We start from the raw sequence: 72,089 nt of genomic DNA, 5'->3' as shown, positions 1-72,089 counted from the left end.
ACTGAGACAATACTGGCTACCAGAATTATGTATTTCCTCAAGGCTTAACCTCCCCAAAGCCCACTAAGAATGCATCTAAGTGGCAAGAAAACCATGTGCAGCCTTTCTACCAACACAGTTTAAAAGTCATTAGGCTTTTAGCCCACCAAACAGAAAGACTTGGATGACAAATGGTGAAAAATGGGGAGTCCATTTTTTGTCTATGGGTAATTTGAAAAAGTGGAGTTGATGGCTATTTAAAAATTTTTTTTCATGTTTATTTATTTTTGAGAGAGAGAGAGAGAGAGAGAGAGTGCAAGCAGGGGAGGGGCAGAGAGGGAGACACAGAATCTGAAGGAGGCTCCAGTCTCCAGGCCAGCATAAAGCCTGACACAGGGCTCAAACTCACAAACTGTGAGATCATGACCTGAGCCAGAGTCGGACACTTAACCGACTGAGCCATCCAGGTGCCCATAATGGCTGTTTCATTCAGATTCTTCTTCTTTTTTTTAAATCCTCAGTTCTGACACAAATGGCTTTTGAAGATGCTCACTCTGAATAATGGGGCTGTCCCCTTAAATATTATGCTCTGCTGCATTGTCTGACCTTCATGCAGGTCATGTGGAAGACAGAAGTTCATTTTAACATGGATGTCTACACCGGCTCTCACTCCTTGTGGCCATTACCGATGGCCTCAAATTTCCACAATGTAGGGAGACCTTTGGTGTGGTCAACCTTTCTGTTCCTAATTTTAACATGCAGACCACTCAGTTAGAAAGGGTTTTTTTTGTTGTTTTTTTTGTTTTTGTTTTTTTTTTTAAAGGCCCAAGAAAAGCACATGGTTTCCATCTAGCTGCTACTGACTTCGGATCCATTTCAAAGAAATATTTCATATTACACACATCATACTGGGTAGAAGGGCAATTTTCTAATCAAGACATTTTGCCACTTCCTTTTAAGTTCACATGTTCACAAATAAGCTTGGTGGTTTGTATCATATATGCACTGACATGTACAACTAGTCCTCCTTCAGTAACTAAGACTTATGCATACTCTCAAGTATGCAAGCACACAGGCAGTCACACACAACACATACTCCAGCCTCCCAAGCATGCAAACAGTTTGAAAGTATTAAATAAGCTCAGGGCTTTTTAAATTAACATACAAAAAACTTTCCAATGCCAAAATCATCTATTAATAATGAAAGTCATCAGCAATGTACACATATTTGGAAAAGTTGGATATCCCACCATCCTTAACTCTGCAGTAAGCAAAGTAGCTCAGCAGTCTGCGTGGCATATCAGAGGCACATTAGGATTAGATTCTATGCCCTGAGGACTTCCAATGACATCTTTAGCAGATGCCTTCAGCCCACCTGGAAGGCACCTGAAGCTGCCACAGCTCTCCTACATGCGATAGCATAAGCACCTCTCTGCCTGATGGGGCAATAAGGAATAAGACTTGGAAGTTACAAATAACTCAACTTCTTTGCCCCTTGGTTGTGCAATTCAGAGGGTCCCCAGCAGGAGTGAACGCCATTGCCCAGTCGAATAATCCATTCATGAACACACCCTTTATTGGCTTTCCTGTCTTACTCCCCAACTCCCACACCATCCTTCCTGGCATTACCTCCTAAATAATCATTTGGACCCAAATTCTTGTCTCAGAATCTATTTTAGGGAAAGTCAAACTGAGACAGCCACTTAACCTCTGAACACAGTCCCTGGCCCACTCAGTGCAGCACCACACACTAAGTACTGGTTCTCCTCAGGGTAGGACCCAGCAAAATCTTGAAGGTGCCCTCCTCTTTCCTGAAAGGACAGCTTCTCAACTTCCCTACAATTGCTTCATCTTCTGTGTGAAGGAAATTAGGGCCCTCGTGTGTTCCTTGCCTATGAGTCCTGGATGTGTAATATACATTATGATGACTATAGTTAGCAATACTGTATTGTATATTTGAAAGTTGCTAGACCTTAAAAGTTCTCATCAAAAAAAATAAAAACTGTAACTGTGTGAAGTGATCACTGTCAACTAATCTTATTATGGCATTTCACAGTATCTAAAATCATTATGTTGTACACTTTAAACTTATACAATGTTATACACAAATCGTATCTCAATAAAACTGTGAAAAATTAAAAATTAAAAAATACATAGCCATAGCAAAAAATAAATAGGTAGTGATGGTCTGTGTAGGAACATTTGCTTCCCCACTGTACTGAGAATCAAATATAAGGACTGTAGCCCCAGCACAAGGAAAATGCCCATATGAAAGATGGCAACTGGATACCATCTTTCTCATGAAATGCACAGAATACCCACAAAAAATTATATGTGGTGTATATGCACCACTCAGACTTGCCCTACCTTCTTTATTTCAACTTGCATTCAGGTAGTATCAGTATGTTTATTTTGTAACAAGCTTCATAAAACTACTATACAAGGAGTGACAGTAGGTACTCATAATCTCAATCTGGAACAGGCTGAAGGTTTCTATCTCAAGCTGGTATTCAGATATTATTTCCTAGAAGAGCTACCGACTTGAAGTGTCATTTTTTTCATCACCTCCAAATATATCAAAGAGTGTCAGGGTTCTCCTGTTTCCTTGGCAGGTGACAGTTAACATCTGCTTCTCACACGACCAATTTTAAACTATATCTTCTGGGATCATTCTTATCTGTGTGGCCAAGCTGGTGCTGTGCTCTCAAGAAGGTGTATTTGACAATGTGCTACCCAGTTGTGATAATGAAGCCAAGTCAATGGCATATGCTTTGGGGAGGAGCTTTTCAACCCTGAGCACACAAAAGAAAATCAGTTGCCCAAATACCACTCACGGCTCAAACTGGAGAATCTCTAGGTGTGGGACTGACGCTGTGATTTTGAGATTTTGAAAACTCTCCATGGGAAATTCTCCATCCATCCCAACTTCTATGTACGGTAGAGAACTATGGGGGAAAAGACCCTTTAACTGCATGACAATCTTAACTCCCATAGAAACTACTCAAAGATAAATCTTTGCCTCTCTCCCTCATTCTTTATACCTAACATGGATATAACACCACCCACCCTACCTACCTCATAGGAAAGGAAGAAAAATCTTACCTAACTTTTTTGTCTAAAAAATAGAAAACAAATTATTATTTGGGTACAGAATCCTGTGGTGCATAAATGCCAAATAGCTTAAGTAAAACATTGTGTGGATGAGCACTGGGTGTTATATGTCAGAGATGAACCACTGGATCCTACTCCTGAAATCATTGTTGCACTATATGCTAACTAACTTGTATGTAAATTAAAAAAAATTAAAAACAAGGCTAAAGAAATAAACCAACCAAAAAACAACAACACTGTGAGAGGCCCTTTTCAGAAGAAAAAAACATTTAAGAAAAAAGAAAAAGATAAAGAAAGGAAGGGAGGGAGGGAGAAACACAAGATAGAATAAGAATGATATTGTGAGTGTTTTTTGTTTATAAGAGAGGAAAGATTGCACAGGAAGTTTTGAAAAAATTTAGAAACATTCAGAACTTTGAAAAACTCAATGAAATAAAAACAGAATGGATATAATGCTGTAGTGCCTGAAAAATACCACAAACAATATCACATCACACTATAAAACTGATACTGTTTGACATTTGTTGGTGCTTCTATTTAATTCATTCTTGGGAATACTGAAATATTTATGGGAGGATATCAGTGGAATCAGAAATATCATTTGAGCACACTTATTTCTAATCATGTCTTTATATTGATCTCTAACATTAATCTATTAAAGAGGTAACAACTGAGCACTTAATTTAGTGTGAACTGATGATTCTCTGCAAATTTCTCAGCTGTAGACATGGAACTAGTTTCAAAGTTTGAGCCCCTCCATTAGTGCCTGGGGCAAATACTGGTCTTTAGGGTTTTTGTTTTTGTTTTCAGTCCCAGTGGTTTAGTTCTGCAGTATCATTAGTTTGCTCCTTGGTTTTTACTTGTTCTGCAAGCACCTGCCACTGTTTGAATTCCAGTGGTGCTGGGGTCAGGATCCCAGCCTCAGCTCTCTGTCCAGTCCTCTCCCAGAACTGGAATTGCAAGCTGGAAAGGCATTCCTCACAGCTTGTTCCTCATCACCTAACACCAGGTCTTTCTCGTGAGGACAGGCTTTCTGGTAGCCCCTACTGCTGTCCATGAAATGAGCTTCAGTGGTCTGCTCTCATGCTCACCCCTGCCTCACCCTGCCACTGGATCTACCTGCTGCCCTCCTACCAAGCCACCTGCATGCCAACTGCTGAATTGCTCTGTCACCTTCCTCATCACTGCACATTTATCTGGAATATTTTGCCCAGTTAATTCAGAAGCAGCCTCTCAGTGCTAACTTTGACAACACACTGGGCATCAAAATAACCAGATTCCAACTAGGAATCTTGTTGGTGAACCCTTATGTCCTTGATCTAGACACAGCAACACTGAAGCCAAACTTGTGCTCTAGTGTCTTCTAACACTCAGTGACAGAGGATTTTGTCCAGAGCATAGGAGCCAGGTTCCTGGGTGGGATTCATGTGAACCTTTAAGTATAACCATGGGCATGAATCCTCGTATGAATGTCTTCTGATATATATTCAATTGAGAACCATTAAACTAGCCAATTGGTAATCCTTAAAATTCAAAGCTGAACAAGCACACACACACACACACATTTAAAGCTGAACAAGTCCTTAATGACAGACCTTAATGAACAAGAGCTTAATGACAGCTTGAGTAAGTCCTGAAGCCAAAGCCCTTACGTGATCAAGCCCCACCTCAGCATTTCAATATCCATAAACCTCCAGAAGCACCAGCTTGTACTCAAAGTGCTTGCCTTTTTGGGGCTACCTGGACACTTAAATTTTGAGGCCAGCCCTAGATCATCCAAGGAGCCACCATGTGTGATAATCCTATGGTTCCCTTAAAATAATTCAGTGGGCTATTAATAACTAGTTAAACACCAACAACAACTTTTCTGTGGCCAAAAATCTTTGGGAAACTCAGGTTAAACAAAATTAAACTTCTATTTATTGTAAACTCTCAACACATTTTCAGATGTTAATACGACTCTCCATGAGAGAATGCCAACAGAACTTTTTCTCAAGAGAAGTTCACAAGATTAGTCCCTCATAAAACATACTGTATGGAACTCCTTGTGAGTCAACAGTTTGTCTGTTCATCCTTGGACCACTCCACTAGCACAGCTGTAGCCCTGAATTGAAACGAAATAAATTGGAATGGAACGACACAGCACAGAGTGCAGTGGAATCAAATTAAATCAGGTGGAGTAGAATGCCTGAGAACACTGGTATCTTGCCATAAGAATACAACAGGGCCCTAGATGAAATCTAGTTTCAGCTTCTAGGACAAACTGTACATAAAATTGTATCTGTTCCCTGTCCTCACTATCAAAGAAGGCTATGTCCTCTGGCTGAACAGATAAATGTTAGGTAAACATATGCTCTCATGTAGCAAGATACTCAACAGATGCAAGAATGTGTCCTAGATACCCAGCAGGCGGATACTGCTAGAATCAAGGAAGCCTTCAGAGATCTGCTTCCACAGAAACATGGAGACTTAGCCTTGCTCTGTCCCCAGTTTCTCCAGGTTTTCCTCAACCTCCCAAGTGTTACAATCCTGTGCCAATCCCCATAATTCTGAAACTTCTTAGGACAACAGATAAGAGCCATTGTGTTCCACTGCCCTGAAAATAGACACACTTTCTAGAATCCAAGAATCAAGGCTGTTGTACAGGAATCCATGACTGGATCTAGCTGCATCCTCCAAGTTGAAGAAGTCTTTTTTAAGCAGTTCCTTCTTGTCTGTAAAAAAACAAAAACAAAAACAAAAACAAAAACAAACCCCTCCACACACATGCACACAAAACAGTACCTGCCATGTGTCTGGTTATTCAGAAGATAGCTGAAATGCCACTGCCCCAGGATCTAAAAGGTGGAATTATATTGAGATTCTGGGGTCCCTAATAGCAATCAGTTCTGGTCACGTGGCTTTATTCCTTTCTGATCAACCACTTCCCATTGTATTCCATAATTCTAGTAAACAGAGCTTTCTCTAGACCCCATATCTGAGTCTCAGAGTTGACTGGTTTCTCCTATCTTTTACCATCCTCCAATATTTCTAGGAACTATAGTTCTACCCACACACTCCATCCAGTCCCTGTGGAAAGCAGTGTAGTCCTACTACATTTCTTTATTTTTAACTCTAACTTCTGAGTCCCCAAACTTTTCCTCTTGCCAAATGTCCTGATCCTCACTGATAATCAATTTTCTTGGACCCACTAGTACTTTCAGGTGCTGGGAAAACCTCCCCCAGACAGTCTCCTGAGGCCTATACTTAAGCCTTGGCCTATTGCACTTCTGATTAAGCCTTGCTTTTAATACCTCTGGCTCCACTCTGGACATATGTGCAGCAAAACACATAGGCTTTGAAAAGGAAGACAATCTCAGATTCTAGAAAATCCAGCTTATATTCTATATGTGCACAATTTCTAAAGTGATCAATTCTTCAAAGTCAGAGACACACCCATCAACTAGTCAACAGGTTCCAGCTCCAGATTATTTGATTTCACAACAAGAAGGGCTGTTCAGAGGAATGATTCATATTCACATGGCCCAAGCACTCTCCGTTGAGATCTGAATTTCCAGGGTGAAATGTATCTCCTGGCTATTTAGAATTCTCCATGTCTCTAACTGTGCTCCTAGCTTGGAAACTGTTGGGTCCTTGGACCAGCAGAGAATTCTTGATGTGTGATGCTTCCATGGGAAGTACTATTTCAATAACAGAAGGCTAACACATCTGATGGGCAGACTGCCCACTGGGCCATCTTGTCTGCCAACACTCCTACATATATTAAGGTTCTTTTGTGAGATAAAGAGGTTGGACACCTGGATCCTTCCAAAAACAAAACAAAATTAAAGCTGTAATTACCTGTCTGCGCTGTTCAAGGCAATCTACCCCGCTGTCCTTTTGGTTTTACTGGTGACAAGCAGATGTCACCCAGAGCAATTTGGAAACCTGAGCAAAGAGAATTCAGATAAGATTCAAAAGTAGAACTTAATCCAAAATACAACCTATTTGCCAGACAGTGAATATAGGAGCTAAGAGAGAGGGAACTTGAAGTAAAGAGGCTCATAATGACCCTGCCAGGCCCCACCTTTCCAGCACTATCTCTCCTCTTACCTGAGACTGACAAGGCTGAGGCTAGTCCTGCCCCAGATTCTGAGGTCTTCATGGGAATTGAAGGTATTCTATAAACTCTTGGAATTAAATTTCAGATAAAATTTGCTGCATCAAATTTAACAGTCAGATCTCCTGTTTTGTTCCTACAATCAAGCCATCATTTTAGGCCCCTATCTTGAAGCCTATGCTGGATTTTCCTGTTTTGCTAATAACACAGAGACCTGAAGCCAAATTCATTTCTGAGAGTTGCTCTCAAATAAGTACTGCTACCTCTCCTTGATGTGAGCAGATATTTTGCCTGCTTGGAGCCCCATATAATGACCTCTTTGTCAATCCATCTCTTGATGAGATATACCCTGTATCTCTTGAGACCTCTCAAAGTTTAACCATAAAAAAATCAGTTATTGACCACTCTGTGGACATTCTGCTGGCCATGGCTAATGGCCCCATCACCTACATCTGAGTCTGTTCCCAAAGATCCCCCAATTTCTGGTTTCAATCCTCTCTCAGATTGCCCCTTCTACTTTCAGCAACACTAATAGTTTCCATCTTCCTGAGAGAGCTATAGTACTCCATTCTGCCTTGCATTCCAGTGAGTTGTTTACAAGCCTATCTTGTCTATTTTCTTTTAAGCTCCTTGAAGGAAGAGGCCAAATATTATTCCTCATTCAGTTCCACAGTGTTTTTAATGTTTGGGTTTTTCTCTTTTCTTTTTTCTTTTCTTTTTCTTTTTTTCTTTTTTTTTACATAGTAGATACTTAAAAAGTGTTTGTTGAGTGAATGAAAGAATGAAAAATGAAAGAAAGAAAAAAAAGAAAGAAAGAAATGAATCAGAACCTCTCCTATCAAAAAGAGGTGTCCAGTTGTGCCCTTTGGTATGACCCACAAAACTGTCAAGTATGGAATAGATGCAGAAATATAGATACACATACAACTAGGGGGTCATTAACATTAGCTCAAAAAAACCTTGGGATACAGATCATCCACAATGGACTAGAACCCAGGCCAATTTTCTAAAGGATCATAGTAATTTCAAAATTTTTCTGTAAAGAAAGAGAACAATGAATGTTAACTTGTTCAATGAAACCACCGAGCTACAATAGACATTCCTGAACTACTCTTAAAGTCCCTACAGAGGCTCATAGGAGGTCCATCAAGGCTGGACTGAAACAAGGAAGGGGAGATGGTGCATGGGAAATGAAGGTTAAGAGTAAAGGGAGGAGAACATGCCTGAAGGCTATGACTCCCCCCACCCCCACCTCAGCCAAAGCTGCTTTAATCGTCTCACTTTTAAAATATTAGCCTTTCTTATAAAATTTCTTTTGAGAACCATGTTCTGATTCTAAAAATGCATAAAACCCACGGAGATAAATGATCATTCAGGCCTCACAATTCAATTTTAACCACTTATAACATTTCACTTTGCTTTTATTTTTGGTCCTAAAAAAGTATTTCATATAATTTTTAAAAATTGAAGTTTCAATCTCCATATTCATAGCAATTTAAATGTGTCCAGAGAGTCAGTCTGACAGTATCACAGAGTATATATATTAGGTACATGGTTGATACTGACTGATTAAATAATCTGAAAGCTTTTGGTAGATGGATCCTGCACTGCAAAATGTCAAACATGGGGTTTCAGTTACCCTGACTCTGGGTAAATGGAGTAATGCTCCTTGTTAGACATCACAATTGTTTATGCATCTTAAGCCTTCAGTTTCCCCCTTTATCTGTATCTGAGCCTTTTCCTAGACCCTCCGGTCTTGAGCCATTGCTAAGAGACTGGGTTTAATCTTGACATTCTTTGGCAGAGTAGTTCATCCACTTAAATTACACTCCAGAAAATAGCATATCCCTAAAGATTAGTGATGTTGTGCATTTTTTCATATACATGTTAGACATGTGTATGTCTTCTTTTGAGAAATATCTATTCAGGTAATTGGCCAATTTTTTAATCAGGTTATTTGTTTCCTTGCTATAGAGTTAAGTTCCTTACATATTTTAGCTGTTATCAGATGTACTGTTTGTAAATATTTTCTCCCATTCTGTGGCTGTCTCTTCATTCTGTTGATTGTTTCTTTGCTATGCTGTAGCTTTTTAGTTTGATGCAATCCTGTTTGTATATTTTTGCTTCCGTTTCCTGTACTTTTTGGGGTCATATCCAAGAAATCATTGCACAGACCAATGCCAAGAAGCTTTTTCCTATGTTTTCTTCTAGTAGTTTTACAGTTTCTGGCTTTAATACATTTTGAGTTGATTTTGTATATAGTGTGAAGAATCCAATTTCATTCTTCTGCATGTGGATGTCCAGTTTTCCCAATACCACTTATTGAAGAGATTATCATTTCCTCATTGTGTGTTCTGACCACCTATGCAGAAGATAAACTGTAAACATGTGATTTTTGGATCCTCTATTCTGTTTTATTAGACTGATGTCTGTTTTTATGCCAGTACCATATTGTTTTAATTACTGTAACTTTGTAGTATATTTTGAAATCAGTTAGTGTTATGCCTTCAGCTTTCTTCTTGCTCAAGATTGTGTTGGATGAATGAATTTTAGGATTCTTTTACCTCATAAAAATGCAACAGACTCTGTATGTTGATTTGGTATCCTTCAACTTTACTGAATTTGTTTATTAGATGATTTCACTGGTGAATTCTACCAAAAATTTAAGAATTAACACCAGTTCTCAAACTCTTTCTAAAAAATAAAGAGGTAACCCTTCCAAACTCATTTTATGAGGCCAGCATTACCCTTATGCCAAAGTGACACAAAAACACAGTAAGAAAACTACAAGCCAATATCTTTGATGAACATAGGTGCAAAGATCCTCAATAGAATACTAGCAAAGTGAATTCAACAACACATTAAGAGGGTCATACAACACGATTAAGTGGGCTTTATTTCTGGGATGCAAGGATGGCTTAATATGCACAAAACAATAAATGTGATACACCACATTAACTGAATGAAGTATAAAAATCACATGATAATGTCAATAGATACAGGAAATGTAGCTGACAAAATCCAACATTCTTACATGGTAAACAAACAAACAAAAAAAAACCCAAAAACAAAACAAAACAAAAAACAAAAGAACCTCAACAAATTATAGAGGGAATGTTGCTCAACATAACAAAGGCTGTCTGTGACAAGCCCACAGCTAACATCATACTCAATGCTGAAAATCTGAAAGCTTTCCTCTAAGGTCAAAAACAAGACAAGTGTGTCCACTCTCACCACTTCTATTCAACATGACACTAGAAGTCTCCACAGAAACCAGGCAAGAAAAATAAAAGGTATCCAATCTGAAAGGAAGAAATTATGCTGTTTGCAGATGATTTGATCTAGTATACAGAAAAGCCTAACACCACCACTTAAAATCTGTTAGAATAATAAATTCAGTAAAGTTGTAGAACACAAAAATCAACTTTCATGTTTTTAAATAACCAGTAGGAACTACAACTAACAGAATTGATAACATTCTCGAGAGAGAGAGCCAAAAGACAAAATAACAAATGATATATCCTGTGCCTGTTTTAGGAGAGAAGAGATGGATTGTAGGCTGCAGACTCTAAGGTGACTAAGGAACATTGGGGAGTGCCAGTATACCACAAAAATTAAGCAGTGAGACTCTGCAATCATGGGAAAAAACTGCATTCAAATTCTGCTCTCACCACCTAATAGCTGTCTTTGGGCAAGTTACTTAAACTCTCTGATATACACTTACCCAACACCTAGCACATGGCAATCTCTCAACAAAGATCTATGAAATTGACCTTAACCAAAAATAGTTGCCCCTTTCCCCATCTTCCTAACATATATGCCATTAGGTTCTCCCTTAATTGGGAAAGTTGAAGGATTCTATGGAAGTGAAAATATTATTTGACAAGGGTAAACATTTTTTCCTTTCATTATTAAAATGTAATACTTTATGGTGAATAAAGATGTACCACAAGAATAACAGGCATTTAAGAGGAAGAGAAAGATATAAAAAGTAGAAAGAAGAGGCATAGAAAGTAAACTTCATTCATTTCACAATTTTTCCTAGAAACAGCCAGTTCTCACATAAGGCCCCATCAAACATCCAATAAAAACTGGGTTCAAGGGGCCCCTGAGTGGCTCAGTGGGTTAAGCATCAGACGTCAGATCAGGTCATGATCTCACAGTTTGTGAGTTCAAGCTCTGTGTCAGGCTCTGCACTGAGAGCTCCAAGCTTCAAGCCTGCTTCAGATTCTGTGTCTCCCAGCCCCTCCCCACTTGTACTCACAGTCAGTCTGTCTATCTGTCTCTCTCTCTGTCTCTCTCTCAAAAATAAACACTAAAAAAAAAAACTGGATTCAAGACAAAAGAGAAACAGAAGATATGTGTTTCTAAGGTTATAAACAAAAGCCTGATGTACCTCCAGCTTTGGGAGTCATTTATATTTCTAATAGTATTTTAACATTTTCCTTATTAGCCTAAGTTTCTTTTCTCTAGTTCAGGGAAATACAGAATGAAAATAAAATTTAGTGAAACACTGTGCTTAATGAAAAAAGCCAGTCACAAAGGACACATATTGATTGGCTGGGGTTAAGGGATAAGGAAAAGTTGTGGGGTAGGGCAGTATGTGAAAGCTAAGACAGACACAGTTCCTTTTTGGGGTGATGAAAAAAATTAAATTGATTGTAATAGATGCAGAATTCTAAATATGCTAAAAATCATTAAATGAGTAAATTGTATAGGTGTATTATATCTCAATAAAACAGTTTTAAAAATTCAGTTAGTTTTACTTCACGTACACTCCCTAAAAGTTACAGGAAATGACTCAAGCATATTGTCCTTCCTCGAGCAGAGAGCTTGGTTAAATGTGGAAGCAAAAGACATATCATTCAATAAATATTAGTCCCTGAGAGCAAGGCGCTTTCAATGCAGAAGTGTAGACAGATGTTAAGCAAATAAGCATTCAAAAATGTGAGTACAATATTGTGTTGAAGGATCATGACACAAATGAATTATTGGGCATCAGGCCAATGCTGCCTCTTCATTCTGAGTTTCCACTCTATGCCTCTGTGGCCACCTGTGCCATATTTTGGATTTGAGACTGTAAGTATTTTGAGGGTAGAAACTGCCTTATCCATTCCTGGATATAGTTCTCAGAACAGCGAAATGAACATAATAGATTTTTAATATACATTATTGACTAAATAACACAATTAAAGAATCTATCACTACTCAAAATACATAGACTTTGGCTCAAAATAGTGAAAAGGTCTGCCTTCAACAACTGCATTCTTCAGTTAAAACAGAGAATATGTTCTTCTTCTCCAATAGGCCACTTTTAAATATTTTTGTTAGCTGTAACTACTGCAGGTGTCTATCATTTCTGGAAAATTCTTTTTCCTCTCCATATAAGTACATTTAAATCACAGCTGCTGCTTTTTTTTTCCCCCTCAGGAGGCAAACTCAAGCAATGCTTCTCAAACTTTAATGTGCATATGAATCACGTGTGGATCTTTTTATAAAGCAAGTTCTGATTCAGTGGGTCTGGGTGGGGCCTGGGAATCTGTGTCTCTATGGAGCTCCAAGGCAATGCTGATACATACAGCTGGCCTGAGACCACCCTTTATATAGCAAGGCCATGGCACATGGAGTCAGCAGAGGATCTCTGATGCTACTTTCATTACAAAAGATTCCTTTCTTTTATTAGAATATCAAAGTAGCTTTGAGTCTCTAAAATAGAGGTTGGAAAATAGTGACCAAATGTGAAATCAAGCTCCAGGATGGAAATTTTTTTCTCCCCTCACAAAGCACTTTTAAAATACTGAGGGGTGCTTGGGTGGCTCAGTTAAGTGACTGACTTCGGCTCAGATCATGATCTCACGGTTCATGAGTTCGAGCCCTGCATCAGGCTCTGTACTGACAGCTCAGAGCCTGGAGCCTGCTTCAGATTCTGTGTCTCCCTCTCTCTCTCTGCCCTTCCCCCGCTTGTACTCTCTCTCTCAAAAATAAATAAATGTTAAAATTTTTTTAAAAATATTGCAACAAGTTAGCCACATTAAATATGGGAGAATTTCATGTGAAAACCCAGATTCTTGATTTCTCCTACAAAGTCAGAAACTTTATTTTCCTGCTCCCATACTCCCACAAGACACCAAAAACATACACTCTTGTTGTCCACTATCCCCCTTATGGGCCACTCGCCTCTGTGGATGTTGGGTTTTTAGCCCCATCTCTAAACATTAAGGACTAAAGAGCCTTACCGAAAAGCCCAGTGCCCTCTCTGTATAACAAGTTAACAAGAGGAGACAAAATGATGGGGATCATTTATATCCTAGGTGTTGATCATGCTAAAGATAAAACACTGGCTAACCTTCCAGAAATTTGGCTCTGCAGTTTAAATCATTGTTCTTAGAAACTCTTTTTGATACATGGCATTCCCTAAGAGAAAATATTTTGAATTTTAAAAAGCAGAGTAAAGGGAAACACAGTCTTCTGAGAAACATTAGCAACTTCTGAAAAGAGCAAAATGTATTCAAATTCCTCTGGTTCATACACTCCTGGTTGGTAATCTAATTCCTCACACTCTGAGGGCTTTGTCCAGCTTTGTTGACTTACCCATGGCTTCACTTTGATAAAAATAAATTCTAGTGCAGTTGGAATCATGGTAAACAAGTTCCTTCTCATATCACTTCCTGTTTTCCCTTTGCTTGAGACCTTGTTAATTGTTTACAGAAGGGTCTGAAATATTCTAATGATGCATTCTATTTCCCTTTCTTGGTGGAACTTCAACCAAAGACATTCTCCATAACTCCTCCTGGTCAGCAAGAGCTTAGGACTACATAAAAAATATCTTCTAAAAAAGAAAATAAAAAACCCTTCAATTTACTCAAATGCTCAAACTAACAAATATGTAATAAGCCCTTACTGTGATCATTATTTAAACACCATATACAACATATGTTACTGTATCTTTTCCCTGCAAAGGATATAATTAAATAAAAAGCATACTTATGGAATTTTTAATGTTAGGGAAAACACTATGACCCTTAAATCAAGATAGTAAACTCCCTGTGACCTCCATAAAGTACTATTTGAGTATAAATACTTGAGCATTTATTCATTCAGTCAGGACTGTATGAGATTGGATTTCCTAAAGCAAGGGGATCAAGTGCAAGTAAATTAGGTGGGAGGCAATCTCAGGAAATGCTGCTGGAGGTGGAAAGTAAGGTAGGAAAAGAAGGGAAGAAAATAAAGATGATGTGATACCTTATACCCCTAGTACCTCTGATAGTTAAAGGGGCAGCACACCTGCTCTGCAATCACCTGGGCACACAGAGTTCTAGGACCAACGGGTGGGCCTCCACCCTGACACCTGAATGGCACACTGGAATTCAGTATCCACAGTCTGCAGGGTGCCCACATTTCACAGGCACACAACAATGTCCCAAGACAAAGGCTTAAGGCTCCCTCTCCCTGGATCATGAAACTATATAAGCCAGGAGACATTTTCACAACTCGACCTGGGCACCTTACCTACACAAGGGTCCAAGAGAAAACCTGGCCATTACTCCCAGAACCCAAGCTATACTATCAAGTACACTGGCTACAGCTGGTCTTAAGGCACTTTGGCTACCCATCTGAACACTGTTATCCAGGAGGTAGGGCTTAGTCAATTTAGTGCACTTCCTGAAGCATGATTTACCAAAAAAACAAAAGAAAACAAAAAAAGATAAAGAAAAGAAAAGAAATAAGCACATGAACACATACACAGACACACTCACAAAAAGACCCAGGCACTCACCCACATCCTCTTGGCCAGGTATTCCTCCCAGCAGCAGAGAGGGGTCTTGAATTTGTCCCAGGAGACCATCACTGCCTGTTTCTCCAGCCTTCCCCTAAAGAACAGCCTCAGCCCGCTGCTCTCTCTTGCCAGCACAATGCCAGCACCCTGCGACAGGGAAGCTGGCCCCTTCGCCCAAGGCCCTTCGTTCAGGAAATGTTCTCCTCTTTGAACACCAAGAGGAACTGCCAGGCCAAAGCTAGAGCCTGGTGTCAGGGTGGGGGATATGGTGCATGTGGAGTGTAGGGCTTCCCAGGAAGGCAACCAGGAGCCTACAGGGTGTGGGTGGCTTCAGGTGGGCAGGGGTGTAAGTCGTGGGTCCTTAAGGAGGAGCAGGAAGAGCCTCAGCTGAGACGAGCAGAGTATCTGGGAGACTCAGATAATGGCGGACTAAAGCCCTAGGCACAGCCGTGAGGAAGCCTGATCTCAGGAGATGTATGGGGGCCGGCAGGGAGTCCTGGGATGAGAAACACCTGTGTGTCCAGGTGCTAGAACCTCTTTGCATTGCTGGACTCCTCCTTCTAGAGTCTGGCTCATACCTCTCATCAGCCAAACCTTGATTCTTTTGGATGCCTTGCCCCCGACTCAGAGTCACAGAGCACCAGCAGCTCACCAAGGGCCTAGCCAGATGTAAGCCAAAGGCTTGCGCCAAAAACTGCAGGGCCTAGACCGCTGAGGCCAGAATGGGAGAATGACCTGCGCATGTGTAGGCTGCAAATCTAGAGCCTCTCAGATGCTTAAGGCCCTGAGGAAGCAATGGGAATTGCTGGCCCAGAGTTCTGGGACCCCAGTCTGACATCTGCCAAAGTGCAAGGCTGCTACCACGCAAACACATCTTCTTGTTCTGAAATCAGAAAATAATGTGTCCGGCCAGCAGAGGACCTGAATGGGAGCCTGACTCATAATACCCAGTGCTGTCCATGCTTGTCCACAGCCTCCTCCTCTTCCTGCAGACCTGAGGAGGGGGCCCTGCAGACAACACTCTGCCCTGTGCTCACATTTCCAGGTGAAGTGGACATCCATTATGGCTTCAGTCGTTTATTCTAGTTCATCGTTGGCTATTGTGTGAAAATAGTCTATGTTCCTCCAAAACCAGAGCCTGAGATAAAGATCCCCTAAACAGAGGCACCTGGCTCAGTAGGAGAAGTGTCAGACTTCCGTTCAGGTCATGATCCCTGGTTTGGTTCCAGAGTTCGAGCCCCTCATCGGGCTCTACTGTCAGCAGGGTGCCCACTTCAGATTCAATGTCCCCCTCTGTCACTGTGCCTCCCTTGCTTGCACTCTCTCTCTCTCTCTCAAAACTAAATAAGCATTTTTTAAAATCCCGTAAACAGGAGTGAGGAAATCAGGAGAGTGAAACAGGAAAGAAGGACACATGGATGTAAGGGGCATCATTAAGGTCACCTCTATGGGCAATGGAGGCTTGATTTTGACACTCAGCGTAGATGCTTAGTAAACATATGTTTAGTGAATGAATGGGCCCACAGAATTGGCAATGGGGATAGAAGTTCTTTGAGCTTTCTAACCCAGCCCTTTGTTTAAGTTCAGATGTCACATGATGACAAGTAAAGCGAACAGAAGGGAATGAGAACCAAATAGAATGCATATTAGGGTGTTTTTATGGAACGGGAAATGCAAGTGTGAGTGGTTTTTGGTGAGCAAGGCTTCTGTCATCTGAGACACATGTTAGCAGGTTCCAGCTTACAGGGATTTATGTCAATGAATGTCAAGGTGATGAAAAGTAACAGCTACCACAGCTGTTGTTTGTTGAACCTCCTGCTTAAAAAAGCATCTCCCTTAGGATGTTTTTCAAACATTTTAAATTTATATCCAAAACCAAACCCCTAACTTCTACCCCACACTTCAAGTACTCTTCCCTCAGTCTTTCCCATCTTAGCTATAGAAGACTGGCTTGATTTCTCTCCCACACATCAGTAAATCCTACCTTCTCTTTCCTCAGACTATAGCTGAAGTAAAACCACTTCTCCCCCCCGAGACCCTCAGTTCTCCATTTCAAGACACCATCATCACTAGCCTAGATTTTTGCAATAGCTTTCTGCTATTCTCATCATAATAATTATATCCCACCAAGATCACTTTCCTGGAGATCTTCTCTGACATGTAGCTTTATGACAATATCAAAGGTCCTGATTCCACCCGGCTGCTCTCAAAAAGCACAAACTATTTATAGCATCACTTGGGCCCTCCCTCACTTTACTCTCAGCTCTGTTCCCGGATTTTTTGGCTTCCACTTTGCTCTGAGTTTCACCTACTAATTCTAGATTTGCACGTGCCTTTTGGATGTGTTGACAGAGGCTGGTTTGCCGGGGTGGAGTTCTGCCATTTTGGGCTATTAAATTTAGCTCACACTGATTTTCCTGGACCACCATTCCTTAAATCCCTGAGAGTAAACTAGTCCATCTTTACTTCTGTTCTCTGTATATGAACCAGATGCCATCCAGTATAATAAACATCCAGGCACATTCTGATTTTATAGGAAAAAAGCACATGAATAGGAATGAGTACCACAATAAAAGTTTTCTTAAGACACAGTGGATCAAAGGACTTGGTGATTATGCCATTTTCAACTTTAAATGGGAATTCTGGTATGTCAGGACCCAAGTGTTTAGACATTTAATGCCCCAGAAGACATCTCTGGCCACCAGAAATTACTAGAATTACCAATCGTTTTGAAGGAAGTCTGTAAAAAAAAGACAATCACTACCAAAATTAGGAAATTAAGTACCAACAATCAGAAAATCTTATACCTATTAAATATCGTTCATGTTCTGAGGGAACTACCATTACAATTTTACAACATCTCAGTTGGAAGCACCTAAATTTCCTGACATGAGATATTGGGTTCTAAAAGCTAGCAATAGGGCATAAACTTTTTTTTTTTAAATTTCTGCATACAGGTAACCCAAAGTTAAGCAAGGAAGAATTAGGTACTTGATGGTACCCCTAGTCCACTGTATCATGGAGAGCTATATTCCAAACTTTTCAATGACCAGGGTTCTTTGTAATAATAAATGACATCATAAGTCCTTGCATATTCAAAAACATTTCTCCATTTTTTTATACTCAAAATGAGTATATATGGGCATAAAATTCCTGAGTCAAACTTCTTTTCTTTGAAGGCTTTGTGGGATTTATTGTCCCGAATTATACTATATTTACTGTGACTTACTTCTTTACTCATTATTATGTTTGAGGGGCTTATCCATTCTGATGCAAATAACTATAATTCATTCATTTTCATGTTATATAGCATTCCAATGAATCACTAGTCAAAGTTGATTTATCCATTCTGCTATTAAGGGACATTTGGGATATTTTTCTTTGGTGGCCAATACAATATGAGAATGCTACTGTGAACATTCATATTGTCTTCTGGGGTAAATGTGCATGTTTCCCTAGCATCTATGTCTAGCAATAGAATGGCTAAGTTATAGGGTGTGCCCATTTTGGACTACATTAGATGATGCCAAATTGTTTTCCAAAGTGAGTTTACAAATTCCAACTACTACCAGCAGTGTAGAAAAGTTTCACTGCCCCACTTTTTTCTACCACACTTCATATTATCTGATATAAGTATGTTATATATAATCTAGTCACAACTCATGATTTTCATTAGTATTTCCCTGGTTAATTAAGAGGCTTTCTTTTGGATTACCTCTTTTGTGAAGTGTTTAATCAAGTCTTATGACCACTTTTCTAATAATTTATATTTTTTATTAATTTTTCAGTGTTCTTACTATATTCTGGGTATGTTATTTATATGGTACATAACTTCCCCCAATACTGGCTAGTCTTTTGTTCTCTTTATCATTTGGTCATTTTTATATAGGCATATAATATATTGTATGATAAATATGGACTGGCTGTCCATCTCTCTATCCTTCCTGGGAGCAGACCTGGACCACAATTTCCCAGAATCCCTTGCCATTAGGTGAGTCATGTGACTAAGTTCTCTTCTGCGTGATATAGATGGAAGTGATGTGTGCCTTTCTCAGGCCTGACCCATAGAAACCTGCTATATCGATCCACTGTGCTCTTTTTCTTTCTTTCTTGTGGCCACATCCAAAGTATCCTTAGAAAGCTACCTGTTGAAGATAGAAGTATGACTTCCAGTTTATTCCATAAATGAGTGTGTAATGGAAAGCTCTCTTGCTGAAAAGAAATAAATTCACTTATCTGTTAACAGATAAAATTTACATATTTGTTACCATAAAATCCCACTTAATTAATATAATTACTGTAATTTTTATCTCATTTTTTAAAACCCTTCCTTAACCAGTAGTAATGAAAATATTCTCCACTTATCAACTAAAAAACATAAGTGCCTAGCCTTTCATATTCAGATGTTTAATCCACCCAACTGGAATTTGTTTGTTTGTTTATGTTTTTAGAGAGAGAGAACCCAAGCATGGGAGAGGGGCAGAGGAAGAGGGAGAGAGAATCCCAAGCAGGCTCCATACTGAGAGTGATGTGGGGCTCAATCCCACGACCCTGGGCTCATAACCTGAGCCAAAATCAAAAGTCAGACACTCAACCGAGTCACCCAGGCACCCCAACTGGAATTTATTTTTGTGGATGGTACAAAGTTGGAATACTTTTGTTCTTTTTGCCAATATGGATATCTGGTTTTCCTATTACAATTTATTGAAAAACCTATCATTTCACCACTGACATGTGATACTGTCTCTGCCACATTTCAAATATCATATGAGTGTGCGTCTGTTAGAGGGCTCTCTGTCCTTGGTCTCTTTAGTATGCCAGGTATATTTGTCTATTGTTGCACCAAATCACACTTCCTTAATTTCCATTACTTTGAGTCTTGATGCCTTATTGTTTCCCTCAGGAGAATTTTATATATTCATGGATTTTTACCTTTTGAATAAATTTTATATATTTTTTAATGTTTATTTATTTTAGAGACCGAGAGAGCACAAGCAGGGTCAGGGCAGAGCGAGAGGGAGACAGAATCTGAAACAGGCTCCAAGCTCAGCTGTCAGCGCAGAGCCCAACGCGGGGCTTGAACTCACACACTGTGAGATCATGACCTGAGCCGAAGCCGGACGCTCAACCGACTGAGCCACCCAGGCGCCCCCAATAAATTTTAGAATCATCTTATAAAATTCCACAATTTTAAATGTGACTACAATGATTTTTAAGACTTTATTTTTTAGAGCAGTTTTAGGTTCACAGCAAAATTAAGAGGAAAGTACAGAGATTTCTCATATATCTCCCTGCCCCCCACCCCCATCCCACACACATACACAGGAGCTGCCTACTCTACTTAACGAAAACTTAATTAGAAATTAATGGAGGGGCACCTGGGTGGCTCAGTTGGTTAAGAGTCTGACTCTTGATCTCTGCTCAGGTCGTGATCTCGTGGTTCGTGAGATTGAGCCCTGCATCAGGCTTGCACTGACAGCACAGAGCCTGCTTGGGATTCTATCTCTTGAGAGGAAGAAAGAAGAAAGGGAGAAAGGGAGAAGAAAGGGAGAAAGACAGAAAGAGAAAGAAAGAAAGAAAGAAAGAAAGAAAGAAAGAAAGAAAGAAAGAAAGAGAGAGAGAGAGAGAGAGAGAGAGAGAGAGAGAGAGAGGGAGGGAGGGAGGGAGGGAGGGAGGGAGGGAGGGAGGGAGGGAGGGAGGAAGGAAGGAAGGAAGAAAGAAAGGAAGAAAGAAGGGAAGGGAGAAAAAAATTAATGGAGACTGCTAGCCTTCATGTAATTCACAATTCTCAAACTTTAGTAGGCATCAAAATCACTTAAAAGGCTTGTTAAAACATGATTGCTGCCCCCCCCCCCCCCGCATTTCTGATTCACTAGATCTGTGGTGGGAATTTGCATTCTAACAAGTCCCAGGTGAGACTGATGTTGTTGCTCTTCTGAAGACCACATTTTGAAAACCATTGGGGTCAACTATCAGCTGAATAGGGATCCCCATTAAACTGAATCAAAGGGAGCATTCACCACCAGGATAAACAAGAGTGGCATGTTTTGCTGCTGAGGGCTTGGTTTCATCCTCACCTGTTAGGACCAGTTCCTGCCACAGGGACAAGTGCTCAGTGAGCAGAAAAGAGATACACTTTACACTCTTCTGTTTCCTGGAAGTGGGCAAACTTTAGCAGAATAACGCCATGCTGGCTTGACCAAAGGATGTACAGACAGGAAAAAAATATCCAGGGTACACAAGTCAGCAAGAAACCAATCTCAGGACAGGTTCAGTTTCTAATCTGAAGGCAGTGGATCCAGAGAAATATCAGAGGTGACCTTCCAACCCCAAAATTTGAGCCCAACAAGGTCCTAAGAAATGAGAGAAAAAGTTTGGCATAACACAGGAATTTTCTTACCTGGGCTGCTTCCACAGGCTGTCCACACACCTGGCAAGAGAAGTTCCTTATCTGTTCTAATTGTGCATACCAGAGAAGACGTCATGGAGAATATTGGGCTCCAGACAGCACCTGAAGAATCAAGAGGATTTTCTTCATCAGAGCGCTCTGGGTGGCACAGAATAGGAATATATGGCTGCCAAACAATTCATGCTCAGAAAAACCAAGGGACATTTTGTCTGAGAAATAGTATTTGGGAACTTCATAGAAGATAAAGCAAGAAGATAGGTTGATGTGGTATTTTGGATAGACTTAAATGCTAAAGACCAAGGAGTTTTGAAATTATCCTACATTTTGTTGCTCACGTCGGCAGCACATGTACTGAAATTATCCCACATTTTGGCAGCACCAAAAGTTTTTGAATAATGAGTAAAACAACCAAAGGGTAAAATTTGAAGACCACTCTGGCAGAATTGTGTAGACCATTGAAAGGGAAAAGCCTGTTAGGAAGCTACTGAAATAGCCTAGGTATAATAGATAATAAGGACTTGAATTGAATTTCATTTATTTCATCAAGCATTTATCAATGGAATAAACATTGACAATGGACATGGGCATTTTCTGGATAGTGTCCCCAGTGGATAGAATCTCAGGAGGTGAAACAGGCAAGACACTATGTCCTAGACACTGAACTGAATACAAAAGAAACATTTAAGGAATAGCAGCTTTGTGGAATCTTTGTGTTTTTTTTTCCCCCGGCAAGATTAATATTAACGAAGGAGGTCTGATTTATTTCAGAAGGTGCTCTCTTTTAAGAACCCTTTAGATTTTTTGCTTCTTGATAGCAAAAACTATCTCCTCTGATAGTTCTCTGTAATCCCTGATGGTAGTTATGCAGAATACATTCTTTCTTATAAATACTCAAGTCCTCCTTCTCAGAAATATCCTGGTCAGAGTGGGGAATATATGAGTTGACTCACAAAGACCCATGAAGAGCAGAGAAAAGAAGACATAAGAGCTATAAGTCAATGTAAGGTCTCCTATTAAAATGACACATGGTATTTGTGCGTGGCATAGAGGCTCCTAGGTACATTAGGAGAATTAGAACCAGCAACTCTGTTTCAGTGATTAAGTTACAGTATCTTGGCAGAACAAATGCAAACTGAGGGGCTGCCAGATGGGAGCATTCTGAGCTTCAGCTAACAATCTGTAGGCCAATGAACTTATCCCCATGTCCTGGGTTCTTAACAAGGTCCCCCATTGTATACTGACTCTATTACTCCCAGGTTTGGGCCAATCAAATGTTAGACTGTAGCACAGGCCAAAAGGCAGGCATATGGATGGTTAGTCGACCTGAACTCCAGAATATTTTAATAAACTGTGTTACCCAAAGGCTTAGGCAGGGAATGAACCACTTAACAGGAGATTAAATGGGTTCTTCTTACCTCCTGGTTTCCTGAAAAAGCCAAACTAATCAAATTCCAGTGGCACAAACAGGGCCACATGGATAATTTGGGGGTAAAGAATGCTTTTATATTAAACACAGTGTTTGACTCTAGCATTCTATTACCTACAAACCAACATGGTTTCAATTTAAGCTTCTGTTAATCCTGACCACTTCTTTCAAGTGTTTCTTATTTAAAATAGAAATTCCACGTTGAACATTTTAATAACATTAACTGTCAAAGGCAGCTGTGATCGGTTTTCCTTTCAATCCTCTGCCAGATGTAAATATTTGTGATCATTGATGCCCTTGGTTTCCCTCCCTTTCCCTTATTAAATATATCATTAGTAAAATATAAGTCCAAGGGAAATCGCCTTTCACTGAGACTCTGCTAAGAAGGAGTGAGGAAACAATGCACAGAGAAGCTGAAGGATCACTGCCATCACCAACATCCATGGAGATGAATGCCAAGAGGATTACATTATTGCGCTAGTAACTTAACAAGGAGTTACCACTACTACTTTATGATTTTTTTTTTCATTGTCAGAGCAGAGGCCACAAAAGACAGTACAAGAAAACTGAATGTCAGCTTACTCCATAAAAATAAACCATATACTTAAATGGATGCTTAAAGGGTATTAAAATATGTGAACTTCAAAGTGTCCCCAAAGAAAAGCCAATAGCCAGGTGGGCCATGTTAGAAGCACACTGAAGAAACCATATTCAGCAAGAAATGAGCATGTCTCCCAAAAGAAATCTTAAGACCATCTTAATATAAAGAAAAAAACCAGATATTTTCCAAACAGTATGCTAGGAGGTACAACAGCTTGCAAAATTCATATTTGTGATGGATGCTTAATGCAAATGAAACTGATGAAGACAAGTCTGGAGGTAGCCAGTATGCAGGAGCCTTCAGCCTCTTCACTTATAAACATGGGAAGATTAATATGGAGAGCAATTACTCCAGTTAAGGACCCTGGCTCCAACATCAGCATCACACAAGGTGCACTGACCTACATTTCTGATCTCATCGTTGACACTATACACTTCCTGGAAGTTCATCTCTATACCATCACCCAATGTGACCCGGTCATTTCTGCCTCAGCAACCTGGACTTCATAACCCTCTCAAGTGTATGCTCCCCTTCCTGCCCTCACCCAACTCTAGGCAACCTTCCAGGCCTGCTGGCTCAAATTCCATCACTTCTTTTTTCTTTTAATTTTTTTTAATGTTTATTTTTGAGACAGAGAGACAGAGCATGAGTGGAGGAGGGGCAGAGAGAGAGGGAGACACAGAACCCGAAGCAGGCTCTAGGCTCTGAACTATCAGCACAGAGCCCAACACGGAGCTCAAACCCATGAACTGTGAGATTGTGACCTGAGCTGAAGTCAGATGCTTAACTGACTGAGCCACCCGGGCACCCCAAATCCCACCACTTCTGTGAAGATCTCAAAAATCACTGGGCTTGTAGATCACACTATTGACTGAACTTTTCACATGACATATAAAACAGGGTATTATCTATTTTTTCATATATGTATTTTGAAATATTGTTGTGACTTTCATATTGGTCTCAAGTATAGACATTGAAACCCAGTGTATCATGTGGACACAGCATGTATCTACATGGAGGCATGCTTTCCAAGCTAGTAAATGACTCACCAACTGATTGGCAATATAATGTTATTCTCTGATCTTCTGTAGCCAAGACTAGTTATCTATCGATCCATGATATAAATATCATTGTTCCAACTAATACTAGTAGTACAACAGATTGGTTACAAGAAAAAAACATGCCAACAAGCTAGAATGTTGGATCAAATTTAAGAAAATGAAATATAATCTCAACAACGTTTAGTTCTGCAACTAGTCCAAAAAAGCAAATGTAAATTACACGTGTTAATAGTAGCATGGTTGAAAAAGACTTAGAGATCATAGATTACTGTAAACTTATAAGTCAAGCAATGGTGTGACTGCCAAAGTCTTTTAATCATGGATTACATTAAAAGAGTGTGTCCAGAGGTGCCTGGGTAGCTCAGTCAGTTAAGTGACTCTTGATTTCAGCTCAGGTCATGATCTCATGGTTCTTGAGTTCAAGCTCCCCATTGGGTTCTGTGCTGATTCTCTCTCTATCCGTCCCTCTCTCTGTTCCTCCCCTGCTTGTGTTTTGTGTTCTCTCTCTCTCTCTCTCTCTCTCTCTCTCTCTCTCTCTCTCTCAAAATAAACAAACAAACAAACTTTAAAAAAATTTTTTTTTAAAAAGAGTGTGCCCAAAGCCAAAGAGATATCACATTCTCTTGGGCCCTATCCCATCCCATGCTGTTCATATGTTGAGTATGGAGTTTGGTTCTTTAAAAAGAAACAGAAGCCTGTCCATTGTCTGTCACCATATAAGTAATGAAGAACAGTGAGGGGAGCTTTGAGATTTTAGTCAAATGAAAAGAGACCATGGGACAAAACTATCTTCAAATACTTAGAGTATAGTCATGGGAATGAAAGATTAGACTTGTTTCAACTGGTTTCCTAGGAAAGAATCACAAATAATTGTAGGAGACATGATAAGACATACCTAGACTCAAAATAAAAATTTTTGTAACTATTAAACCATCCCCAAACTGCCTAAGTTATATGAAGCTCCTCATTGCATGCAGTTAAGACAAAGGCACCTAGACATAAGATGGGGATATCATAGAGACCACACAGATGGGAGAGCTCGTTCAACCTTGAAATTCTCCTTCGTGACTAATGATGGGAGAAAGCTGTATAAGAAATTGCTATGTTCTGAATGTGTCCCCTCCTCTCCAAAATTCATATGTTGAAATGCAAATCCCCAAAGATAATAGTATTAGGATGTGGGGCTTTTGGGAGGTACTTAAGCCAGGAGGGTAGAGCCTTCATGAATGGAATCAGTGCCTTATAAAAAAAAAGACTCCAAAGAAGAGTTCTCTAGTCCCTTCTGCGATGTTAGGACATAGTCAAAAGGCATCAGCTATGAACCAAGAAGAGAAACCTCACCAAACATGACCATGCTGGTGTCTTGCTCTTGGACATCCCAACCTCCAGAAGTGTGAGCAATAAATTTCTGTTGTTTATAAGGCACCTAGTCTGTGGTTATTTGTTTTAGCAGCCCAAATGAATGAAGACAAAAATGAAGTTCCTTTCTTCTGACCCAGTTTCTCACAGAAGCCAAGCTTCTGGGTTCCACATCCATCAAATCACACACTTCATACCTATAATGAGCCTCATCTCAGAACTGAATAGCTACTCAACAAAAATGATGTTTACCCTAAAAATGATGTTCATGGGAACACTGTCACCACAATTAAACAATTCTGTCCCCCAAATATTTGTTTTAACAAAATTAGCTTATGAATCTCAAAACTTTGTCCACAATTGCTAATAAGAAATTTACTCTCAGTGCCCTACCCAGGGGCTCTACCAGTGACCTAAACTATGAGTCGTAGTTGTAGTAAGGAAACATCATTACCAAATTTAATAATTGAGATAGTCCACATTGATTAAGGTCATACATGCCTACAAGCTATAAGCATTAAAGTTCACATCAACACTACGAGGGAGGTACTATTGTTACCATCTTGTGCAGGAGGGAAACTAAAACACAGAGATCATGCAATTAAAAATTGGGATCTGAATCCAGATTTTGCTGCAAGACTGGCACAGTTAACCACATTGTCAAATCCTCCCTGGGAGACACTTCCAGAGTAAGACACTAAAGATTAATGTAAAATATTCCTCATAATGGAGTATAATCTCAGCCCTTGTCGATATAACTGTTTATTATTTTTTCTAAATGGCAATTAAGTCCTTAGTCTATCATATACGTGTCATTCCCCACAAAGGTATACCTATCCAAATATCTGTAGTATGAGGAAATTTTATCCAGATGTGAGAGTTGGCAAATTAGTGATTGTTCTTAATTTAAAAAAAAATCCCTAGAGAGACTAAGGGCTTATAGGAATATAAGATAACTAACATAATGGACACACTGGAAAGGGAGAAAAGTAAAGACCATTGCACAGGTTACCAGTAACACTTATTGTTAAAAACTCTAAAAACTCTTATTCTTGAGACCACACAAATGGATTTTTATCTCTTACAGAGATAGGCCTAGTGTTGGGCACAAAAGAAAGCATCTCTGGACAGCAATAAAAGTAGAAAATCATCCTAGAAAAGAAGTTGAAGAAAGCATCTGTCCAATATACACTAAATGAACTAAAATACTTTGCCTTTTGATCATCCCTGTAACTTGTGGCCTCCTGCTTAACTTCCCTATTCCCTCATCCTTCATTCTTCATTAGCTGAGCTGATTTCTACACCACAAGCTTCAGTCCTCAGATGAACTCAAAGATGGGGGGTAGCAAGTAAATTCAATATCTTCTTCCAATGGAGTTCAGAATCAAGTTATCCACCATGCAGGATGACTTAGAACACATTATCCTAGTGATGTATCCCATTGATTGGCTCCCCTACCTGGACATTTCACAGCAATATTGTTCTGATGAGAAGTTATCATGTCCTGCTTTCCAGAGTTCATTGAAAAAGATTCATCCCCTATTTTGAGCTCATGTGCTAGCAACTCACACAGCCATTTTGTGTCTGACCACACTAGTTTCTCACCTAAGTACTGGAGCCCTGCATATTGCTCAAAATTGACCTTTTTATTTTTGTGATCCTGTCCTCCTCAGGGATATCCTCTATGCTATAGACCTGTTGGAATCCATTTGTCCATTGGAGGCCATTGATCTGTACCAGCATGAGACCCTAGACACAATGGGTAATAGATGCTATTAGTATTGCACCCAGAACTCTGTTAACCCATTACTGTGAGTACTGGGCTGCTAGTAATTCACAGATTGTCCCTTTTCCAGAACAGCCCTTAGCCAAGAAAGAAGTCTCTCTGGGAAGCCTGGGCAGTTATGACCTCCCATCCCCAGAGATGGCCTATAGCCAAGGACTAATGTAGGAATATGAGTGCCCAATCCCCTTGCTCCAAGGCAGGAAAACCATGAGGTGCCATTCATGTTCTAGAGCTCTCCGTAGGTTCAGGTTGACAGGAGGCTTTAGTTGAACTCATATTTTTCTTTGGCTCCTTCTCCTGCACTGACCTTTCATTACTTCTCTTCAGATTTCTCCTCTGAGCTTTCCCTCAATAAATCACTTATATAAGAATCCCCACCTGAAGAGGCATGTGGGTGGCTCAGTCAGTTAAGCATCTGACTACAGCACAGGTCACGATCTTGCGGTCTGTGAGTTCGAGCCCTGCATCGAGCTCTGTGCTGATAGCTTGGAGCCTGGAGCCTGCTTCTGATTCTGTGTCTCCCTCTCCCTCTCTCTCTGCCTCTCTCTCTCTCTCTCTCTCTCTCTCTCTCTCTCTCTCTCAAAAATAAATAAATATTAAAAAAAAAAAAAAGAATTCCCAACTCAAGCTCTAGAGAACCTGATCCAAAGTGCAATGTTTGGCTGTCTGGATGCCTTCCTTTCTGCCAGGCTCATTCTTTTGCATCTTTCCTGTCTCTACAGATCCCATTCCCAACCACTCTACCCAATGTAGCTACATCAACATTACAGCCCCATGCTTCTTGGAAAAATAATATTGGAGGACAACTACAAACACTCTCATTCTGCAGAATACTGTGTTATTAAAGATACTTAATTAAATTGTTTATCATAGATGTGAGCACCAACAATGAAAATTAATAATCTTACTTCACAGAGGGAGAAACTACGTATCATAAAGTGAGAAGAAACGTGTTATCAGAAGGTGACACAATATTTCAATAACCACTCAAAAGCTGGTTGGGTTTTCTTAGTCCACTTGCCTTTCCTCTTTAATCCCTGAGACTTCTAATAGCACTTTGAGAACAGTAGTCTGAACACACCTAGGACAAAATTTGTAATGAAATTTTTAAAGAACACAATCTATTAAGAAAATGAGAGCACAGAATGTAAGCCTATAGCGGTGGTTACTATCTTTGTGTAACTTCCTTTTTTATGATGAACAAAACCACACAAACACATGTTGGCTTGTTTTATTATAAAAGCTAAATAGGCCGAGTGCTTACCTCCAAAGGTTTTAACGGTTTCCACATAAAAGGTATTTCTTTCAGCACAAGGCTGAGAAAAATAATTGGGGTTACCTGACAGGGAGATGCCATTAGTGTATATCACCAATTATTAGAGCCACCTTGGCAATTTCAGGAGGAAGGATGACACAGACCTCTGCTCTACAGCTTAGAGAATCAAACAGAGAGGACTTGATTGCAGAGTGCTGGTCAAGGTTAAGTGAAGAATCCCAAATGCCCATCCACCCAAAGTGGCAGGTGATTTTGTGGGGAGGAGAAGGGAGACAGCAATACTGTAATCTGGCAGAAAGTATAATTATGGTTAATATATATACCAAACTGTCATCAAAACAGTGAAAAACACTGAAGTTCAAAGTTCTAATTCCAACATTGCAAATATAGCCAGGGAAGCAAGTGAATTATGCTTACAGTTTTAAAGAGAAAGATTATGAGTTAAGCCCCTGACAGTCATATGTTGTGGGTTTTTTTTTTGTTTTTTGTTGTTTTTTGTTTTGTTTTGTTTTGTTTTTGTCAAGATAAAGAAGAGATAGCTTTGTTACATCTTTGCAAAAGGAGATATGGTTATGAGGGATGTAACCTATAATGACAGAATAATAACTAATAGCTACTGATCACTTACGAGTTTGATGTAGCACTAAACTTTTCATGTGAGGTATTTTCTCAATCCTTCCAATGTCCCTAAAAGGTAGAAACGATCACATTATAGTGTAGCACAGGAGGTTTTTAAACTTGAGGATATAACAGAATCATCTATAGAACTTCAGGAAAACTGATTTTAGGGAGTTTCTAAACTCCCTGAGCATTTACTTCTCTAACTAGTTCCTAGGTGATACTGCTAAAATGTGTACAATAATAGGATCTACCTTGCAGAGGCTTAAGGAAACTCTTATAAGCTAGACCATGTAATTCATGGCATATAGTAGGTCCTAAGCAGTTTACCAAATTATTTTACAGATGAGAAAAACTGAAGAACCTAGAGATTAAGTTATTCATGTTTCACAACTAGTAACTGTAGGGTCTGTACTTGAACCTAAGTCTACCTTCAAGGTGGTTTTGGTGTTTTGTTTTGTTTTGTTTTGTTTTGTTTTCATAGTAAACTATCTCTCAAATAATATATTTAAAATATCTTTTCTGAATACCTTAAGAAAAATATCTGGTATGCTAGGGAGCATTTAAGAACTCCAATGCCCAAACACTCCAGATCAGTTACATCAGCATTTCCAGGAGTGAGATCCATGCATCACTAATTTAAACTTCCAGGCAATTCCTGGGGCACCTGGGTGGCTCAATCTATTAAGTATTCAACTCCTGGTTTTGGCTCAGGTCATGATCTCATGGTTCCCTGACTTCAAGCCCTGCATCAAGCTCTGTACTGTCAGTGCTTGGGATTCTCTCCCTTTCCCCCTCCCCTCCCCACGACCCCAGCTTGGGATTCTCTCCCTCTCCTGCCCCAGCACCTTCTCTCAAATAAATAAATAAACTTAAAAAAATCTCAGGCAATTCCATTATGAGCAGTGATTCTTTTTTTTTTCTTTCTTTTTTTTTTTTCCTTTTAGCACTGATTCTTTAGCTTTAGCTCACAACTAGGTTCTTTGATGCATCAGGCATGGCTGGGAGCAGGAGTGTAGGGCAATCTTAAAAACTCCCCAGGTGATTCTAATGTGCAATAAGAATTAATACTATTCTAGAGACATACACTTGCTTCTCGCTTCTTAAAAGGAGGTTTCAACATGGTGAAAATAGAAGTACCTAGTTTGAAGCTATTTCAGTCTGATATAAAAGCAACAATGAATTTCAATTCAATTTTGGATTGCTTTAATGAGAGAAATGCTCCCGTAAATATATATGTACATGAGTACAACAAAATGAAATTAGTACAAATCATCAAAGGCATCTTTACCTTTGCCTAATATATATATATATATATATATATATATATATATATATATATATATATATAATTTATTTTTGAGAGAGAGAGAGCATAAGTGGGGGAGGGGCAGAGAGACAGGGGGGACAGAGGGTTCAAAGTGGGGTTCCAGACTGACAGCAGCGAGCCCATTTTGGGGCCTGAATTCATGAATTGTGAGATCATAACTTGAGCCAAAATCGGATGCTCAGCCGACTGAGTCACTCAGGGACCCCCGTCCTGATATATATTTGTACCTATATTATTACTCCAAGCTTCTAGTTCAAGGACATCACTGCTTATAAACTTCTGTTACTGTTTATGTTATGCTTCTACCATAATTTATGTCATTCAACATTTGTAAATGTTTGGTATTCTTCACAGTATCTTCTAGTCCTGGACTTAGTTTGCTTTTGCCATTAATGTTTGCTTTTCTATTACTGAATTACCAGAAGCAAATTATGGCAATGAGATGCAGACTGACTTTTAGCCCAAGTCCAGTTATTAAAAATTCAGTTTCATTAAATTGAAAGAATAATTACCCTTTGAAATGACCTAAAACCAAAGCCCTTTGGTTTGGACAGTTGGAATTAAGAAGATGGACTAAAGATAAAGTTACCTTGTGGACATTTTCCTGTATAGTCCAGTCTTCCTAATGTCAAAGTATGTATGTTAGTTTAAAAGGTACTTATACAAAGCCAACGCAATCCATGTTACCATCCCTACAGGCTCCACATCTAAAATTTTCTCTTAAGAATAGATTTGATCTTTTGGCTTCAACAAAGAAGACCAAAACTACATTGCAATTTTCCTCACACCTCAAAAAGGAAGACAGGAAAAAGTACACATGCATGAACACATATACACACACACAACCATGTTCAAAACAAGAAGTGTATAAAATAAATAAAAGTAAAGTGTATATTTTTAAATGGGGGTGATTCAACTATTTGTTAATAGGAAAAAAAGTAGATCTGCATATGCTGATTTGAAATGAAGTCTGAAAGATAGAAAGTATAAATGTAAATTGATGGAAAAAGATAATATGAAAATATAATATGTGTTCAAAATAAACCCTTTGTGCCATATATTTGTAAAAACATAAAGGGACTTATAAACCACAAATATAAAAAGGGATATATACCAAACTATCAGTACTGGCTATCTGGGTTTGTGCAAAAATGGTGATGGGAGTGGTAGAATCCTTGGAGCGATGAGGTCTTTTTAATTTACATACTTCTGAGTCATTTGAATTTCCCAAACAGGCATATATTGCACAGTATTTAAAATAACATGAAGCACTATTTTTTTTAATTTGGGATAATAAAGAGCTATCCACATGAAAATTTGGGAAGTATGGTAGAAAGAAAGATCACTGAAACTGAAAGCAAAAGACTTAAAACTCCAGTCTATGACCACCCCTTTTTTAGTTAAGCAGCACTGGGTGGGTCCCTTACCTTCTTCAGGCCAGTCTACACATGTGTGACCATTTATATGATCCACACAGGATTGCTGTCAGAAAGAAAGGACAGCATGGTTTTACTATTTGAAAGCTGCAAAGTATACAGCAAATGTTAGACACTACCATCATTACTGAATTTGGGATATCTTTTTCCACTCCACAGAAACAAAGTATTTTTTTCTGTGCAGTAAGAGACACAGAAATCACAATTAATAACTAAGGCAAAACAGAGTTACAAGTTTCTACAAAAGATACAAAGAGGGGCACCTAGATGGCTTAGCTAGTAGAGCGTGTGACTCTTGATCTCAGGGTCATGAGTTCAAGCCCCAGATTGGGCAAGGAGTCTACTTAGAAAAAAAAAGAAAGAAAAGAAAGATGCAGATAAAGTGCCAAGGAAGCCCCTGTAGAAATTCTCAAATTGGTTCGTTAGCAGAAATTTTAGCTTTTCTGAGATGACATTATCTACATAATTTGCAGTGGACAGTGGGCATATGCTGGGCCTCCTCAAAGTGGGTTTAAGAGCTTTGAGCATAGGGTTCCCACAGAGCATTTACATGCATCAGCTGCACGCTAGCACATCTGAATGTGTTTTAAGCATTTTTGAATCCCTACCATACACCACCAAGCCTACCCATGATAGGTACTTAGTACATATTTGTTGAAAGGATGGAGACTAGAATCCAACAGAGAAGAGAGACTAGGAACCATTAGACGCAATATGACAAATGTCATAATAAGGGGCCTTGGAACATTTTTCAAGTGGATAAAATTGTCGGTGTTTAATAAAATATATTTGCTGAAAGTTCTAATTAACTTTGTTTCTAAATTATCATTTATTTCTTCTCCTGTCTCTCTTATTTTCAACCTATAGATTTTCTGTGCATTACAAAGTCATCCAAAAGAATGATAGAAAGCAAAACAGAACTAGTATTGATAACTATTTGCTGCATCTGTTTTATCACAGACTAGAAAATAGGAAAGATGTTTACTATAATCCCAATAGCCTTCATTACCAACCTTATTTACTAAATATTAACTTAATTTTTATTGATTTATCACAGGAAAAAAAGTTCAAGTTAATAATACTGCATAAACCTGCAAATGTAATTCAGGAATAAAGGATGAATAGTGGAATATTCTAAGGAGTATGAGTTAAGGAAGGAAATGGGGTGAATATTTACTTAGAGACATCACCAAACAACCACGCACCAAACCTTGGGTGGCTGCTGAACAGAACAATCATTTAAAATTCATAAGTGTTCTGTTAACCATTTTTAATCTTTATTTTACAGATGAGAAGACTGAGGCTTAAAGAAGTTCACTAACCTGCCCAAAGGAAAATATTCAGCCCCAAGTTATGTTAACTTCCAAGTCCATTCTTTTTTTAGGCTGGTTTTCATTTTCCAGTAGTCTATACAACATCACTGCATGTAATTCCTCTGGAGGTAGATTTACTTTATGCAGCGGTAGGGATACCCATGTCTCCAGGTCCTAAATTAACAGCTGAAATGCACATATACAAGGTTACAACATTCTCTATTCCTCTATAACTAAATTCTACTCACTCGTGAGCCCTCATTACCAGTTGTAAGCAGTCCAAAATTCATGTCTACATGGAACCTCCTAAACTGACCTTATTTGGAAATAGGATATTTGCAGATGTAGTCAAATTAATTTGAGTGCATACTGGATTAGAATGAAACCCATTCAATGGCTGGTGTGCTTTAAGAAGAGAAAACAAACAACACACAGGGAGAGCACCACATGACTATGGAGGCAGAGATTGGAGTGATGCATCTACCAGCTAAGGAATGCCAAAGATTGCTGGCAACCACCAGAAGCTTTGAAAATGCAAGGAATGATGTCGGCCTAGAGCCTTTGGAGAGAGAGCCTGGACCTACTGACACCTTGATTTCAGACTTCTATCCTCCAGGACTATGAGAGAATAAAATTCTGTTGTTTGAAGCCACCCAGTTTGTAGCAGTTTATTATAGCAGCCCTAGGAAACAGGTCAAGGTGGAAAATTTTTAATTGTGCAAAGGAAGGAAGCTTGGTAACTTCCAGTTTAATAATTGGTCCCTTTGGAAAAACTGAGAGCTTTCCCTCTAAGGTCAGGAACACAACAAGGATGTTCAGTCTCACCAATGTTATTCAACATAGTGTTGGAAGTCCCAGCCTCAGCAATCAGACAACACAAAGAAGTAAAAGGCATCCAGATCTGCAAGGAGGAAGTCAAACATTCACTCTTTGCAGATAACATGATACTCTATGTGGAAAACCCAAAGACTCCACCCAAAAGCTGCTAGAACTGATGCATGAATTCAGCAAAGTCACAGGATATAAAATCAATGTACAGAAATCAGTTGTATTTCCATACACCAATAATGAAACTGCAGAAAGAGAAATCAAGGAATCACTCCCATTTACAATTGCACCAAAAACCATAAAATACCTAGGAATAAATCTAACCAAAGAGGTGAAAAATCTATGCACTGAAAACTATAGAAAGCTTATGAAAGAAACTGAAGAAGACACACAAAAATGGAAAAACATTCCATGCTCATGGATTGGAAGAACAAATATTGTTAAAATGTCAATACTACCCAAAGCAATCTACATATTCAATGCAATCTCTATCAAAATAACACCAGCATTCTTCACAGAGCTAGAACAAACAATCCTAAAATTTGTATGGAACCAGAAAACACCCCTAATAGCCAACGCGATCCTGAAAAAACAAACAAACAAACAAAGCTGGAGGCATCACAATTCTGGACTTCAAGCTGTATTACAAAGCTGTAATCATCAAGACAGTGTGGTACTGGCACAAAAACAGACACATAGACCAATGGAACAGAATAGAGAACCCAGAAATGGACCCACAAATGTATGGCCAACTAATCTTTGACAAAGCAGGAAAGAATATCCAATGGAAAAAAAAAAAAACAGTGTCTCCAGCAAATGGTGTTGGGAAAACTGGACAGCAACATGCGGAAGAATGAACCTGGACCACTTTCTTACACTACACACAAATAAATTCAAAATGGATGAAAACCCCCAACTTAAGACAGGAAGCCATAAAAATCCCAGAGGAAACAAGAGGCAACCACCTCTCTGACCTCTGCCTCAGTAACTTCTTACTTGACATGTCTCCAGAGGTAAGGAAATCAAAAGCAAAAATGAACTATTGGGACCTCATCAAAATAAAAACCTTCCACAAAGCAAAGGAAAAAATCAGCAAAACTAAAAGGCAACTGACAGAATGGGAGAAGATATTTGCAAATGACATATCAGATAAAGGGTTAGTATCCAAAATCTATAAATCTGACTCAACAGCCAAGAAAAAAAATCCAGTAAAGAAATGGGAAAAAGACATGAATAGACACTTTTCCAAAGAAGACCTCCAGATGGCCAACCAACACATGAAAAGACGCTCAACATCACTCATCATCAGGGAAATACAAATCAAAATCACATTGAGATACCACCTCACACCTGACAGAATGGCTAAAATTAACAATTTAGGCAACAACAGATGTTGGCGAGGATGCGGAGAAAGAGGACCTCTTTTGCACTACTGGTGAGAATGCAAACTGGTGCAGCCACTCTGGAAAACAGTATGAAGGTTCCTCAAAAAATTAAAAATAGAACTACCCTATGACCCAGCAATCGCACTATTAGATATTTATCCAAAGGATACCAGAGTGCTGATTAGAAGGGGCACATGCACCCCAATGTTTATAGCAGCACTATTGGCAATAGCCAAATTATGGAAAGAGCCCAAATGTCCATCAACTGATGAATGGATAAGGAAGATGTGGCATGTATACACACACACACACACACACACACACACACACACAGGAATATTACTCAGTGATCAAAAAAGACTGAAATCTTGGAGAGGAGTCAACATGGCAAAGTAGGGGGACCCGAAGTTCCCTTGTCCCTCAAACACAGTAGTATTGAGGCCAGAAGACTTGGGATTCAGGAATCCAAGCTACAGAGTGACAGAAACATCTCCAGAGGCCCACAGGGACAACTTAGAAGGCCATAGGTGCATGATTGCAAATTGGAAGAAATAAAATGGGTGGCACAGGCATGAAGGAGAGAGATTCCCTTCTGTGGAGAGACAAAAGGAAGAGAAAGAGAAGCTGTGGAAGTATAAGATTATATTTGAACAAGGGAAAAACCACACACTGGGGAATGGAAAAAAACAGAGAAAGAACCAATTTCTAACACTGCCCAGGGTTGTGGAGCTTTCCCTGGACTGGGGCCTGCCACACTGTACACGCACCTGGTGGGGACAGGGAGCCAGCCCCAGGCTCTGTAGTGAGCTCAGAGGTGCAGTCAGAGACAACAGTTCTCTCCCTTGAGTGCTGTCAGAAGAAGGTATATAGCTGCTCCAAGAACAAAAGACCCTGCAGGTGCCCGCCAGCTAGAGGCCCTTTGTCAGCCAGGCAGAGTGGCACCACCCCATAACCAGGGGCACAGAGTGGGATCCTACGGGAGACCGTGGAGTGGGACAAACTGGCCCGCTCATGCCCACACAGCCCTGTGAGGATGGCCAGAACAGAGTGGTTTGGGACACCCAGTTGGGGAGGAGAGACTGGGGTGTTGCCATTTTTCTTCCCATCACCAACAAGGTGAGGCTTCAGGGAACACAACAGCAGGCCCACAGTAGAGGTAGGACCCACCTACACCAATCCACGCGCCTCTATGCCTAGTAACTGTGCATCTACTGGAGTAAGATGAACACTGACCTAACCAGATGGCCCATCCTCCACATCAGCACAGTCACTGGTTCCAAAGCACCATCAGATATCAGTCCAGTAATATCTGCATCTTCTGAGTTGATTCTTGGTCAGTTTAGATAGATAGATAGATAGATAGATAGATAGATAGATAGATAGATAGATAGATAGATATAGAAAACATATATATATATATATATGTTTTCTTTTCTTCCTTTTCTTCCTTCCCTTCTCTATTCTGGTTGTTGGTTTGTTTAAGCAGACATTTTTAATCTATTCTTTTTACACCTTTTCTGTATCTCCTTCTTTATTTTCCTGTCTCTCTCTCTCCCTGGATTCAGCCATATAGCTTCTTTGATTCCCTGCCTGGTCAATTTTTTTTCTTTTCTTTTTCCCCATCCCTGTCATTTCTCTCTTTGTATGGGATAAGGCTTCTTCCAACAACCCCCCTTTTTAAATTTTCTCCAGGGTTACTTCAATTAACACATCAAAGCACACCTGGTGGAAGGTCCAAACCACCACTAAGAGTAGGGAGATAAAACAACCAGAGTCACAACAACAGAGAACATGCAACACACTCCAAAAACACCTCCTGAAGGGCCAGGCCCTGGACAGTGTATGACCACTCTGCTCACAGGAGCAGGACACATAACAAGCTAGTAAAACATGTAAAGGACTGAAAAGTAGCCAAAATGATGAAAAGGAAAAATTCTCCTCAAAAGAAATTCCAGGAAGAAATGACAGGTAGATAAGTGCTCAAAACAGATATAAACAATATATCTGATCAAGAATTTGGAATAATAGTCATAAGATTAATACCTGGACTTGAAAAAGGCATAGAAGACAGCAGAAAATCTATTGCTGCAGAGATCAAGGAACTAAGAAATAGTCATGATGAAATAAGAAATTCTATAAATGATGTGCAAAATAAACTAGATGCATGACAGCAATGATGGAGGAGGCAGAGGAGAGAATAAATGAAATAGAAAATAAAATTATGGAAAATGACAAAGCCAAGAAAAAGAGAGATAAGAAAATACTAGACCATGAGGGCAGAACTAGAAACTAAGTGATTTAATGAAACATAATAATATCCATATCATAGGAGTTCCAGAAGAATAAGAGAGAGGAAAAAGGGCAGAAGGTTTACTTGAACAAATTATAGCTGAGAACTTCCCTAATCTGGGGAAGGAAGCAGACATCCAAATCCAGCAGGCACAGAGAACTCCCTTCAGATTCAACAAGAATAGGTCTTCACCACAGCATATCATAGTGAAACTGGCAAAATACAAAGATAAAAAGAGAATTCTGAAAGCAGCTAGGGACAAATGGGCCTTAACCTACAAGGGTAGACATGTAAGGGTACTAGCAGACCTGTCCACTGAACCTTGGCATGCCAGAAGGGAGTGGCAGAAAATATTCAATGTGATGAATAGGAAAACTATGCAGCCAAGGTTCCTTTATCCAGCAAGGCTATGATTCAGAAAAGAAGGAGAGATAAAGGCTTTCCCAGACAAACAAAAACTAAAGAAGTTCATGACCACTAAACCAGCCCTGCAAGAGATCCTAAGGGAGACTCTGTGAGTGGAATGCTGCAAAGACCACAAAGGCCCAGAGACATCACCACAAGCATGAAACCTACAGATAACACAATGACACTAAATCCGTATCTTTCAGTAATAACTCTGAATGTAAATGGACTAAATGCCCCAATCAAAAGACAGGGTATCAGAATGGATTAAAAAAAGAAAACAAGATCCATCTATATGCTGTCTATGAGAGACTTATTTTAGACCTGAGGACACCTTCAGATTGAAAGTGAGGGGATGGAGAACCATCTATCATGCTACTGGAAGTCAAAAGAAAGTTGATGCTTATATCAGACAAACTAGATTTTAAACTGAAGACTGTAACAAGAGATGAAGAAGGGCATTATATCATAATTACAGGGTCTATCCATCAAGAAGAACTAACCATTGTAAATGTTTATGCCCCAATTTGAAACTCCCAAATATATAAATTAATCACAAACATAAGAAATCTTATTAATAAGAATATGGTAATTGCAAGGGACTTTAATACTCCACTTACAACAATGGACAGAGCATCTAGGCAGAAAATCAATAAAGAAACAATGGACTTGAATGATACACTGGGCCAGATGGACTTGACAGATATATTCAGAACTTTTCATCCAAAAGCAGCAGAGTACACATTCTTCTCTAATGCACATGGAACATTCTCCAAGATAGATTACATACTGAGGCATAAAACAGCCCTCAATAAATATAAAAGAATTGAGATCATACCGTGCATATTTTCAGATCACAATGCTATGAAATTTGAAATCAACCACAAGAAAAAATTTGGGAAGTCTCCAAATGCATGGAGGTTAAAGAACATCCTACTAAAGAATGAATGGGTCAACCAGGCAATTAAAGAAGAAATTTAAAAATATATGGAAGCAAATTAAAGTGTAAACATGACAGTCCGAACCCTTTGGGATACAGCAAAGCCAGTCATAAGAGGAAACTACACTGCAATTCAGGCCTACCTGAAGAAACAAGAAAAATGCCAAATACAAAACCTAACTGCACACCTAAAGTAATTAGAAGCAGAACAGCAAGGAAACCCCAAAGCCAGTGGAAGAAGAAAAATAATAAAGATTAGAGCAGAAATAAACAATATAGAATCCAAAAAGCAGTAGAACAGATCAATTAATCTAAGAGCTGGTTTTTTGAAAAAATAAACAAAATTGATAAACCCCTAGCCAGACTTCTCAAAAAGAAAAGAGAACCCAAATTGATAAAATCACAAATGAAAGAAGAGAGATCACAACCAACACCACAGAAATGCAAACAGTTATCAGAGAATACTATGAAAAATCACATGCCAACAAACTGGACAACCTGGAAGAAATAGACAAATTCCTAGATATACACACCCACACTACCAAAACTCAAACAGGAAGAAATAGAAAATTTGAACAGACCCATAACCAGTGAAGAAATTGAATCAATTATCAAAAATCTCCCAACAAATAAGAGTCCTGGGCCAGCTGGCTTCCCAGGGGAATTGTACCACACATTTAAAGCAGAGTTAATATCTATCCTTCTCAAGCTGTTCCAAAAAATAGAAACAGAAGGAAAGCTTCCAGACTTATTCTATGAAGCCAGCATTACCTTGATTCCCAAACTAGAGACCCCACTAAAAAGGAGAATTAAAGGCCAATATCCCTGATGCACATGGATGCAAAAATTCTCAACAAGATACTGGCAAATCGAATTCAACAGTATATTAAAAGAATTATTCACCATGATCAAGTGGGATTCATTCCTGGGGTACAGCCTGGTTCAATATTTGCAAATCAATCAATGTGATACATCACAATAATAGAAGAAAGGATAAGAGCCATATGATCCTGTCAATATATGCAAAAAAAGCATTTGACAAAATACAGTACTCTTAAATACAGACTCTTAAATACAGAGAACAAAATGAGGGTTGTGGGGGGGGGGGTGTGGAGGAGAAGGGAAAATGGGTGATGGGCATTGAAGAGGGCACTTGTTGGGATGAGCACTGGGTGTTATATGTAAGCGAAGAATCATGGAAATCTACTCCTGAAGCCAAGAGCACACTGTATACACCGTATGCTAGTTAACTTGACAATAAACTATATTTAAAAACCAATTAATTTAAACATTTTTTAAATTTAAAAATTTTTTAAAAAGAATGAAATCTTGCCATTTGCAACAACATGGATGGAACTAGAGTATATTATGCTAAGCGAAATAAGTCAGAGAAAGACAAATATGATTTCACTCATATGTGGAATTTAAGATACAAAACAGATGAACACAAGGGAAGGGAAACAAAAATAATATAAAATGGATAGGGAGATAAACCATAAGACACTCTTAAATACAGAAAACAAAGTGAGGGTTGCTAGAGGGGCTTGGGGGGAGGGGATGGGCTAAATGGGTGATAGGCATTAAGGAGGGCACTTGTTGGGATGAGCACTGGGTGTTAAATGTAAGTAATGAATCACTAGATTCTATTCCTGAAATCATTATTACACTATATGTTAACTAATTTGCATTTAAATTTTAAAAATAATAATAAAATAAAATCAGTTGGTCCCTTTGGAGTAAATATCCACTCGGGCTTTTGGTTTCTTCCCTCCTCTCTCCCTCCCTTCTACGGGAATGTGATCTAAGTTGCCTATTGGGTGTCTAGCCTTCATATTTTTTCTGGCCTTAGCTGAGGGCTCCCCTTTCCTTGGCTTCTGAGTTCAACCTTTGCCCTGCTGCTTCTACTGCTTTTTCTTAGCCTATGGAATTTTCTTAGTCTATGGAATATGAATTTTCTTAGCCTATGGAATATGAAGGCCTTTGTCAAAGATGCAGGGGCATTCCCTCATCTGCCCTACATTGATGATAACTCGGGACCAGATAGCAGAGATCAAACCAGCCAATGATAAAAATCAGAAAGCCTAGGAAAAATGTGTTCAGTGCTCAGAGCACTGTAGATATCCACAATGCAGGTAAGTATCACTTGCAAATCTTACTCCACATCCATAGCAGAGGAGAGAGCCAAAGGGAGCCCTTCCTGTACAAGCTCAAACTTTCAGCATCATGCTGGATACAGAAAAAAAACTCTACTCTTATTAAATTGTTGAATCCAGTCCTCAGTGGGTTAAGATGAGAATGGCAAAAATGATGGGAGTCTGCACTCTGTCTTGAGATCAGCAATCACTACTCATGTAAGGACTTCTAGTGTTTCTTCCTCTTTATCACAGTGCATGTGTGTGCATTAATGCACACATTCACACTCAAACATACTCAACATCACAAATTTATTTTCTAGGTCTCAACTACCTCTACTATTATAGTAGCAAAATTTACATTTTTTGTTAGCAAGCAAAGAATAATGAAAACTTGCATTGTCTTGACTTAAACTTGTCAAGCCATTTGGGGATGTTAGATCTTCAGTCAAACCTACTTTCATTGTTTGAGTAGCCAAGTCTCCCATCATGGTTTCTAAAGGGTTGTGTGTCAGATGTGTATTTAATCTCATATACACAGCCAGCAAAAAGAACTTTTCAAAGACAAAACCAAGGAACAGTTTCTTCCTTGGTTGAAATTTGAAACTCATCAAGATATTCCATAAAAAAAATATCCAATATACCAAATATCCAATATACCAATATCCAATAATACCAAATTATCATAAAATAAGTACCTGTATTCAGTTCTAAAATAGCAAGCAAAGTAGAAGAGAGCAAGCAGGGGAGGGGATGGAAGAGTGTGCAAGGGGAGGAAGACAGGGAGAAAGGGAGAATTACAATTCAACATTCCATTCTTTAGATATATTGTATGAAACCTGTATTTGAGGCAAGCATATTTTTGACATGATCAAGCCTTCATCCTAGATTTCCTATCCTCAGGACATTGATAGAATAAGGCAATTATTTAGTTACAATCAATTATTTCCTTCAAGATGCTTGTTCCTAGACACCACCAGCAGCAATGTGAAACGGCTTTGGTATATTTGCCAGGTGGTGCAATTGAAATACTGTATTGCATATGCAATTTCTGATTTTTGCACTTACTGGTAAAAGTAAAAATGAAACAAAATCTTTGAAATGACACTGCAAAGCCCATTTTTCAATCAGGGACTATCCCCAAATGGAAACAAGCTGGCTATACCACTTAACTACAATTTCATTCTGGATTTATATCTAGCCTGCCTTAAAGTTTGAAATCTTTTATGGCACAAGTTTCAAATGAGGGAAGAAGGAACTGATTGGTTCAATAAACAATAATAAGTATCTAATCCTCAAAGAAATTAGCTTCTTTTAAAATGACCAGTTTTTCTGTCAGATTTCATCTTCTTAAGTCTCCCAGGAGACAATTTGAGCTAAATAAGTCCCAAGGCCACCTTTCATTATAGAAGTTCACCATTGTGCCCAAGGAACATGCTGTCACAGTGGAAAACCTTGCAAACTTTTAAAGGAAATGCAACTTTCCACTACATATCTGAAAATAAACTCTCAGCTAATAATTTCAGGGTTAGAGACCAGAGACTGCCCTAGATCTCTCTTTTCTAGGTAGGAGATGCTAATATGAACATTACTGGGTTTTTGTTAAATTCATGAAGTCTTATGTGCCTTAATCTCATTAGGGTGAGCCACTGCTCCCTCAGGCTTCTCAGTGGGGCCAACCCTTAGGGAACAGGGTTCCCTATTAAGACCTGTAGACCTCACTGGCCCAGAAGCCAAATATCAGGTTTATGTTTCCAACTAGATTCATGGACCCAGAATCACCTTATACGATTCATTGTCTTTTGACTTTATATGTGTAGGAAAAGTGACATATGATTTAAAGAGAAAAAGAGCTGTCTGATATCCAAAGACAAAGTCTAGGATATGCTCACTAAGAAATGTTCATCTTACTTACACAAGCTTTAAGTAAAATCAGAAAAATGCAAAAGTGTGGTGAAAAGAACACAAACTTTGAGTTTAGATAGAAATGAGTAAAATACCAATCCCAGTGGATTTTTCATTTTTCCAACTGGGAATTATAATACCTTGAGTAGATGATGGGAACAGTTAGCATTTTATGTAATGTCTGGTATAAACATGATCTTTAATAAATGATAACTATTATCATTGTTACTACAATTATTAACATGTAAATTTGAATATTTTCTCTGAACCTAACTTATCCTTTAAAAAAACATAGGCTTATTCCTCTTATAAACTTGTGTCAAAATAAGCTGCTAGTTACATATATTTAACACTGAGTCTTAACTCCTATTTTATGTAGAAATGCATATAAATTGCTACTTTAAGAGGTTTCACACATATGATTTTTATGATACAGATAGTTTAGGGCTCATTATGTCTGTTCTACCATATCCCATTACTGTCCTTCATGACAACTTGTGTGAAAACTTTCCTGTAGCATGACTTCACATGACAGTGTCTGCCCTTCTCTTGGCATCAATATATTATACACAAATTAAGTCATAATCTGTATTTTTTTTCTTGAGGATGGAACAATTATAATAGTACTAACTTTCCTTTAGCCCAATTGTGAACTTAAACTGGAAAAAGTTATTTAGCAGATGTTGTCACCCAAAATTGTAAATTGTGCCCCCCAAAAACATGTAGTCCTAACCCTCAGCAGCCATGAATGTGACTATATTTGGAAATAGGGTCTTTTCAGATGATCAAGTTAAGATAAGGTCATTAGAATGAATTCTAATTTGAAATGACTGGTGTCCTTATAAAAAGGAGAATTTGGAAACAGAAACAGACACATGAATAAGGAGAATGCCATGTGAAGATGGTTGCAGAGATCATTGGCATCTGTAGGCAAAAAAAAAAAAAAAAAAAAAAGCGCCAAAGATTGCCAGCAAACCACCAGAAGCTTGGAAAGAGGCATGAAACAAATTCTCTCTCATCCTTCAGAAGGCACCAACCCTGCCAGCACTTTCACCTTGGACTCCAGCCTCCATAACTGGGAGACAATAAGTTTCTGTTGCTTACACCACCCAGTTTGTGGGACTTTGTACAGCAATGCTAGAAAACTAGTACAGAAGGTGACCACTTATACGGATCTTTAATATAGTTATGCTGATTTTTCTTATACCATCCTTAAAATTTGAAAAAAAAAAAAAAAAACATATAATCAAGAACTGGTAGGGGCGCCTGGGTGGCTCAGTTGGTTAAGTGTCTAACTTCAGCTCAGGCCATGATCTCACAGTCCATGGGTTCGAGCCCCACATCGGGCTCTGTGCTGACAGCTCAGAGCCTGGAGCCTGCTTTGGACTCTGTGTCTCCCTCTCTCTCTGCCCCTCCCCCACTCATGCTCTGGCTCTCTCGCTCTCAAAAATAAACATAAAAAAAAAAAAAAAAGAACTGGTATATCTCTGAAAATATGTCCATAGGCCACAAGGATCTACAGTTTCCAGTTTGAGAAACAATGTAAAACAGAACTTAATAATATTAATACCATATGTTACATATGCACCTCCCCATCTCATTGGCAACATAAGCCAAAGGCAAAAGACTTGCATTAGAAGCTCTTTGGCATTATGCCACATCCATGCACAAAATATTCTGAAGGGTAAAGTTCAGAGAAAAAAAATTCTAATGATGTGCTTTTTCAAGGCGGTCACATCCATTATACTGTAGCCCTTCCCCATGGTCCAGCAAGACCACACTGGTTGCCATTTACCAATATAGCAATGAGTTATTGTTCCATTGGAGGCTGACTTTGGTTTTACAGTCTTAAAGAAAAAAATGTTTTAAAAAACCACCAAAAGATTTGAGAATAAAATCTGATATACATCAGTTTGTTTCCTGCATCTAGTAGAAACCTGTTTATTTGTTTAGTTCTGGGCAAGAGATATTTCCTGGGAATTTTTTTTTTAATATTCCAAATGCTTCAGTCTGAAGCCTTCAGGCTCTACTGCATTCTGTTTAGCCTATATTTAGAACAAAGCAAACACATGTGATTCTTTAGAGCTAAGCACTTCTGCCAGTGGGCCCTGGAAAATTGCTAACCCCAAAATAAAACAATACCGCTTTCTTTAAATACTTCTGCTTACACTTACAGTGAGGAGATATTGACAGCAAGCGTCAGTTTGAGTGACTGAAAATAAACAGAAGTGAAGAAAACAGGGATTTTTGGTATTAAAGCCAGATTTATTTAGAGGAAATAAATGACAAGTATCATTATTTTCTCAAATAGCAATCTCAGGATATCTCACCCATGAAGAAAAGTTCTTATGTCATTTCCATGACCTCTAAAGAATTATTAACAGCTCTCACTGATCTGATCATACTCACATTGATTCTAAATTGAGGCCAACATAGAAAGGCAAGGAAGATAGCTTGGTTTACCCAGAAAGACAATCTACAATAACAGGAAAAGACACCATAAGTTAAAGTGACCCTATCTTGGTGAAGGTCTAACTTTACCCTAGACAAGTAGCAATATCTCAAATATTGGACATTCCCACAATGGAGCAGCCTGTGCAAAAACAGCAGAATATTCCACTGAGTGACCTTCATGTACTTCCTAAAATCCTGGACTTACCACAAATTCAAAGTTAAGAACATGGGCAGGGAGTGAGATGTGTATTCTCACTTTGATCTCATTGATGTGTGAACTTTGAAAACTCACAACCCTTCTGGGCCTCAGTTTCCCCATCTATAAAATGATTGCATTGGATTAAAGATTCTAAAGTGCATTCTAGTGTTACAATTTGGAAGGGAAATAAAATTATCCAACTCATGGTTGCCAATTAAATTTTCTTTTTTTCTTTCTTTTTTTTTTTGACAATTAAATTTTCTAAGACAACTCTATTGAGTTCACACTTCCCATTCTTTCAAAGTTCAAGTTCAACCATCATTTGTATTTAATTAAAACTATGATGCATAAAATCATATAATTCATAATGATTTCCTAAAGACACCAAATAAAATGAAAGCTTCCCCATCACTTCATGGAGACAAAATTTTCTTCACATTTAAATCTGCTTTAAAATAGAAAAAAAAAACTTGAAATATATACACTACATGCTAAGAATGGTTATCCTGGGTAAGAAGAGTATGGTAATTTTTATGGCCTTAATTGTACATATCTTAATGTTCTAAAACTTTCACACTGAACATGTTTTACATTTGGAATCAACAAAAAATAAGTGGGGGTACCTGTGTGGCTCAGTCAGTTAAGCATCTGACTCTTGGTTTCAGCTCAGGTCATGATCTCATGGTTTGTAGGTTCGAGCCCCACATCAGGCTCTGCACTGACAGTGTGGAGCCTGTTTGGGATTCTCTCTCTCTTCCTCTCTCTCTTCCTGTTCCCCACACATGCATGTGCACATGCGTGCTCTCTAAAAATAAACCTTAAAAAGATAAAATAAGTAGCATGTTTTAAAAGTCTATTTTAAGAGTGTCACAAATAAATCTTAAAAAAAAAACAAATAAATAAACAAACAAAAAGCAGACGCACTCCCATAAATACAGAGAACAAACTGATGATTGCCAGAGAGGATGGGGTGGGGGATGGTCAAAATGGGAGAAGGGGAATGGGAGATACATGTTTCCAATTATGGAATAAGTCAAGAGAATAATTGCCAGAGTATAAGGAATATAGTCAATAATATTTTAATAGCATTGCATGGTGACAGATGGTAGTTACACTTGGGGAGAGCATAGCATAATGTATAAACAAATAACTATGTTGTACACCTGAAACTGATGTAACATTGTGTGTCAACTATACTCAAATAAAAAAAAATATATTGAAAAAAAAGAGTGCCACATATCTCACCATCACTCAAATTCCGTCTTCTTAGAGCAGTTGGTATTTTGTATTTATCCATACTACTGTTAATATGAATTAGCGCTACAAAAGTATTATGTGCAGTTGTTTTTTTACCTTAAATATATTTGTTTTTAATTTTATTGAGAAATATTTTATATATTATAAAATTCATCCATTTCAAGTGTACAATGTAACTCGAATGGTACAACGTTTACCATAAGTCAGTTTTGGAACATTTCATCTCCCCAGTAAGACCCTCATGCCCATTTACAATTAATACCTGTTCCCTAAACACATCACAGCCCCAAGCAACCATTAATCTATTTGTTGTCCCTATCAATTTGACTTTTCTGGACATTTTATATAAATGGAATTATATAGTATGACGACTGTTTCTGGTTTCTTTCATTACACATGTTTTTGTTGATTTTGAAGGGAGCTCTCTGTGCCTGTTAGACTTGAATGCCTATTTCCTTCCCCAGACTGGGGAAGTTCTCAGCTATAATTTGTTCCAATAAACCTTCTGCCCCTTCTTCCCAGTTTTCTTCTGAGATGCCTATGATATGGATATTGTTTCATTTCATGGAATCACTTAGTTCTCTAAGTCTCCCCTCATAATGTAGTAATTTCCTTTCTGTCTTCATTTCAGCTTCATTATTCTCCATAATTTTATCTTCTATTTCACATATTCTCTCCTCTGCTTCTTCAGTCCTGATTGTCACTTTATCCAGTTTGTTTTGCATCTCAGCTATAGCATTTTTTCTTTCATCCTGACTAGTTCTTGGGTCTTTGATCTCTGCAGCAAGGTTTTCTCTGATGTCTTCTATGCTTTTTTTTCAAGCCCAGATAGTAGTCTTATGACTGTTTTCCTAAATTTTTGTTCAGATATATTGCTTATCTCTGGTTTGAGCAAGTCCCTGGCTGTGATTCATTCTTGACCTTTCTTTTGGGGAGAATTCCTCTGTCTTGTCATTTTGGCTAAGTTTCTGTCACTTGCACTGTTTTAAAAGCTTACATTTCCTGCACCTGAGTACACTGCTATATTAAAAAGGGGTCATACACTGTCGAGGACCTGGCACTTCAGGAAGTGTTTCTGGTGTATGTTGTGTGCACTCACCTGCTGCATTTTGGATGTTCTTTCCTACTGGTCAGTCCTCTGCAGACCTCCTCCTTGCTGTCAGTGGTGGAGTGCCTGGACCTTTAACTAAATGTGCTTTGGTTTGTTTGTTGAAGTAACCATGGAAAAAAGGGGGCGAGGGAGGGGAGAGATGATCCCAAAAATAGAGAAAAGGAAAGGGAACAAAAAAAAACCCAAACAGAGAACCAAAAAACTGTAAGTCTGATTCCAAAGAAAAAGAAAGAAAAAAAAGGAAAAAAGAAGAGAAGGAAAAAAAATTAAAAAGCCTGATCCAAAAAAAAAACGAGAAAAGGAAATGAAAAAAAACCAACAGCAACAAGAGTCTATGAGCCTGATTCTAAAAGAAAAAACAGTATGAAGGAAGAAAAAGAAAACAAGAACTATCTTGTTGCATTGGGAGCATGGAGGAGTGCTGGCTATGCTGGTCTGGAAGAGGTCCCCTGCCTTGGCTCAGAGAAGGTCTTACCCCAGGAAATAAGCAGTTGCCAGGCATCGGGGGCGGGGTTTGGTGAAAGTAGGTCCCACCTCCACTGGGGGCAGCTGTGTTGCTCTCTGAAGTCCCACCTGTTGGCACTGGGGGGAAAATGGCACCACTCCAATCTCTCATCCCTGGACTAGATGTGCCACGATCCCCACTGTTCAGTCAGCCATCACAGAACAGTGAGGGCAGTCGGCTTGCCAGGTGCTGTGTTTTTTCCTGGGTGTGCAGCTGGGTTTCAAAACCCAAAGTCTTAAAGGACTCAGAACCATAAGGATCTGCTCCCACCCTCCACCCTCCGGAGTAGAGGCTCTCCATCTTGCTGATGAAAGGCCTTTGGCCGGCACCTGCAGGGTGTTTTGTCCTTGGGGAGGCAATAAACCATCTTCCAAAAGTATTCCAGGAAGGGGACTGTTCTCTCCCAGTGCGCCCTATAAATTGCTATATCACACGATGCACCCCAGGGCCAGCTGCCTTCTCTCCAGGAGCCTGCACCAAGGCTCCACTCCGGAGAAAGTCACACACTTTCAAAACTTCAGAGTTTGAGCTCCAAATGCTGTTTGCTGAAAAGCCGCTCAGTACTTCTTGCTCTCCAGTCCGTGGTCCAGAGAGGTTTTCTTGTACAAACTCGATGCCGCAATTTCTCAACTACCCCCCCACACCGCCTTTAATCTCTCCACAGAAAGGGTTCCCTCCCCACTGAGGCAGGCCATTTTTTCTCTCCCCCAATTCACTTCCACACACCTCGCACCTGCCAAGCTGTCCTCTCCAACTGTGGAGATCCTTCTGCCAGTCCACAGATCAATTTCCTGGGTGTTCCAAGTGATCTGACCTGGATACAATTGTATATGAGGCACAAGGAAAGCCCAGGTTCCCCTTCCTTCTCTGCCATTTTACCTGCTCTCCTCTCATTCCACATAACGTTTTTGAAGTTCATCTTAAATGTAGCGTGTATCAACAGCCCATTCCTTTTCATTGATAAATAATATTCCATTGTATGACTATGTAACATTTTGTTCATCCATTCACCTTCCAGTTATTTTTTTTATTAATAATATTTATTTTTAACGTTTTTATTTCTACTACTGCTGCTAACTCTTCCTCTCAGTTTTCATTATTTATCAGTGTTATCACTCCTAGAATACAATGTCAAGTAAGTTGATTCTTTTCCAGATATTTTGGAGAGGAACTGAGGACTGCCAATAACTAGAACCAGTTTGCCAGTCACATGAACGTTCCATCTTGGAGGCAGATCTTGCAGCCCTGGTTAATCGCCAGTTGACATCTTGACCACAGCTTCACTAGAGACCCTGAGCCAGAGCCACCTAGCTAAGCTGCACTCAAATTCCTGACCCACAGAAAAAAATGTGAGATAATAAAAGTGTGTATTATTTTTTAAGCCACCTAAGTTTGGGGTAATTTGTTATGCAGCAATAGATGGAAAATAGAAATCAGATGGTCTTCTGTATTCCAGAAATTAACCATAAACTTTGGTTTGTTTATGTCTTCCTATATCCTTCCCCATCTACTTTCAGGAACTTTATGAATTTATTCCTTTAGTATTTCACAGCCATTTTGATAGGTTTGGGGAAGAGATCAGAATATTTGCATGCAGTCTCCCATCTTGTACCAGACCTCAGACTATTTTGTTTGAAATGATGGACATTTTTCTAAATGAAGCTTGAGAATCAACTGCTGGGGAGTGGGGAGGACCACCATTCTCCCCCATGCCATGGTTGTTGATCACAATCTGTCCTTCTGTATTTGCCAACAACCTACTTTCCTGGAAAGATGAGAAAGTTGGTTAAAATTCCTGAAGGAGTTGGAAAGGAACAACCATGCGCACATGAAAATCACCTGAGGAACTTACCTCAAATGCAGATTTCCATACCCATTAGCAAAGATTCTAAATGGGGCATTTTTGTATGTGTTTTTTTAAAGGAGCACCATAGGTAATGGAAAAGGACAATGAATGGAATAGAAGAAGCATTCCAGAAATAGATCAAAATAACCATAGAACTTTAATACATGATGAAGATGGCATCTTAAATCACTAAAAGATGAACTTTTAATAAATGGTTCTGGGATAACTGGTTTGGCCACTTGAGAAAAGATAAAAAATTAAATCCTGACCTCATATTATGCATAAGAATAAACTACACAGTTACTATCAAATGAAAGATCTATTATAAAAAATGAAATCGTCCAAGTTCTGGAAATTTGTGTTGTTGAATTCCTCTATAACCTACCTATAGGAAAATGTTTTCCGATTATCACTAAAATCTATATGCAATAAAAACACCCAGATGATTCTTTTACAGGTTGTCCTCAGATGTGATACAGAAAGACATCATGCATACATGTGGCTGAGAAAATATATTTGTCTCTCATGTCTACTAGGCTTATATGAAAAATTCCATAGAATTTTTATGATATCCATGGTATATTTTATTTGTACAAATGCTTTTTACTTCTTGGAAAGACAAGGCACAATCTGCACATTACTTAACTCTTGTCTAGCTCACTTATTAAAATCCCCTAACCTTAGCTAGATGGAACACAAAAGGACAGGGTTTGTTCAATATTTGCCAAGGTCAGGGATATGGCTTCCCTCTGTGAGTGTTTTCACTATCTGTGAAATTATCTCCTCCCCACACCATAAATGGCTTGCTCTATATTCAAGAGTAGCTTCTGAGTTCTGCCTCATAACTTAGGTTAATATTTCTTACCTCCTCTGAGCAAATGTCAGTCTCCAGTAAAACATAAAACTTGTCACTTGAATTCATCAACCAAGTCAGAAAACACTGCTCCAGTCAATACTTATTAGTAAGAGAATGTAGGTTGGCTTTGTAGCTAAGTATTATTCTCAAAGCAGTGAATTGTATAGCTTTACATTAAGAATTTAATTACAGTTTACATATATACTTGGAAGATCTGCCAGATTTCACTTGGCAAACTGGTAACAACATTAGCAATTAACTTTTCCTTAAAGGAAATGAAATGTACTTAGAAGTGTTAGGGCTCTAAAGTGTTGCTTAGAATCACCAGAGAAATAAATCCAGTATTTATTTGTATATGTTGTTTATGTGACAACCAACTGCTGGATTGCTGAAGAGCTGAATCAGCTTACCACACATTGGTAGCACCTAGAAGTTCCTCTATTTAGGGCTTTCCACCATGAATATTTAGAGAAACTTCTTGTCCTGTATAATAAAACTAATGATATTTGCCACTGTCCCAGTGCTCATTGTGACAGGACAAAGCCCCTCAGAAACAACTTGGGCTATAAGACAAGCAAGTTGTAAATGGTGTGAGGTAAGGATACAATTCCATTTTCATTTCCTTATGGTTAACCAATTATGCCAGCATCATTCAGGGAATAATTCATCCTTTTCCCACTGATCTCCATCCCCATCTATGTTATAATTAGGACTTTATATAAATTTTCCTCCATTGTCTTCACTTTTTTTCCTCATGTTTATCCTTGTACCATGCCACTCTATCTAAACTATGTAGTTCTATCATAAATCCTGATATATTAAAGGGCTATTCCCCCAATCCCACTCCACACACACCACCTTACTTATATTCTTCAGGAGTCCCTTGGCTATTGGTCTTCCAAAGACTCCTTTGCTCTTCCATACAAAGTTTAGAAACATCTTGTAAATTTCTATAAAATATCTTTCTGTGTTTTTACTGGAAGTGTACAGGATCTGAAGATAATTTGGGGGAGACTTGACATCTTAAAAATATTAAATATTCCCTCCCAAAAACACAATATTTTTCCACTTATTTCATTCCTTTTTAATGACTCTCAACAAAATTTTATAATTGTCTTCGAACATTAAATTTAGATTTAATTCTAGATATTACAGATAGATGATAGAGTTAAGTAGAGAGATAATAGACTAGAAAAAAGATAAACAGAATAACTTAGATTTAAAAAATCACCTTTTAAATTTCATTTTTTATTTTCTGCAAATATGTAGAAATGCAAATCACTTTTATATATTAATTTGATATCCAACATCCGTGTTAAGCTCTTATCAATTCTAACCATTCCCCAACTGTTTATTTTGTATTTTTTTATAGACATTCATCTATGGATAATGATAGATTTAGTTCTACCTTTCCAATCTCTATACTTATACCAATCTTCTGTAACTATGTTTGCCCAGCTGATTTTGCTTAGTATTTGCCTAAATATGGATTTTTTTTCCCACCCAAATGCCCTTACAGTTTAATTATGTCATATGTGAGCAATATATTGCTGAATTCTGTTTTTTTATACAGCCTATTATTTTTAAAAATTTTTAATGTTTTATTGATTTTTGAGACAAAGAGAGACAGAGAAAGATCGGGGGAGGGTCAAAGAGAAAGGGAGACACAGAATCTGAAGCAGGCTCCAGGCTCTGAGATGTTAGCACAGAGCCCAACACGGGGCTCAAGCCCATGAGCCGTGAGATCATGACCTGAGCTGAAGTTGGACACTTAACCAATTGAGCCATCCAGGCACCCCATATACAGTCTATTATTTTTGAAATGGTTATTGATTAATTTGAGATTTATTACTACTATCTTATTTTGTGCTTCATGGCTTTTTTTAGACCTCTCTGTTTTCTTACCTTCATTATTAATTTTTCCTCATTATATTTTTCCCCTTACTTTTTCTCTTTTTTTAGTGGTTGTCCTAAAAAGCTTGGATAAGGTAATTTAATGCAATACAGAGTAAAGTTAAATCAATATAAAAACAAAACTCTACAACTGAACATTCCTCTCTTGATTATGTTTCCTTTTTTTAAGTTTATTTATTTTGAGAGAGAGAGAGATAGTGCAAGTGGGAGAGGGCAGAGAGAGGGAGAGAGACAGAGAATCCCAAGCAGGTTCCATACTGACAGCTCAGAGCCCAACCTGGGGCTCGAACTCACTAACCATGAGATCATGACTGACCCAAAATCAAGAGTCGGACATTCAACTGACTGAGCCACCTGGATGCCCCTTGATTATGTTTCTTATTCAATATTTTACTTTTGTCTTATTTTTCTAACATATAAATTAGATATTATTTTTGTTTTTATAGTAAATGTTAGATAAACACACATAGTATATTTTTGGCTTATAACTCCTTATATTTCAGGAGCTTCCATTTAAGATTATTTTTTCTTTTTCCTGAAAACATATCCTAGAAACTCTTTAAGTGAGAATTTATAAGTTAACCTATATTTTTAAAATTCCAGTATATTTAACATACAGTGTTATATTAGGTTCAGGTGTACAATACAGTGACTCAACAATTCTATACATTACTTAGTGCTCATCATGATAAGTGTACTCTTAATCACTTTCACCTATTTCACCCATCCCCCACCCACCTCCTCTCTGGTAAACACATTTTTTCTCTATAGTTAAGAGTCTGTTTCTCGGTTTGTTGCTTTTTTTCTTTGTTTTGTTTCTTTTTTTTAAGTTTATTTATTTATTTTGAGAGAGGGAGAGACAGAGAGAGAGTGATAGCAGGGGAGGGGCAGAGAGAGAGGGAGAGAGAGAATCCCAAGCAGGCTCCACACTCTCAGCTCAGAGCCAGACATGGGACTTGATCTCACAAACTGTGAGATCATGACCTGAGCTGAATTCAAGAGTTGGACACTTAACCAACTGAGCCAACCAAGTGCCTTTGTTTTGTTTCTTCATTTCCACATGAGTGAAATCATATGGTAATTGTCTTCCCCAGACTGACTTATTTTGCCCAGCATTATACTTTCTAGCTCCATCCATGTTAATGTAAGTGGCAAGATCTCATTATTTTTAATGGTTGAGTAATACTCCATTGTGTATGTATTGTGTATGTATATATACGTGTGTGTGTGTGTGTGTGTGTGTGTGTGTGTGTGTGTGTATACATCTTCTTTATCAATGGACAGTTGGGGTGCTTCCATAATTTGGTTATTGTAAACAATGCTGCAATAAATATAGGTGCATGTATCTTTTCAAATTAGTCTTTCCATATTTTGGGGGGTAAATACAGTAGAATTACTTGATCATATGGTAATTTTATTTTTAAATTTTTGAGGAACCTGCTTACCCTTTTTCACAGTGGCTGCACCAGTTTGCATTCCCACCAACAGTGCAAGAGGGTTCCTTTTTCTCCACATCCTTGTCAACATTTGTTTCTTGTGTGTTTTATTTTAGCCATTCTGATAGGTGTGAGGTCATATCTCATTGTGGTTTTGATTTGCATTTCCCTGATGATGAGTGACATTGAGCATCTTTTCATGTGTCTGTTAGTCATCTGGATGTCTTCTTTGGAGAAATGCCTGTTTATGTCTACCCATTTATAACTGGATTATTTGTTTTTTTGGTATTGAGTTGGGTAAATTCTTTATGTATTTTGAATACTAACCTTTTATAAGGTATGTCATTTTAAAATATCTTCTCCCATTCCATAGGTTGCTTTTTAGTTTTTTGATGATTTTGTTTGCTATGTAGAAGCCTTTTATTTTTATATAGTCCCAATAGTAAGTTAACATATTTTTTATGTTTATTTTTCCTTTGTCTTTGAGAGGTAGATTTATAGGATAATGAATTTTAAGTTGACAGTGATTTTCTCTGACAAAGTTGAAGCTATTGTCCAATTGTTTTCTATTTTATATTGCTCTATCAAGAAGTCAGTTTTTCAGTATGGAGGTTCCTCAAAAAACTAAAAATAGAACTACCCTAAGACCCAGCAATTGCACTACTAGGCATTTATCCACTGGATACAGGTGTGCTGTTTCAAAGGGACACATGCACCCCCATGTTTATAGCAGCACTATCAACAATAGCCAAAGTATGGAAAGAGCCCAAATGTCCCTCGATGGATGAATGGATAAAGAAAATGTGGTATATATATACAATAGAGTATTACTCGGCAATCAAAAAGAATGAAATCTTGCCATTTGCAACTACGTGGATGGAACTGGAGGGTATTATGCTAAGTGAAATTAGTCAGTCAGAGAAAGACACAAATCATATGACTTCACTCATATGAGGACTTTAAGAGACAAAACAGATGAACATAAGGGAAGGGAAACAAAAATAATATAAAAACAGGGAGTGGGGCAACACAGAAGAGACTCATAAATATGGAGAACAGACTTAGGGTTACTGGAAGGGCTGTGGGAGGGGAGATGGGCTAAATGGGTAAGGGGCATTAAGGAATCTACTCTTGAAATCATTGTTGCACTATATACTAACTAATTTGGATGTAAATTTTAAAAAATAAAGAAAAATTTTTAAAAAAAAATTTTTCTCAAAAAAAAAGTCAGTTTTTAATCTTATTTTTGCTATTTATAAGCAATTTCTCTTTTTCTTCAGCTGCTTTTAAAATAAAGGGTTTGTCTTTGGTCCTACAATTTCACAATGACTTGTCTAAACATATCTTACTTTTTATTTATCCTGATTGAGATTCACTAGGCTTTCTGAAATTGAAGATTCATGCTTTACATCATGAATTTTGGAAAGTACTTACCCATTATTTCTTTAAATATTGCCTTTCCTTAATTCTTTGTGTTTTTTCCCTCCAGAACTCCATATATAAGTATGTAAGATATTTTCTTCCTTTTCTCCTTTTTTCTAATCTTTTACATATATAAATATATAAATACACATATAAAAGATGTAAATACATATATATTTTATATATATTATATGTGATATATATTTTTTCTGTGTGTGTAATTTATTCACTTTTACATTATAGTTTGTTAATTTTTTATTTACAACAATGCATGACTTGTTTAACAATCCATTCCTTTTCCATTTTTAATTATTATATTTTTCAGTTGAATTCAGTTGGAATATTTGCCTGGTCATTTTGATAGTCTCTTGCTCTTGTTCTTATTCTATAATTATATATTTAACAATGCTCTCTTATTTATTTAAGCATTGCCTTAATCTGTTCAGGCTGCTATAACAAAAACACCATAAACTTGGTGGCTTAAAACATTTATTACTCACATTTCTAGATGCCGTGAAGTCCATGATCATGGCATCAACAGATTCAGTGTCTGGTAAAGATCTGCTTATTAGACAGCTGGCTTTTCACTAAAAACTTTACATAGCACAAGAGACAAGCTATCGTTCTGGGGTCTCTTCTATAAAGGTACTAATCTCATTCACAAGGGCTCCTCCCTCATGACTTAATCACCTCCCAATGTCCCAATGTCCTAGTACCATCACCTTGGGGATTAGATCTAACATATGAATTTGCAGAGAATGAAAAGGGGACATAGACATTCAGAGTTCAGCAAATATATTAAGTATCTGTGTTATATGCCACATCTGATTATTGTCATGTTTATAGTATTTATACATCTGATTCTATAGTTGCTCTTCTGACCTCCCTTGTGGTGCCTTTTTCTTTCATGTGTTTGGTTATTTTTGATGCAAAATTCATGCCCCTTGGAATTTCATATTAGGAAATATTTAGCTGGTACATCTGGTAAAATGGCTTTTTCCAGAAAATATTTGATTTTTCTTTCACCAGTTATTTGAGAGCAATATCAATCTGAGCCCACTATAAACTTTAAGGTTTTTTTAAAACAAATATTTGAGTAATCAATGCCTGAGATTTTCCAAAACTAACATAAGACACCAAACAACAAATCCAAGGAGCTCAAAGTACATCCAGCAAGTTAATACCAACACACTGATACATACATACAGAGCTAGGAAAATCATATTCAAACTTTTAAAACACAAATATAAATAGAAAATCTTGAAGCCATCCAGAGAAATAAGACACATTACCTACAGAGGAATAAGGATAAGATTTCTCATCAGAAACCATGCAAGAAAGAAGCTTTAACACCTTTAAAGTCCTAAAAGAAAAAAATCTATCAAGTCAGAATTCCACACCATCTTTCAAAAACTAACGGAGAAAAACTTTTTCAGACAAACAAAAACTAAGAGAATTCACTGTATCAGACCTACTCTATAAGAAATATTGCAATATTGCAGGAAGTTCTTCAGGCAGAAGGAATATGATATCAATCAAAAGCCAGAATCTAAACAAAGAAAGGAAAATGGACATGGAATAAATAAAAGTAAAATAATTTCTTCCTATTTGTAATTACTATAAAAGAAAACTTCTTAATGAAGAATTGGTAACAACGTAGTATGTGTTTCTCACATATATAAAAGGAAAATATATGGCAGTGATAGCATGAAGAATGAGAGGAAGAAATTGGGAGTATTCTGTTTTCAGGTCTTCATAGTACATGCAAAGTGGCATAACATTCTTCGAAAATAGACTCAGATTAATTTAAAATGTACTTTTTAAACCCATGACAACCACTAAAACATGTAAAAGGAGTTATGCATAAGTTAACATAGGAAACAAAGTGGAATCATTAAAAATGCTCAATTAACACAAAATAAAGGGAAAAATGAGAAATTAAAAAACAAGATAGTAGATTTTAATTTAATTACATTGATAATCACTTAAAAGACTAAGATTGTCAAAATAAGTACAAAAGCAAGATGCAACTATATACTACTTACAGGAATAAAGGGACTCATGCGTTCTAGACTCCCTACGCCAATCCTTTATAAGAGCCACCACCATAATGATTAAAGAAGACAGAGAAAGCAGATGATTTTGCATAAGAAGTTGATCTAAACCTTTGGTATTTCTTCCTGACTTCTACAGACCTCCATGTTTTGCCCAATTCTGAAGGTAACAAGACAACAAAGATTCCCTAAGGGGATCTTGTCAAAAAACTAAAAATAGTTAAGAAAATATTTTGATTCACATAATTCCTCTCTTCCATAATTAGTTTAAAATCTAGTAGGATATTACTAGGTATTTATTTCATTTCCTTTCAGCAGAATTTAAGTCAAAATTTATGAAGAGAAGACTTAAAAAACAACTCTGCTGAAACACTAAACCTTAAGAATAATCTATAATAAATAGCTGATACAAGAGAAGGAAGTCAACAAAGATTCACAAGCTTCATGTGAAAGACAGAGAGGCAAACTCTTGATCAATTATGTCACAGACAAAGAATTATCCATTCTTAGAATATAATCATACTAATGCCTTTTTAAATGAAGAAGATATGTTCCACATTTCCTTCTCAGAAATGATAACTAGAGGTAGAAAACTTAAAACCTCACAATGGGACTTGAGTTAAAGACAATTATGGTATTAATTATAGTATTAAATTATTAAGCTCAAACTAAACTTACATCAAATATTTCATCCAACTTAAAAATGTGTGTGTGTGTGCGCGTGCATGTGTGCACATGCATGCAAAAGTAGGGAAATGGGAACCAAGACTAAAGCTTCTGAGAACTGAAGGAAGAGGCCAAATTATGTTCAAGAAGATAAGAATTAGCAAAAAATAATAGCAAACATTTATGATGTACTACTGTTCGATTATATGAACTTATTTAAGGGAAGAAAATATGTGGAATAAATGACTTCTGAGTGAAGCCCAGAGTCCCCTACACTATTATAATATCTGTCATTCTTTATCTTAATAATTTGTTTTTAATTGCCCATGCACCTGCTAGGTTGTGAGAAGAGCTGTATTCTTCACATGTCCCCCCGTGTTTCCCTGGCTTTGTTATTTTGTGTGTGCACGGGCATGGGTAGGAAAGATGTGTCACCAATGTTCTGCCCCCTTGTGATTATACTCAGGTCCTTCTAAAATAATTAAATCAGAAGAACCATTAAAGCCACCTAAACAAACCTGGTGTGACACCTTCATTGCTTCATACAACCCTCCCAAACACACCCAGCCTCAAGTTCTGCATGTGTTCACCATGCCTGAAATTCTTTTAACAAAGAAAAAGAAATATGTAATTCAAGGACTGGTTGAGAATATTTTGGTATGTAATTAGCCAATCAATCCGTAAGAATAAAGAACATCCTTCTGTATTAGTCAGGCTTCCACTGCAACTATGCTGCATGACAAGAACTCAATAAGCTCAGTGACTTATAAAAAAGATATTTCTTTTGTTTCACTCTAATTTCTGTAGTATGGCTGGTGCTGGTCTAATTCCATCATTGGTTGCCACTTGGGTTTAAGTCTCCACCTCATGGTAAACCAGCAGCTATATGGGACAGGCTATCTTCAAGGAGGATGGCAGAGGTGTAAGCGATAAAGCCAAATAATGAAAGCACATTTATACTGTCTGCTCACATCACACTGAGTCCTATTCCTTTAGCAAAAACAACCCACAGAGTCATGTCCCATACCAAAGGGGTGGAACAGTACTCCATCTACGTCAGGGAGAAATACTACAAGGTTCTATGGCAAAGGATTTGGATATATAATTCCATAACAGAGAGGCAGTGAAGCATTGGGCGCAGTTATCCAATGTATCACTCAAAACTTCCATGTTTTAATAGCAAGAAGAGAAAGAAGAGAACAAGAGGGAGCTCTATGACTACAGGTGGTTACCTTCAACCAGTGTGAAGCTGCAAATTTCGAAGACATAGCTCACACACACCACAGCTTAGTGTAAGCTAAAAAAAAAAAAAATACAAACGCAAGTTGTATATGTCTGAGAGCCCTTCTTCCAGTTCCTTAGCAAAGGAAGGTTTTGGACATAAGACTGAATCCTGCTAAAACCCTCCCACCTTTACTCCTTCCTTAGCTCATTCCTATTCATGGTTCAGGTTTCAGCTGAAGTACTGCCTTTTCAGGAGGTCTTTTTCCACCACCTCCCCAGGATCCCAACCTGAGTCAGAACAACATTAAAATCTTTTGTAGAAGCTTCACCCTATTTGGTTGTGTGCTCATCTCAATTTGCAATTGTGTGACTTTGTTTCAATTACATCCCTCACTGTGAGCCATGACTCACAGGACAGAAGGACCATGACTGTCTCCACCTTGGTGGCTAACGCTTGCCCTAGAAGAGAATAGGCAATAAATAAATATTTGTTGACTCAATTAATGGAAACTTTTCCCCCAAAGGACAATTTTTGTTAACAAAGACAGTTCAGATTCCAATCACATATGCTAAAGTGAATGTTTTCCCTAAACTAATTGGCCACATATTGTCAAGTACGCTGACTTAGAGATCTTTTGGCATTGCATTGTTCAATATGGTAGCCACCAGTTATGTGAGACTATTTAAATTTAAGTTTAAGTTAATTTATATTAATTAAAATTAAAATCCAACTTCTTAGTTGGACTAAAGCCATGAGAAATTGTCCAGAAGTACTGCTGGCTCATTTGGTAATTCTATTTTTAATTTTTTTGAGGAACCCCTGTACTATTTCCCATAACAGGTACACTATTCCTGCTAACAGTGCACAAGAGTTCCAACTTATTTACATCCTCACCAATACTTGTTGGCTTTTGTTTTGTTTTGTTTTTTATACAATAGCCACCCTAGCAGATATGTGTTAATATCTCACTGTGGTTTGGGATCACATTTCCCTGATGATTAGTGATGTTGTGTATCTTTTCATATACCTCTTGGCCATTTGTATCTCTTCTTTGGAGAAATGTCATTATTCAAGTCCTTTGCCTATTTTTTTTTAATTCTTAATGTTTTTATTTATTTTTGAGACAGAGAGAGACAGAGCATGAGCAGGGGAGAGGCAGAGAGAGAGGGAGACACAGAATCCGAAGCAGGCTCCAGGCTCTGAGCAGTCAGCACAGAGCCCAACGTGGGGCTCAAACTCACTGACCATGACATCATGACCTAAGCTGAAGTCGGACACTTAACTGACTAAGCCACCCAGGCGCCCCATCCTTTGCCTATTTTTAAACAGGGTTAATTTTTTTTTTTTTGCAATTGACTTATAGGAGTTTCTTATATATTTTGGAAATGACCCTTATCTGATACATGGCTTGCACTATTTTCTCCTGTCCAATAGGCTGCCTTTTCATTCTGCAAATTATTTCCTTTGCTGTCAGAAGCTTTTTAGTTTGATGTAGTTTCAGTTGTCTATTTTTGCCTTTGTTGGCTGTATTTTTGATGTCATATCCATTAAATCATTGACAATATTATCACTAGTATGTTCACTCACCACAGCACCACTCACAATTCCAAAAACATGGAAACGACCTAAATGTCGATCAGCAGATAAACGGATTAAAAAATGTATACATACAATGGAATATTATCTAGCCTTTAAGAAAAGGAAATTCTACAATATGTGACAACATGGATGAACCTTGAGGACATTATGCCAAGTGGAATAAGTCAGTTACAGAGGACAAATATTGCATGATTCCACTTAGGTGCGGCAACTAAAATAGTCAAACTCAAAAAATCCGAGAGTGGAATGGTGGTTTCCAGGAGTTGAGGGAAGAGTACAACAAAATGTTGCTAATCAACAGGCTCAAAGTTATGCAAAATTAGTAAATTCTAAAGATCTGCTGTACAACATCGTACCTATAGGTAACCATACTGTATTGTACACTTAAAAATTTGCTAAGAGAGTAGATCTCCTGTTAAACACAATAAACACATGTTACCACAATAAAATAAATATTTTTTAAACCATATAGGATTAGTGGAGGCCATATTAAACAACACAGATAAGGAACATCTCCATTATTGCAAAAAGTTCTATGGGATAGAGATGCTTTGGAAGAAACATTCAAATCATAACCAAATTTTTATCTGTTAAGATACTCTAATAAAACAGTGTGAAGCTTCCCAAATTGTCTGGTTTCTAAAGACCAGGTTAAAAACCCTGATATTCTGATGCAACATACCCAAAGCACACTTGTTTGGCATACAACTCCTTAAGAGGTATTTATAATTGAACTGGATAACCTTAAGTTTCAAAACACTATTCTCCACTAACATTTGCAACTTGTTTAGATGATTTGCATTTGATCATGCTTCTAGGCACTCCCCTACTATTTCATTCAATGATCGGTTGCCAATTTAATATAACATTGTGTCATGTTCCTGCTCAAGTAACTTTCAAAGATACTTGTTAGCCAGCATTTAATATCTTTGGCATTCTGTGCTCAACCTATCTTTCTAATAATATTCTCTACCATGCCCAACTACTGCAGCCAGATTCATCTACTCACCTTCTCCCAAGCACACCAAGGCCAACAAAGTACTATTCAGGGGGAGGAGTATATGTATATTACATATATTTGATGAATATATGTATAGATACATGTATATGTGAATGAATGAAAAAATAATAAGCTCTACTGCATACAAATAGATTCGCCTTGACTTTTTAGCACATCTTTAATTTTTCTGGTAAATATTCAGGATATATAGGAAAATCAGAATATTCTGGTAAATATTCAGGATATATAGGAATAGCAGAAACCACTTAACAATGGAGTTCAAAACTGCCATGCAGAGGCAATTACTTCCTTTAAAATGTTGTCTTGTTTGTCTCTTCCTTTTTCCTGAGTAGTTTTTCAGACTTACTGCTTTCTCCTCATCAAAATCTTAAAACCCATTGTCTATGGCCTGAAATGTATATATATATATATATATATATATATATATATATATATATATATATATATACACATATATATATGTGTGTGTGTGTGTATAATATTAATATAATATTAATATTATATTATATATATATATATAGCTATATTCAACTGTATGGTGGGAAAAGAAAAATTTAAGCCCTACATTCACCAAATTCAAACACAAGCTTTTAGACAGTTTAAAAATGGAATTGACATCTAAATACATGAAGTCACATTGGGGCCGCCCTTGAGCATAAATGAATCCCTTCAGTCACAGTGTTGACACCCCTCTACTAAACTTTCCATTCTTAAGTTCTTTAGAGAAAAACACCACAGTCACTTCTCAAGTATTCATATTAATAAAAAAAATAAGAAGTCTGGATAACTTCAAATTATGCATAAGATAAAATTATTTTAATTTGATACCAAAATATGTTCTAACATTTTACTATATATTTTGCCAAGCTTTCTAAGAACTCTATGCTAAAAAGCTCTGACATCACATTGTGAAGACCTCAGTGAATTTAAATGTTATCCAGAATGTTCCATACTTTCTATTTTCCCATCCTTTCCCCCAACCTACTACCCACTCTCCTCTCTCCACCATTGCTCCCAGCAACCCACCCTGACTGGAAATAAACTGATAAAATATCTGCCATCTCCCAAATGTCCCTTGCTTAGGAGAAAGTGGAAATGGCCAAACATTTAAGTTCCAGGGAGTAAAAGTAAACAGATATTTGAGATGTCAATAATACTATATTTGAGCATATCATGTTCTAGCACCCGAGTAGCTCTCTTCTGTGACTCTCCTTCCCCTTTCTTTATCCAGAATTTTAGTTTCACTTAAAAAAAAATTAGTGACTAGTTTTCTTAAGACAATAATATTTACCAATACAGTTTACAAAGTTCCTTATTCACAGCTGTTTTTTTTTAAATACTTCTTTTTAGATAGTTTTTTTTAATTGAAGGGTTGTGATTTATAAACTCTCTTAGTTTTTGCATATCTAGAAATGTACTTATTTAACACTCACTTTCAAGTGATAGGTTAGCTTTGTATAGAATTCCTAAGTAGTAACTTCAATGAAGGAATGTGATGGGTATACCTTTGGTTTTTCCACATGTGGAAATGCGCCTATTTAATACCCACTTTCAAATGACAGTTTAGTTTGATATAGAATTCTAGCTTCCTTCACTTTGTATTTTGATAATATTACTCCGCTGTTTTTAAGCATCTATTTTAAGTTTATTTATTTATTTTGAGAGAGAGAGACCATGTGCCAATGGGAGAGAGGCAGAGAGAAGGAAAGAGAGAATCTCAAGCAGGCTCTACACTGACAGTGCAAAGTCTGATGCAGGGCTCAATCTCATGAACCACAAAATCATGACCTGAGTCGAAATCAAGAGTCGGGTGATTAACTTACTAAGCCACCCAGGCACTCATTAAGCATCTATTTTTGAAGCTGAGATAACTGCTATCAGTCTAATTGCCATTCATGTAATCTTTTTTCTATCTTGTAATATTAACATTTTTCAATTAACACTTTTCAATTTATGGGGTGCCTGGGTGGCTCAGTTGGTTAAGCAACTGACTTTGGCTCAGGTCATGATCTCATGGTTCATAAATTCAAGCCCTGCATGGGTTCTGCACTGTCAGCATGGAGCCTGTTTGGGATTCTTGCTCTCTCTTCTCTCTCTGCCTCTCCCCCATTTGTGCTTTCTCTCTCTCAAAATAAACTTAAAAAAAATAAATTAAAAATTTCCAATTTATTCTTGTTGTTCTGCAACTTCATTTCCATTAACATTTCTGAATTTATTTCATTTAATCTGATTAGCACTTTCAATCCAAAGTGCATTTTCAATCCAAAGACTCATGTCCCTCAGGAAGTATTAAAAGCATTAGCCACAATCCATTTCAATATATCCTTTCAACCATCCACTCTTCTCTCCTTACAAAAACTATACATATTAAGGGTATCTCAATCTATTGTCAATTACCTTAATTTCTCTTCCAAGATTTTACTCACTGTGTCAGTCTGTGCAGCATGATGAGTGAATTCAGCAACAATCCAATTCACAAATTCTACTTTTACTGTGAATAACCAGGTAGTGTTTTTAATATACAATGCCTATATATTTCTTTCATATGCAGGGTTTCTAACATATTTTTCTCCGTATACACCTGCCTTGATATATGACTGTTTTTTCATAGTATTTGTTACTTTCCTTAAATGTATTTATTATAAAGTCATTCTGTATTTTATCAGGAGTTAATTTCTGTTCTTATTATTGATCTTGCCGGCTATCTTTCTTGGTGCTGGTTTTCTCATGTGCTTTAGCATTTTAGCTTTCAGGTTTATTTTAAGGTTGGGGGTGGGCAGGGTTACTAGTCATCCTGATTTGACCAGGACTGATAATGTGTCTGGGCCATAGGAATTTTAGTACTAAAACTGCAAAACCTCTGGGAAAACTTAGAGGAGTTGGTGATCTTAGGGTAGATTTGCTTCTCTCTCTCTGGTTAATGGTTTTGACTTTGCCTCTCTCTAATCCCCAGGACCAATACATCCAGAGCTACGGCTTTCTTTGGCAGCTGAGGACTATTATCCTACAAAATAATACACTTTCTGAACCAACAAAAGACTTAACCCAGCCCTGTTTGCAGAGATGTCTCTTTCCAGCAGCTTTGCAAAAAAACCTGAGACATAAGCACTGATCCTGGCTCTTTTGGGCCTTTTTTTCCCCTTTTTTATGACAGAGGAACATTCCAATGTCCCCTCCAATTTCATATAAGGAGACAAACTTGGCTCCCAAACATAAGTTGGTACTACAACCACCTACTCTCAGAAGTCAAACTCCTGGCCACTCCTGCCCTAGACCAGGTACACAATGATCCCACCCCTTCAGTCTGATCTTGCCAGTTCCCCTGTTTTCCCTCTGTTTCAGAGTGTGCCTGCATCTTTTTAGATCATAAATAATATTGTCTATTATATATTTTTCTGGAATACAGGATAGAGTTTAAAATCCAATTGCATGAAACTATTTTGTCCAAAAATCTCTATCATGAATGTGGAACATATATATTTTTTTTAATTTTTAAAAAGTATTCTAAAGAGTGGGGCATAGCACACAACATATTCCCAGAAGTGTGTGGGGGGGGAGAGGGAGAGAGGGGGAGAGAGAGAGAGAGAGAGACAGACAGAGAGAGAGAGAGAATCTCAAGTAGGCTCCATGCTCAGCACCGAGCCTGATATTGACCTTGATCCCACAACCCTAGGATCGTGACCTGAGCTGAAATCAAGAGTTGGACGCTCAACCAACTGAGTCACCCAGGCGCCCCTCTATCATAAATGTGAAACATTTAAACACCATGCTAGTAGAAAGCCTTGTAGGGTCTTCCATACCCTGCAACTCCTCTTAGCATTTTCTCTGTTCCTCCTAATATGCAATGACCATTCATTCATATGTAAGAGGAATTTATTAACTCTTCAAAGCTTAGATATTCACCACATTCTAGTAGCACAAATGCACCCGAAATTTAGAAAGAATGTTTGGCAAGTAATGAAGACAGGTGTCTCAAAGCTTACAGAAGAAATTACAAGCCTGTTAGTCACAGCAAAGTTTACAATGCACCCACATGTAGGATGCTCGGGAGTAGAGGTTTTATTCTTCTTTATACCCTGAGCACTTAGCACGGTGCCTGTCACATATTAGGCACTCAACACGTTTTGAGTGAAGTTGTTTGAACCAAAAGGAGAGCTTCTTAGGTCTTTACTTGAAGCCTAATTACTTTTGCTTTATAAATATTTGTAACATGTTTGGCAGCACATCACAAGGTAAATAAAAGCAAGAGAGAAAACAGAGTAAAACTTTAAAGGCGGACCTGGGATTCAAGCAGCCTAGCACAAACAGACGTTTATATATTAATAGATCCCAAGAGCATCACTATATTATGACATGATATAAAAAACAAAATGTGTAATGATTCTCTTGATTCAGAAAGAAAAGATCAAATTACATAAGTATGTTTTGCCTAAAAAGACAAAGTAACAAAATGTATATTTTATAATGACTGCCATATACAATGGGTAAATTTTTTAAAGAGGTGTTTATGTTTGAAGGTATTAAATCCTAAACTGTTTGGAACACTCAGCTGCTATGAACAATACCCTCCTTGAAAGTTGAAAACAGTTGAAATCATTCTGCATGAAATCTGTTACCCACCATTATTAGGAATGACCAGTTCCAGAAAAGCATTTTCTTCCCATTAATAAGAGTTTAACTCCTTCAAGCAAACTACAACTCTACCCTTGGTGGTATTTGAGCTCTATGTAACTTTTGGCCCTCCTACACCTCTCAGAACCATGACTGTGCCTTAAAGATTACAAAAATGGAAATTTTTGCCTCTACAAAAGTGTTTGGTTTCACTTTCCGTCATGAAACTTCTTCTGGGTTGTTTGCCCATCTCAGCTCAGCAACCTTGTTGATCTTCATGTCTCTTGCCTCCTGGCTACTACCACTTAACTCCTGTCCAATCTTTTTTCTGTTCCTCACTGATTGCTCTGGGAGCCCTAATTAAACGAGACACCCTATGGTGGCTGGCTTATGAGAGATCCTGAACATGAGCTAGAGGATTATTATGAGAATTCTCATGCCATCATTTCATGGGTGGAGACAGCACCTGGGAGGTCAGTAACAAGTCCACTTAGATAGAAGTGACAGGATGAGAATTTATTCCAAGTCTGAATGATTCTAAGAATTCCACGCATCTTTGTCTCAACATAGCATTGCTTGTGTCCATCACCCAGCTCTGCCTTCCTGGAGGTAACCAAAAGAGTGTTTACTCTGGGCTGCTGAGAGGAAAAGCAAGCATGAACAGAGTGGGAGAAGAGACAGCAGAAAAGACTGACAGTTATCACCATAGGTACATAAGCTTTGATTTTCAAACATCTGGAAGATATAGAAGGACCTGAATCACAAACACTCATACCTTTGTAAACTGCCTAAAGTTTTAACTGAAATTTAATTGACATACAATGTTATATTTGTTTCAGGTACACAACATACTGATTCAATAATTCTATACACTATAAAACTAATTTTGATTTTGTTTAGATGATTTTGTTTTTCATGTAAGAATTTTCCATCACCTTCTGTACATCTCTATAAGTTAGATTTTGTAGTCTGTGGGCCCAAGGAGAACCACAAGCTAAAGTAAAAATATTAGTGGAAATTTTTTTTGTTAATTGTCTGTCCTATTTCCAGGTGGGAAAAAAGATATTCTAGGCAGGTAAAAGGGTGACATAGTGGCTTTTGACAATCACCTACAGAACTCTTCCTAAGACTCTAAAAGCTATGTGGGTTCTTCTCTGAATTCTTAAAAACAAAACAAAACAAAAAAGGTGCTGTTCACAGTTTAGATTTCATACCAATGAAAGAGGATACTCAAGTCACCTTAGAATCTTAAGTACTTTATAAAATTTTCATCATACTCATGTTAATAAACTGTCACTAAACATGAATATAGCCAGGGCACCTGGATGGCTCAGTCGGTTGAGCATCCAACTTCGGCTCAGGTCAGGATCTCACGGTTCGTGAGTTCAAGCCCCATGTCAGGCTCTGTGCTGACAGCTTGGAGCCTGGAGCCTGCTCCGGATTCTGTGTCTCCCTCTCTCTCTCTCTCTGCCCCTAACTCACTCGTATTCTGTCTCTGTCTCTCTCAAAAATAACCATTAAAAAAAAATTTTTTTTAAAACATGAATATAGCCCATTTGGTTAAATAAGATTATTTAAGTACATATATTTGTAAAAGTTCAATAAAATGGTCCAAAGAACTCTTCAGATCAATAAGGAAAATAAAAATAACCAAGCACAAAGGAATTGGGGAAGAATTTGGAAAAGAAGGAGAGATCCAAATGATCAATACAAAAATTTATCAACCTCACCAGAAATCAGTGAAATAGTGACACAGAAATTAAAATAGTGATGAGATACCACATTGTACCCATCCAATCAACCGACTTAAAAAGTCTGAAAGTAACCATTGTTTGGCAAAAATAAGGTAGATTTAGACTGGGATGTAAATGACTTCAGTTACTTGGAAGACTAATTTGGCATTACCTAGTACATTTGACGACATGCCTACCATACAATATAGCACTCTAGATACCTACCTAAAAAAATCCTCAGATGTATTCATAAAATATAGATAGATAGATAGATAGATAGATAGATAGATAGATAGAGATATATATATAAAGGGTGTTTGTTACAGAGTTGTCATAATCATAAAAATTATGGAAGTGACTAATATATCACAGGCAAATAGGTTAAGTAACTGTGGACTATTTAGAAATGGAATGCTCTATAACAATGAAAATGTATGAACTAGATGTACATGTTCATGTAGATGTACATTGAAATACATGGCTGTATTTCAAAAACTTTGTAATGAATGAACAGTGCAAGTTGTAGATGATAGCATTTTGCACATTTTAAACACATGAGGCAATACGATACATTGTGGACCACACATTTGCATGAAAAAATAGGAAAGCATGGATGAGAGCAGAGAACTTCAGGAAGGAAAGAGAAGGAAGCTATAGGATGAATTTGGTACTGTATCCATATTGTTTTGTTATTTAAAAACAAAAAGACCTGAAGCAAGAAAGAAATCTAAACCAAATGTGTCAAAACTTACCTCTGAAATTCGGGTGGCAAATATATGATGTGTGTTGTATTATTTTCTATATTTTTCAGGAGGTCTAAAACATTTAATACTTTATCATTAAAAATCTGAGCAATACATACATATTGTATATACTGCATAATTAAAATTATAATGTATAAAAAGGAACATGCACAGAAAATATATACCAAAATGGTGTATACCATAGTGCTATCAGTGAGGTGAAATGATTAACTTTTCTCCTCTTCTCTCGCTTGCCCCTATTTTTTTATTGTGCATATATTACTTCTAAGTTTTAAACACGTATCAATTTACTATAAAATTCAAGTAGTAGACTTGCTTATCTTTTAAAGATGAAATTTTGTCTTTTCAAACAGATAAATGACTCATACCGCTTTTGAGACTACACATTAGTAACGAATGCCTTTAAATTTAGCATTGTAAATATTGAATTCAGTAGTTACAATTAACTTAAATGAGTCAGTGTTTATTTACACAGTCAAGCCACCACTTCTAAAATAGTTTTAGCTGCCATTTAAAAAAGAAATGTTACTGCAAGTTTTGGTCATCACACATTCTTTTTTTTTTTTTTTCAAGTCATTGCATCGCTCCTTAGCTTGTCAGTTTGTAAGTAATACCCAAGTTGAGGCTGTATCAGACTGGAAAAGCCTTCATACTGACCAATGAACAACTGAGAACATGCACTTTATAAATAAATATTAAATGGCTCTGTTTTTTTAGAGGCTAACAAGTATCCCGGTACATATTTATGTCAACACTAGAAGGCAGCTTGGGAATTATCTCATTTAACCCTATAGTCTTAAGGTAGAACGGACATGCAAATAGATTAAATTTATCACACACATCCTGGGTGTGTGATCTTCTCATGGGACACCTGTCTAAGCCACCAAACTGCTGGGAGAGACTTTTCGTATCCCCCCAGAGTTCTAGATGATAATGTTTCCCAAAAAAGCACTCAACTGTATCATGTGCAAAAGCTCGGGGAATATAAAACACAGATCCTGGAGAAAGAAGGTTGACAAATTTTTAAACTGAGATTCTGTCCTTCAAATCTCTGATCTGAGTTAGCATTTTTAAGTTATTGTTATAGAGCAGAAAGTAACTTCTCCAGCCCAAGAGGTACTCAATCCCAGCCTTCACCATCTTTCCATATTCCCAGCCATACATTCACCCACTTGTGAGATTGCACTATCCTTCCTCCCTCTCTTCCCTCCTTCCATGCTACATACAACAAATATTTCTTTTTTTTTAAATTTTTTTTTAACGTTTATTTATTTTTGAGACAGAGAGAGACAGAGCATCAACGGGGGAGGGGCAGAGAGAGAGGGAGACACAGAATTGGAAGCAGGCTCCAGGCTCTAAGCCATCAGCCCAGAGCCCGACACGGGGCTTGAACTCACGGACTGCGAGATCGTGACCCGGGCTGAAGTCGGACGCTTAACCAACTGAGCCACCCAGGCGCCCCCAACAAATATTTCTTGATTGCTCTACTATTATTCAGGTACACAATGATGCCCTGTATAGTCCCTATCTTCACAGAGCATGTAGTCTTAAACTCTTGGGTCCAATATGCTAGCAACTAGCCTCACGTGGCTTTGTAATTTAAATTAATGAAAATTAAGTAAAATTAAATGTTCAGTCCCTCGGTCACACTAGCCACACTTCTAATACTCAATAGCCAGAGTGAAGATATAGAACATTTCCATCATTGCTAAAAGTTATGTTAGAAAAGCTGAACTAGGAGGAGATAGGAAATTACATGATCACAGTTCATGGTATTAGTACTGTGATGGGGAAGTTTAAGCAACAACAGGTGCACCAAAAAAGAGTTAAAGACAGTGATAGGGCTGTGTCAAGGAATAAGCAGAAATGTTTATTCATTAACTGCATCTATATTAGAATTTCTGGCTGTCTCTACAGCCCTCTCCCTTTATTCTGCCTCTTCTCATCCTT

The 72,089-nt window shown here is 37.9% G+C and overlaps 1 long non-coding RNA gene across 1 annotated transcript; it reads right to left on the bottom strand.

Annotated features, from left to right (window-relative positions):
* Nucleotides 1–20,850: 20,850 nt before the first annotated feature.
* On the bottom strand, nt 20,851–48,771 carry LOC128311151 (uncharacterized). Its single transcript, XR_008289202.1, has 3 exons — nt 48,476–48,771; nt 46,743–46,936; nt 20,851–21,477 (listed from the first exon to the last, which is right to left on the bottom strand). It is a non-coding gene; the product is annotated as an uncharacterized LOC128311151 (long non-coding RNA).
* Nucleotides 48,772–72,089: the final 23,318 nt, after the last annotated feature.

The sequence above is a fragment of the Acinonyx jubatus genome, chromosome A3 (assembly GCF_027475565.1).
Source record: "Acinonyx jubatus isolate Ajub_Pintada_27869175 chromosome A3, VMU_Ajub_asm_v1.0, whole genome shotgun sequence".
Classification (NCBI taxonomy): domain Eukaryota; kingdom Metazoa; phylum Chordata; class Mammalia; order Carnivora; family Felidae; genus Acinonyx; species Acinonyx jubatus.
This window is presented reverse-complemented; position numbering and strand designations above follow the sequence as displayed.